This window comes from Scyliorhinus canicula, chromosome 14, assembly GCF_902713615.1.
Source record: "Scyliorhinus canicula chromosome 14, sScyCan1.1, whole genome shotgun sequence".
NCBI lineage: Eukaryota > Metazoa > Chordata > Chondrichthyes > Carcharhiniformes > Scyliorhinidae > Scyliorhinus > Scyliorhinus canicula.
The window spans coordinates 33,373,114-33,445,202 of record NC_052159.1 but is presented as its reverse complement, the minus strand read 5'-3'; the positions used below and the strand labels follow the sequence as shown (position 1 = coordinate 33,445,202).

Here is a 72,089-nt window from a genome sequence, read left to right as displayed (position 1 = left end):
TCTAACCTACTTGTCACCTCCTCAAAGAATTCTAACAGGTTCGTCAGGCACGACTCTTCGCTAGAACACTGGTTCCAGATCGGTTCAGGTGGAGACCGTCCCAACGGTACAGATCCCCCCGGTTCCAAAACTGATGCCAATGTCCCATGAAGTGGAATCCCTCTTTCCCACACCAATCCCTTAGCCACGTGTTTACTTCCCTAATTTTCTTTTCCCTATGCCAATTGGCACGTGGCTCGGGCAGTAATCCGGAGATTATGACCCTTGAGGACCTGTATTTCAATTTTCTTCCTAGTGCTTGATAGTCCCCGAACAGGTCCTCCACCCTAGCTTTACCTATGTTGTTAGTCCCAACGTGGACCACAACAACTGGATCCTCCCCCTCCCGCTCCAATATCCTTTCAAGCCGGTCAGAGATGTCACGCACCCTGGCACCGGGCAGGCAACACACCATGCGAGACTCCCGATCCGGCTTGCATAGGATACTATCTGTCCCCCTAATTATAGAATCCCCTATAACAACTACTTGTCTTTTTACTCCCCCCTCTTGAATGGCCTTCTGCACCATGGTACCGTGGTCAGCTGGCTTATCCTGTCCAGAGCCCTTTTCCTCATCCATACAGGGAGCAAAAGTCTCATACCTGTTGGACAAGGTCAAGGGCTGAGGCTCCAGAACTCAGGTTCCCCCTGCCTGCCTCACTAACAGTCACACTCTGAAGTCCCTGATCACTTACTGAATGTGAATTACTTAATCTCCCAGGTGTGACTGCCTCCTGAAACAAAGTGTCCAGGTGTGATGATCGGAATACCTTGCCCCTTTAAGAGGCTTGTGATGATCGGAATACATTGCCCCTTTAAGAGGCTTGGAACCCTGGGGGATAAGCAGTGCACATCAAGATGGACAGCGGTCTGAAACCAGAGAAACTCAACCTGGATGGCAGGACGCCAGAAGCCTCGGAAATCTTTAAACATTGGCTCCGGTGTTTTGAGGATTACCTGGACTCCTCACCGTCTGATGTCGACAGCGCTCGCAAGCTGCGCTTCTTACATGGCCGGGTGAGCCACCGAATCTCCGCCATGATTGAAACCGCTACGATCTATGAGGCGGCGATCGAAATATTGAAGAAACGCTTCATAAAGACTACCAATGAGGTACATGCCAGGCATTTGCTCTCGACCTGCAGCCAGCGCTCCGGGGAAATGCTGGACGAGTTCGTGGAAAGACTCACCGTGCTCGCGAGGAACTGCGACCACAAAGCAGTGACGGCTGAAGAACACAGGGACTTACACATCCGCGATGCCCTTGTGTCGGGCATCAGGTCATCGTACATCCGGCAGCGGCTCCTAGAAGACGGGGCGAAGGATCTCCAAGGCACGGTAACGCTCGGCTTTTCTCTCGAAACGGCCCACCGTAACCTCCGTACGTACTCCGCGGACCTTACGAATCCCTCTCGATCCCCTCCAGACTCGGCCACGCTACAGGCCTGTGCCACGCGTCGATCCACTCACTCCGGGGGCTCCCCATGCTATTTCTGTGGGCAAGGCCAGCACCCACGTCAGCGTTGTCCGGCCCGATCCGCGACCTGCAACGACTGTGGGAAGAAAGGGCACTTTGCGAAAGTCTGCCTGGCTGGGCCCAAAGGCCACAAACAAAAGTCTCACCGGGCCCAGAAATCAAGCTCCCGGCCTCACAGACCCGCAACGCGGCTGCACTGCGGCCAGACACGCCCACTTCTGACACGTCATCGACCTCGTGCGAGTCATGGGAGCGGCCATCTTGGCGGCGGCCATCTTCGAAACCCGACACGTGCGACCGGCGGCGGCGGCCATCTTGTGACTCCGGGCGGCCATTTTGTGAGTCCGACTCTGACGGCCCGCACCTAGGAGCGATCACGCTTGATCAATCACGGCCGAAACACCTGCGAAACTCGATGATGTGGGTGCGAATCAACGGCCAAGACACTCCCTGCCTGTTCGACTCCGGGAGCACAGAGAGCTTTATCCACCCAGACACGGTAAGGCGCTGCTCCCTGCGCACCCATCCCGCCTCCCAAACTATCGCCCTCGCCTCAGGGTCCCATTTGGTTCAAATCACGGGGTATTGTGTCGCTGACCTCACAATTCAAGGCGCGAAATACTCCCGTTTTAAACTGTACATTTTTCCTCAACTCTGCGCCCCCCTGCTGCTTGGCCTCGACTTTCAGTGCAGCCACCGGAGCCTGACACTGAAGTTCGGCGGACCCCTGCCCCCACTCACAGTCTGCAGCCTGGCGACACTCAAAGTTGCGCCACCCCGCCTCTTCGCGAACCTCACTCCCGACTGTAAGCCCATCGCCACCAAGAGTCGCCGGTACAGTACCCAAGACTTGACTTTCATCAAGTCAGAGGTTCAGCGGCTACTAAAAGAGGGGGTCATAGAGGCCAGCAACAGCCCTTGGAGGGCCCAGGTATTAGTAGTCCGCTCCGGGGAAAAGCAACGCATGGTTGTGGATTATAGCCAGACAATAAACCGCTTCACACAACTCGATGCGTACTCACTTCCCCGAATAGCTGAAATGGTGACCCAAATTGCCCAGTATCGGGTATTCTCCACGGTTGACCTCAAATCGGCCTACCACCAACTCCCTATTCGCTCAGAGGACCGCCCCTACATGGCTTTTGAAGCAGCCGGTCGGCTGTTTCACTTCCTCAGGGTACCCTTTGGTGTTACAAACGGAGTCTCCGTTTTCCAGAGGGCGATGGATCAAATGGTGGACCAGTACGGCTTACGGGCGACCGTCCCGTACTTGGACAACGTCACCATCTGCGGCCATGACCAGCAGGACCACGACGCAAACCTGAGGAAGTTCCTCCAGACTGCCCGGGTCCTCAACCTCACCTACAACAAAGAGAAATGCGTGTTCCACACAACCCGGCTCGCCATCCTCGGCTACGTCGTGGAGAACGGGGTCCTAGGCCCGGACCCCGACCGCGTGCGTCCCCTTAAGGAACTCCCCCTCCCCCCGTAGCCTCAAGGCACTCAAACGGTGCTTGGGGCTTTTCTCCTATTACGCCCAGTGGGTCTCCAGATATGGGGACAAAGCCCGGCCACTCATTAAGACCACGGTTTTTCCTCTGACGGATGAGGCCCAGTCGGCTTTCAACCGTATCAAGGCCAGCATCATCAAGGTCGCCATGCACGCGGTGGACGAAGCCATCCCCTTTAAAATAGAAAGCGATGCATCAGACGTTGCCCTGGCTGCTACCCTCAACCAAGCGGGCAGACCAGTAGCGTTCTTCTCCCGAACCCTCAACGCCTCGGAAATTCGACACTCTGCAGTCGAGAAAGAGGCACAAGCCATAGTGGAGGCCGTGTGACACTGGAGGCACTACCTAGCTGGTAGGAGGTTCACCCTCATCACCGACCAACGGTCGGTCGCCTTTATGTTCGATAACGCACAACGGGGCAAAATAAAGAACGACAAGATTCTGAGGTGGAGAATAGAGCTCTCCACCTATACGTACGATATTAAATATCGCCCGGGGAAGCTCAATGAGTCCCCAGATGCCCTGTCTCACGGCATGTGCGCCAACGCGCAATTGGACCGCCTGAGAGCCATCCACGATGACCTCTGCCACCCGGGGGTCACCCGGCTTGCCCACTTCATCAAGTCCCGCAACCTGCCCTACTCCACAGGGGAGGTCAAGACCATGACTAAGGCATGCCAGATCTGTGCAGAATGCAAACCGCAGTTCTATCGACCAGACAAGGCCCGCCTGATAAAAGCCTCTGGGCCCTTTGAGCGACTAAGCGTGGACTTCAAAGGGCCTCTCCCGTCCAACAACCGCAACATCTATTTCCTCACCGTCATCGATGAATTCTCCCGCTTCCCTTTTGCTGTCCCTTGCTCCGATACTACCTCGGCCTCCGTGATCAAGGCACTGCGCAGCATCTTCGCTCTGTTTGGTTTCCCCGCTTATATCCACAGCGACCGGGGTACATCGTTCATGAGCGATGAGCTGCATCGGTACCTGCTCAGCCAGGGCATCGCCTCGAGCAGGACGACGAGCTATAACCCGCGGGGAAACGGGCAAGTGGAGAGGGAGAACGCGACAGTTTGGAAGGCTGTCCTCCTAGCCCTACGGTCAAGGAGTCTCCCTATCGCCCACTGGCAGGAGGTCCTACCCGATGCCCTACATTCCATTAGGTCGCTCCTCTGTACTGCCACGAACGAGACCCCTCACAATCGTTTGTTTGTCTTCCCCAGGAAGTCCACCTCTGGAGTCTCGCTTCCACCCTGGCTGACGACTCCGGGTCCAGTCCTACTCCGGAGGCATGTGAGGAGCCATAAAACGGAGCCCATAGTCGAGAGGGTCCACCTGCTGCACGCAAACCCTCGTTATGCCTACGTCGAGCACCCCGACGGCAGGCAGGATACTGTATTCCTGCGAGACCTGGCACCCGCTGGCTCTCCCACCGACTCCACCGATCCTCCCACCGACCCCCCCCCCCCCTTCTACCGACGCTCCCGGCCCTACACCGAACGCCGACTTCGACAGCGCCCCCTCCATAGCGCCCCCTGCCCCCCAGCCGACACCGACCACCCTAATCACTCCTGATACCCCCCCCTCTCCAAGGCGAACAAAGCTTCAGTCAACCGTGCTCCCGGATAGACCACCATCGGAACCGACCGCATCCACGGCGCCACCACCGGAGCGGCGAAAGTCAGCACGGACTATCAGACCACCACAAAGACTGAACTTATAATTTAAAAACACTTCATCCCCGACGGACTATGTGTTTTTTTTAAACAGGGGGTGAATGTGATGATCGGAATACCTTGCCCCTTTAAGCGGCTTGTGATGATCGGAATACATTGCCCCTTTAAGAGGCTTGGAACCCTGGGGGACTCCGCCTCTGGCTACGCCCCCTGGGAAACAGTACTTAAGATGAGACTCCATTTTGCGAGCACACTTCTCATGGAGGCTGCCATTGTTCACTGCTTATTAAAGTCTTTGATTACTGACCTAACTTTCGTGTCGTAATTGAGAGTGCCTCACCAGGTAACTCTCCCCCTCCCGGATGTGCCGCAGTGTTTGAAGCTCAGATTCCAGATCATCAACTCTGAGCCGGAGTTCTTCCAGCAACCAACACTTGCTGCAGATGTGGTCATTGCCATTCACAAGGGGAACAGCCAGCTCCCACATCATACAGCTACAGCACATCACCTGCCCAGCCATCTCTGATTAGTTAATTAATTTATTACTTTGTATAAATTTCAGTTTAAAAAAAATAACAAACTTGGATACCTCTGCTATAGTCTTTTTCAACCACATGAATGAAGGATTGGATAAAATTTTTGCCCACTGTGAGACAGATTCCTTTCCTGGTGTCTTCAGTGGCAGATCAATGTGGACTGAAACCCTCACTCAATGCGACCTCCCCCCCCCCCACCCCTTGCCACAAGTTCACCACACAGCTTGACATTGGTGTTTCTCAGGTGTTTTGAAAATGCCAAATCTTTGTGAACTGACAAATGGACATTGGCCTACAACACTAACTCTATCTCTCTCTCTCTCCAAACAAATGCTGTCAGACCTGCCAAGTGTTTAAACAATTAGCATTGAGCTGATGAAAAGTATCTAGAGAAGGGGGTCATAGATTGGTATAGACGAAATGACATCAAAATAGTCTTGGAAAGACATCAATTCATGCAAATATCTGATATGCCATGATTCTTTATTTCATACAAAAAGACCCTTTGAGCAATGATCCGTACAATGTAACTGTAACTTTATTGTAATGAGCAGAATTTCCGTCTGTAATTTCCACCCACAGTCCAGCAATCTTTACAAGTCAGATTGCTTCCCACTAGAAAATGTCAAACATTTTTAAAAAACCATCCAAACATGAGTTACCATTTTATCTATCAATTGAAATGACTACCTACATCTAAACGCACCTGACATTTTATCAGGCGACTTTCAACCACAGGTATAAAGAACATCTTACTCACTGTGGAGCGTTTCAAGCACTCTTTTACTCATGCGAAAAACATATCTTCCATGGAGAGAAAAAAAAACACCTTTGTGTAAGCAAACCTATCTTAGTATAAGCAGTTATGTGCTGTATTACAAAACTGAGGATACACTAATGAAGGTTTTCAATGGTCCCCTTAGATTCATAATAGATTGAGAATCATGCAGCAGATCGGCCCAACTCGCTCGGACACTTTTAATGCAGTTTGAAAGGGATACATTGTCCTGAAATGTAACGCAATAAATGTCAGCTTACGAGTTACACTGTGGTACTGACAGAGTTTGTATTATACCACACAGTTTAGTGACAGTACTATGGGCTACCATGTGACGTTCAACTATAAACAGTTTGGGTAACTTATTATTTACCCGTTAAATATAACAATGAGACACAAAAGTGTATCTTTTTCTACCAATGGTAATCTTTGAACCATGCTTCTTATCCTTTTCACAAACTCCAAGCACCAGTTGGCACTGATGCCTCACAGCGCCAGAGACCCGGATTCAATTCCGACCTCGGGTGACTGTCTTTGTGGAGTTTGCGCATTCTTCCCGTGTCTGGATGGGTTTCCTCCGGGTGCTCCGGTTTCCTCCCACAGTCCAATCGTTTGCAGGTGAGGTGGATTGGCCATGATAAATTGCCCCGAGATGGGATTGTGTGGACTTGTAAAGATTGCTGTATTGTGGGTGGAAGTTACAGATGGGAAATTCTGCTCATTACAATAAAGTTAGTTACATTGCACGGATCATTGCTCAAAAGAGTGCTCTTTCAGAGGGTTGATGTAGACCCGATGGGCCGAATGGCTTCCCTCTGCATTGTAGGGATTCTATGGTTTTATTCAATGCTGCGATTCAGCTGTTATATGGCCTGCAGAGATTCCATGTTGTGCTACGGAACTGGTAGAATTTAGGTTCTCATCTCCAGTTCCACACAAGGAAGAAAAAACACACAAGGCATGTCACACAGGATGTTCTCACAAACCTCGGTCAAGATGAAAACTCGGTCACAACTGCAGCTTATATGGAGCATACACACAAGTTAACCTTTTAGCCAGGATAAGCATCGGAGTATCAGCTTAAAGGGTAAGAAGCCCCAAAATAGTGTTGAACCAAAGGCATTCCTGATCTCAACTGGGCAGCAGCGTTGTACTTGGATTGTTATGTGTGCCTTGGTTCATGGAATCATAGAATTTACAGTGCAGAAGGAGGCCATTCAGCTCATCGAGTCAGCACCGGCCCTTGGAAAGAGCACCCTACCTAAGCCCATACCTCCACCCTATCCCCTCATCTCCACCCTATACCCGTAACCCCACCTAACCGTTTTATTGGACACTAAGGGCAATTTATCATGGCCAATCCACCTAACCTGCACATCTTTGGACTGTGGGTGGAAACCGGAGCACCTGGAGGAAACCCACGCAGACACGGGGAGAACGTGCAGACTCCGCACAGACAGTGACCCAGCCGGGAATCGAACCTGGGACCCTGGAGCTGTGAAGCAATTCATCTAACCACTATGCTACCGTGCTGCCCTCAGTCTTTGGCTCCTGATCATTATGTAGTGGCATTAGCGGGACATGTGGCTGTGCAGACAGCTGACATGAGCAATCATGTACACCCCTCTCCCGCACCCCCCATTTTCACACACAAAGAATGATAATTTGGCCATCATATTTCACCTTGAAGAGATGAGGAGTAAAAATTTATGGGAAAAAGAATCAGCATAAAATAAAATAGAAAGCATCTAATTTCCTATCATGAATAATGTTTGGAGGAACACTGGCATTAAGACAAGGCCCTTATAATTATTAGGTTGCCACCTGCCTCCTTGTTTTGGAGCATGGCCAGGAGCAGTCCTTCTGAGATTTGAAATAAAGGCAAATCACAATCAATGCTGGAATAATGAACAACTTGACTGATGCAAAGTATTTTCTGGCCTGCTCACAATATCCCCTGTGCATTATTTCTCTTTTAGATCATCCCTGAACTGCTTTCTCTGTGTAAATACTAACTTCCCTGTATATGACCCTGCAGCATCTCCTAGTGAAAATATTCATCCCCAGCAACTCAGAAAACTAGATGATAAAACATGAATTGTTTTAACCTTGATTTGTAGGAGCCTTTCATCATATAATGTAATTTTCAAACTGTTCAATTGTGTCTTCTTCCCTTGTTTATGCACTTACTTAAAACCATTATATCTCCAAAATCTTCCAGTTCTGATGAAAGTTCATCAACCTGGAATGTTAACTCTATTTCCCTCTGGAAAGATGCTGTCTGAACTGCTAAGTTTGTCCAGCGTTTACTGTTTATATTTCAGATTTCCAGCATATGGGGTATTTTATACTTTTAATTTTATTTTTTTTATTTTACTTTAATATCATGTGAACAATAGTTTGGTGAACAGGCCTCCAGAAAATCAGTTTAATATGTTTGTGGGCAGCACGGTAGCACAGTAGTTAGCATAGTTGCTTCACAGCTCCAAGGTCCCAGGTTCGATTCCCGGCGTAGGTCACTGTCTGTGCTGAGTCTGCACGTTCTCCCTGTGTCTGTGTGGGTTTCCTCCAGGTGCTCCGGTTTGCTCCTACAGTCCAAAGATGTGCAGGTTAGGTGGATTGGCCATGATAAATTGCCCTTAGTGTCCAAAAAGTTTGGTGGGGTTACTGGGTTACAGGGATAGGGTGGAGGTGTGGGCTTCAGTGGGTGCTCCTTCCAAGGGCCGGTGCAGACTTGATGGGCCGACTGGCCTCCTTCTCCACTGTAGATTCTATAATTCGATATTATTTGGCATCTCATAGATATCCTTCATCATTGTTCACTGAGGTATGACTTAGCTACCACTTTGTGAACTGAAAAGAGCAGACCAATACATGTTTTATTATTAAAATTCTCAGTATAATTCTCGTAAAATTCTCAGTATAATGTCTGCACTATTTTTCTGCACCATTTAAAAAAATATATGAAGCACTGGGTAATAATGCATATACCAAAAAGCGGTAGTTTACCAACAAAGAGTGGAATATATCAAGGGCCTTGAAGCTGGTTACAGATCGAGATTGAATCACAGAATATTTATACTGCAGAAGGAGGGCATTTGGTCCATCGAGTCTGCACTGTCTCACTGAAAGAGCATTCTACCTAGTCCCACTCCCTGCCTATCCCCGTGACAGTGCTCATTCTTTCTTTCCAGATAGGAATCCAATTCTCTTCTGAATTCTTCGATCAGACCTGACTCCATCGCCCACTCAGGAAGTTCATTCCAGACTCTAACCACCCTCTGGGGAAACAAAGTCCTCATATCACTTTTACTCCTCTTGCCAATTATTTTGAATCCATGTCCTCTAGTTCTTGATGCTCTCTTGAGTGGGAACAGTTTCTTACTGTTTACCCTGTCCATACCTCTCAGCATCTTGAATCCCTCTATTAAGTCTTCTCTCGGCCTTCTTTTCTCCAAGGAAGACAGTCCCAACCTCTCCAATCTATCCTCACGGCTACAGTTCTTCATCCCTGGAATCATTCTTGGGAACCTCCTCTGTACTCTCTCCAATATCCTCAGGTACGGCCCCCAGAATTGCAAGCAGTGCTTCGGATGAGGCCTAGCTAGTGTCTGATACATTGATAGGAACTCAGCAACTGGTCACCTGCATAACTTCGAAATTAGTGAAAGGAGCATATTAGAAGACCTAAATGGAGTTGGTGGACTCTGTTAGGAAATATAGTCTGTGAATAAAGTCAGTGTTTCTCCATTCAAAATGTTAATAAAGTTCTATAATTTTTTAACACAATCAAGAAAATCATCTGATCAATTTTGTTCAATTTTATGTAGGAAGAACTTTCTCTTTCTGACTTATTAAATAAAATCTACATTTACTGTGAGTTCAATTACATGTGGAAATACCAGCAGTCTTTGTTTTCAGCAAGTTATTGTCCAATTTTCCTTGTGTATTTGGTATGGATACAAGGGAAAATTTTGTGTGGCTTACTAATTCAGTTTAATTCATTTGTAGTGGGAACAAAGGGTCATATGTTACAATTTATCTGAACAAGGAAATGCGCAAATGTTACCCAGACCAAACAGCTGTTATTAACATGAATATAAAGCACACAATTAAATTTAGTTAAATATTTAAAAAGACAAAATGCTTACTTAACAATGGGCATTATTAAACAGAAATGACTGCACGACTTGCTGAAGCAAATTGGAGAGCATTTGTAATTGCTTGTTAAGATCAGTGAACTCATTGAAAACCAGAGATTGAACTTGTGTTCTTCAGAAAATCAGAATTGTTTTGCTTGAAGGCAGGTGATTCCCCTTTTACTCACTTCTCTCAGGATACCAATATTACTGTCTCCCCATTGTACACTTTAAGAAGCCGTTGAGTATTGACATACTCAGAATACTTTCCACTTGACTATTTTCAATGTATGTAGAGGATGTTGTAAGTCTCCGTCAGCACTCCCTCCCTTTCCTCATTTATCCCTCTAATCTCATTGTGTTTTGTTCTCCATCATTTGGTCGAATGATCTGCGATAAACTCTAAATGTTGACTTCAGCCTCTTCTCATTACACGTCTATAATCCGATGATCAGAGTATTTCATACTGTAATTTACCCCATTGAATTATTGTCAATTAACCAAAGGCACATCAGCACAGGAAGTAGGTATTTGACACTTAATCCCTGGCCTGTTGCTAGCTCTGCAGGAGAACTATCTTTCTTGACTTTTCTTTTGCTCCATGTTTTATCACCTTTCCTCAAGCATTCATCTAATTTCTTAATAAATATCACAATTGATTGCTTCAACTGCCTCTTGAGGCCATTTAAGTTTACGTTTGGTCTTTTAAGTTTTTTAAAGTTACCTGTACTCATTTAAATAATATTTATTTCCATTGTCCTGAGCTAATAATGTATATCCCTCTTTCACCATCATATTTACCAGTTGGCTTTAATTCCATTTATCACTTTATTTTGACATTCATTATAAATGTATCTTGTTTTGTTTTGGTATTTGCCTTTTTAATCTTGTAACTAGTGGTTTGGCTTAATACAGTAGTCCATATACCCCATGAGGCTATATCCTGGCACTGTCCTAAGCAATTATCCTGCCTGCTCTCTCTCCCCCGCCCTTTCCTCCAGGACATGGGTTGTTTATTCAGCAACATGGATATTTTTTCTCTCTCAAGTTTTATCACCTTCCCGCCTGAAAACATGTAGGGCGGGATTTACCGGCCTCATCGTGCCTGACTTGGTGACACGACGAGCCCGTGGAGATGTCTCTCGAGACGAAACTAAACCTCGCGAGACGTCGCGATCTGGATCCCGCCCTCACCTTCGCCTACAGCGTGGTGAGCTTGTGGAATTCATTACCACAGAGAGTAGTTGAGGCCAAAACATTGTATGTTTTCAAGAAGCAGTTAGTTATAGCACTCGGGGCAAAAGGGATCAAAGGATATGGGGGGAAGGCAGGATTACGTTATTTGAGTTGGATGATCAACCATGATTATAATGAATGGTGGGGCAGGCTCGAAGGGCCAAATGGCCTCATCCTGCTCCTATTTTCTATCTTTCTACAGGTAAGATCCAGATCAGCATATTTAAATGAGCTATTAGGTTCATTTAAATATGCGCTCACCATATTTTCCCGGCGCCCGGGAACTAATGGCCTACCAGCCGAGGCCTCGAAATGTCGCTGTTTAGTACTGGTGCATGCAAATGTCTGCCAGGCCATTGGAGACTCCAGGGTGGTCAAGCTCTGGGTAGGGTGGTACCTGGCACCTGGGCACCTTGGCACTGCCACATGGGCACGCTGACAGTGTCACCCTGACACTGCCAGGCTGGCAGAGACACTACCAGGGTGCCAGTCTGGCAGTGTCAAGGTGCCCAGGTGTCAGGGGTCTGGCCCGGAGAGCCTTGCCCTTAATGAGGGGAGGATGAGTGGTTAGCACAGCTATCTCACAGTGCCAGGACCTGGGTTCAGTTCCAGCCTTGGGTGACTATGTAGCGTTTGTACATTCTCCCCATCTCTACATGGGTTTCCTCCCAGTACTCTGGTTTCCTCCCACAGTCTAAAGATGTGTAGGTTAGGTGGGTTGGCCATGCTAATTGCCACTTACTGTCCGAAAAGGATGGATGGCATTACTGGATTACGGGGATAGGGTGGGGGTGGAGCCTAGGTAGGGTGCTCTTTCAGAGGGTCGGTACAGAATCGATGGGCTGAATTACCTCCTTTTTACTGTAGTGATTCTATGATTCTAAGTGGGGGTGTGGGGGTATCTGGAGGCTGCGGTGGAGTCACTGAGGGGGTGTCAAAGACCGGGGTTGCCTTTAAAAATGGCGCCCCGATCCGCGGGTAGTCTTTCTGCACTGGCGAGCTATGACTAAAGTGCGGCCTTGACAGGATTGCAGCCGCTGAGAAACAGCCGCTAAATGTGCCCAACCGCAAGCGGACTCTGTTTTTCCCATTGAATCACGTCCAAACCTTTAACTGCAGAGGTACTTTCATAGGTACAGAATGCCCTGGACCACCCAAATGACCTGGCTAAGATCAGTTGATTCAGCACAGGATTGTTTGCCTATAAGATTCATTCCGCCACGAGATGAACCTCCTGAGACAATGGTGAGCCATCAGATTATCCATTGAGTTCTGCAGCAGGGTCATCTGGACTCGAAACGCTAACTCTGTTTCTCTCTCCACAGATGCTGCCAGACCTGCTGATCTTATCTAGCATTTTCTGTTTTTATATTATCCACTTGTTCGAGTTGTATTTGGAGAGCCCAATTTTTCAACATTAATAATTGCAGCAGCTCCAAGCAACATCATATTCAGGGTAACCGGCTGCACAGGAAAATTGGGAGATTTCCTAAGTACTATCCTGAGTGGGTTGGACAGCACATTATTAGTTGGCAACGCCTTTTACAACAGAATTTGATACACTTTTGGGGCACTCAGTCAGCCCCTCATCATTCAGGTTAGAATCTTTCAGCATATTAACTTCCCAAACACCGGTACCCAACAGTGGTACCATGTAACTTTTAGGTTGTATTTTAAGAAAATGTTCATAATTCAAGGATTTATTAGGACAAGGCATAAACATAGCCCAAATTATAAGGGCAATGCCCCACTATTAGTCGGAAACATTTTTCAAAATCAACAGTACAAATTGGGCATTCTGTGACTAAAACCTGCTTCTATTGGACCAAGACCTGTTCACCTATCACCACTGTGCTTGCTGACCTAGATTGGCACCCGGTCAAGCAATAACTTCATTTTGAAATTCTGATCCTTATGTTCAAGTCTCTCCATGCCTCTCCTTTTCCTATCTCCTGTATAATCTCCTCCAGCACAACAACACACTAAGATAGGGTTTCTCGAAGCAGGGTCGATAGGTGGGTGGGTGTTGAGAGGGCCACGGAGCAATTGGTCTCGCTATTCCCACAGATCGTGGGAGAAGCGCCCAACAGCCACTCTTGGCTTTTAAAACGAGAATTGCTGCCGCTGTCACCTTTAAATGGAGATACATGATTAGTCTTCTGACCAGAAGTGGCAACAGAGGTTGTGCATCCTGCCTGCAGAATTGATGTATGCACTGTCAAGGTACATGCTATTGGAGCCAAAGCAGGGAGTAGAGTTGTTTCGATTTTGCAGTTGCTCGTAAGCAAGGCAAGTGAACTGTGAAGATCAATGTGGTTTTCTGAAAAGTAAGAGACGGCTAGAGGCTCAAATAGGCAGTTTACCTATTGGACGGAATCTCACAACAGAATCTGCCTGAGAGAGCTGTGCAGGAGAGTCCAAGGCAGGTCAGAGCAGTGGGAGTGTTAACAGCTCCAGGGCATCTGTTTGACAGCCCTGAAAAAAGAAACGTAACCCAGAACAAAGAAGTATAAAGATAATTTCTTGAGGTATGGTTTTGTCAATTGTGACAATGCAAATAAGAAGGCACAGCTCATTGGATTGGATTGGATTGGATTTGTTTATTGTCACGTGTACCGAGGTACAGTGAAAAGTATTTTTCTGCAAGCAGCTCAACAGATCATTCAGTACATGGGAGAAAAGGGAATTAAACAAAATTCAAGAAAATAACGAGTATAAGTTAAGTTAAAAGTGGATCTGTTGGGGAGAGCTTCCAGAGAGTCGCCTCGCTCCGGTGCCATCTTGCAATGCAGGAAAGTACTGGCAAATGAGAGAAGTTTCACAATTTGAAAGAGAAGCGGTGTCTGAATAGTTCCTTTTCAGGGTGAAGCTGCAGTCAGTTACTAACTTAGAGTTGACTCCAAATTAAAAGCTGCTGCTGCAGCTTACCTGTGACATCACATAAAAACTGCAGCAAATGCCCACAAGGCTGTCAGCATTCTGGTGTAGCATCACGGAGGAGTATCAAGTGCTGAGTAAAACAAGCATTTTGTTGTTTTTGCCCTTTACGATGACCTACATGTGTGAAGGTGAAATTTTCTATTTTCAGAAAGATGAAGACGGCACAAAGAAATTGGCTGAAGTCTGCACCTGATATGTGCTTTGCCCTCTGTTCCATTGAAGCAGATTCAAGTGTAACCGTGAGGACAAAGCAGGCTCCCCTTGTGCATTAAAAGAGAAGTGAATATGGCGTGTGGCGCGGAGATCAGTTGGCAGGTATCGCGAAGGTCGGTCAGTGTGGGTCCCGAAGGTTGGCCGGTTGCCAAAAGTGGGTCCTGGGAAAAGAAGTTTGGAATATACTGCATAAAGATGTCTGTGTTTATCCAGTTCTGGCCTCTGGAGAATTCCCCATTTTAAATTGCTCCAGCACTGATGGTCATACCTTCAGTTGCCTAGATCTTAAGCTCTTGAATTTTCTCTCCACTTGTCTATCTCTCTTCCGGGCGGCATGGTAGCACAGTGGTTAGCACAGTTAGTTCACAGCTCCAGGGTCCCAGGTTCAATTCCCGGCTTGGGTCACTGTCTGTGCGGAGTCTGTACGTTCCCCCCATGTCTGCCTGGGTTTCCTCCGGGTGCTCCGGTTTCCTCCCACAGTCCAAAGATGTGTAGGTTAGGTGGATTGGCCATGATAAATTGCCTTTAGTGTCCAAAAAGGTTAGGTGGGGTTACGGAGATAGAGTGGAGGTGTAGGCTTAAATAGGGTGCTGTTTCCAAGGGCTGGCGCAGATTTGATGGGCCGACTGGCCTCCTTCTGCACTGTAAATTCCATGATTCCTTTAAGATGCTCCCTAAAACCTATCTTCCTCGACACAGCTTTACGCTAATATTGCCTTTTGTGGCTCAGTACGAAAGCTTGCTTTAGAACACTCCTGTGAAGAGCCTTGGGTCATTCTATTATGTTAAAGGAGCGAGGTAAATATAAATTATTGCTATTGTTGAAGGTTAGCATGGACATCTAGGTCAGTAAGTTTGAATCAGATGATTTTTGCGGGAAAAAACAAACTCCTCCACTTGCTAAGAAAATGCATAACTGGAGTCTTACCCCTGGCAAGTCTGCTCAAATTGACATCAATACTGTCCCAAAACTCCATGTGGATAATCAGGAGCAGGTGCGATTATAGGCAACCTCTCTTATTACATAAAATACCCACAGGAACAAAGAACCCTATGGTGAGAAACTGCCATGTATTATTTTGAAGAAGAAGTGGGGAGCTCACTGCCTCATTGAAGTGTTGTGATAGAGAAACTGTCATTGCAGGTTGTCTGAACCACTTTTTTAATAATAATTATCTTTATTGTAGGCTTACATTAACACTGCAATGAAGTTACTGTGAAAAGCCCCTAGTCGCCACATTCCAGTGCCTGTTCTGGTCACTGAGGGAGAATTCAGAATGTCCAATTCACCTAACAGCAGGTCATTCGGTACTTGTGGGAGGAAACAGGATCATACGGAGGAAACGCACGCAGACATGGGGAGGACGTGCAGACTCCGCACAGACAGTGACCCAAGCCGGGATTCAAACCTGGGCCCCTGGAACTGTGAAGCCATAGTGCTAACCACTGTGCTGCCATGCTGTCCGTGTGCTGTCTTCTATAATATTTTTAAAAAACATTTAGAGTCCCCAATTCAGTTTTTTCCAATGAAGGGGCAATTTAGCGCGTTTAATCCACCTACCTTGCACATCTTTTGGGTTGTGGGGGCAAAACCCACACAAACACGGGGAGAATGTGCAAACTCCACACGGACAGTGACCCAGAGCCGGGATCGAACCTGGGACCTCGGCGCCGTGAGTCTGCAGGGCTAACCCACTGCGCCAGTGTGCTGCCCTGTCTTATATAATATTAATGAATATACTAGAGACAGTGATTAAACTGTGATGGTTGAACATCAATTATAACAAACTGAATTCTATTAAATCCTTATTTTGGCTCAATCCGTGCAGTATGAAAACAAAACTTACATTTATATAAGTACCTTATCACATCCACAAGGTCATCCCCACACTCTTTGACAGCTAATTGTTTACTTCTGAAGTACAGCCGCTGTTGTTTTGTCGGTGAAAAAAGCAGCCGATTTGTGCACAGAGAGGACTGGCAAACAACAAGTTAAGCCAGATAACCTAATTTTGTACTGCAAGTTCGGGGGGAAACGTTGACCAGGCTACTGGGAAAATTCTTGCTGTTCTTCAAAAAGGGTCACGGGATACATGTAAGGCCTTAGTTTAATGTCTAATCTAAAAGATAGCACCTCCAGCAATGCTGCCTAAACTTTGCACTCCAGTTTGCAATGAGACTCAAACCTTCCAACTCGAAGGCAAGAGTGATGCCGAGCAAGCTCAGCTCACAGAAATCCTGATCATGAGAGCTGGTTGTGATCTGTCATCGCACATTTCTTGTAAAGGTTACAATACCTGGTCCTCAACAATATGTTCTTTACATTTATGTAGTCTTTTCCCCTCAACTTACGATCAGCCTTTCAACAGCAACGGCCGAGGTCACAAGATTCAGTAAATTCTTTGAACGCAAGTTTGTAGCATATCAAAATACAGCACCAAAGGCTGCTCATAGGACAGATACAGTGTATTCGTGTTTGCTTGGTTATCTCGGTACTATGGAGTTTTGTGAAAATACGAGCCAGAATTCTTCAATGCCTATTATTGCTGTGTCTGGAGTTTACGCCTTTTCAACTGCACAGCTGTTCTTGCTTTTCAGTTACAAAATGTTCTCAATGACATACAAAAGAACTGGAACAGCAAACCTAAAAGTAAAATGATACCTAATATGGGGCAACAAACATATATTAATTGACAACCGTCCTTGCTTTGGTGAAATCATGGTCATACCTGTCAAATGTCCTGTTAACAGTGTACTATCACCTCTCTATTGGTATTCTTCCACTTCATCTGAAGTACTAGTTTTGTTAATAATAAACTCAAAGAATTCCCCCATTATATATTTAGAAAAATATTGCCGCAACAATTCATTTTTTCTGAAAAGGTAAATGTTTACCTCATATAATTAATTTCCAGGTGTTTTTTCCTCCTCATGATGTAATTAATGTGGGGTATATTAAGGCTGCTCTGTTAAAAGTAATGAGACTGTCTGGCTTTTGTATTGGCCTGGAACTACCATCCATTGATATCATAGAAGACAGCAGAAAATTGCTTGAGACATTCTGCCATGACAGTTTCTCTATCACAACACATTTGTGAAACAAATTATAGGCTGGAGGTAAACACAAAGGATGTAACTTTAACAGAAATAACTCCTCTTGGACTTTTAGCAAAACTAAGTATATAAATTTGAAATTTACCTTACACTAAAAAGAGACCTACAGCATTTGACTGACACTGGTCAACAGTTTGACTAATGGAATAAATCTGTCCATTTGATTTGATTGTGACAGACATGAATCTTGTTAGTACAATTCTGTGATAATCCCTCATCTTGATTGGATTAGATAGAGACTGGCAAGAAGTAGGTAGTAATTGACAAGCACGGTGGGATGATTACACATTATCAGCACAGGTCCGCTGCAGAAATGGTAGTTATTACCACCTTGGAGACATTGCACCTTTTATTTCCATTTCATAGTGGCCAGATGGCATTCTGTGAAAAAGAGTCTGATAAAAATGAATGGCTCGGATTTTACAGTTGCAATGATGGTGAAACTGTCAGCATTCGCCCTCATTTACCATGTGAAGTTGACAGAACCTTCTGGCTCCTGCACCTGTAGAGTGAAATGAAAAAATCCAGAAGTTGCTGCCAATGATTCCCTGCACCTCCACAGGGTGCACTGTTGAAGGTCACATAAATGAAAATCTTGACAATCACCAAATGGACAAAAACTCCCTTTTTCACACTCTGATATCACTGTTAAAGGAAACTCTGAAAATGTTATGCCTTTTTAATAAGGTGCAACTGGGTTTTTACTGGTATGTTAAGTCATAACTACTGCTGGGCAACTTCTTTGGCCCTGAAACTAATTCCATATTTGTGTTATGCCATTTTTCCCATTTATAATTTAAGAAGCGTTTTTTACTACAAACATTTTAAAACCTTTATATATTTCAGCTTCTAATGTGTATGTCCCAATATTTACTTGTCTCCCTGTAAAATTTATAGAAAGTGAAAAATAATCAGTGCATTTTAATTCCTGGGTTGCTATCTGCAAGGGTTCTTCAATAGAATTGGGCTGCTTACCCTGCTTGGGGAGGCAGTGGTGTAATTATATTGTCACTAGGCTACTAATACAGACAGAGTAATGCTCTGGGGATCTGGGTTCAAATCCCACTAATGTAGATGGTGAAATTTGAATTCAATAAAAATCTGGAATTGAGACTCTAATGATGACCACGAAACCATTGTCGATTGTCGTAAAAACCCATCCGGTTCACTAATGTTCTTTAGGGGAAGGAAATCTGTCGGCTTTACCTGATCTGGCCTATATGTGACTTCTGTTCAGCAGCAATGTGGTTGGCATTTAAATGTCTCAAGGGTGGACAATAAATGCTGGCCCAGTCAGCGATGCCCACATCCCATGAATGAATTGAAAAATAAATTATTTAATTGTTGCTTGGTGCCGGGGGATCCCCTAGATGTGATGCTTGATTCAAATTAACACTGGGAAAAATGAAATAATTGTTGGAAATCTATGTACAGCTTTCCTTGAAGAGAACAGCGAGTGCTGCCACTTTGCCACCGATCACAAAATGCCAACCGCTTAAATGGTCGTCTTTGTAATCCAGTAGCAAAACAAGATTCAACTGACACAAATGAACTTTGATTAAAATATAAGCCTCAAACTATTTGAAAGGGAAGCTCCCAATCGTATTTCCAGGAAGCAGGAATGACAGTGGGAAACGTAGACAATGCAAGCAAATTTTATAACCTTTGAGAAAGTGTCCAACGTTGTCATGTCGTTCTCAGTAATAATTTGTTTTTACTTATCCTTAAACATTCTCGCGACAAATTCCTTTTCCACATATTTGTAAAAACGATAGGCCACAAGTAGGTAAAAAAGCGAATCTAACAGTATCTGCCGTTAGTTAGACTCGGCCTTGCATATTTAGGTGCTTATATTTTTTGCGCAGCAAGTTGCTGTAAATGTGAGCGGATAACATCGGAATGAGAGAAAACGGGCGTCTGGGGCCCAAGTCAACCCACAGGCTATCTTCTTAACCGGTCAGATTGAAAAAAATTGAAATAAGCAGTGCAAGGATTGAGTAGGAACTGCCAAATCCAGTGCAGGAAGAAATAAAGAGAAATAAGGAATAGATTGAGAGAAAAGAAACTGAGAGATAAAGTTGAGAAGATATTTTAAATTTAACATTTTTAAATAACCAATAACTGTAAGATGAAAAAATGAAACTTCACATTTGGGATCGTTCACTTTCACTGCCCAGAGACATTGATTTGCAGTAATTGTTAAAAAAGAATCCCTGAATACCAGCCCCAGCCTAATTAAACATGTGCAGGCCTTAAGTGACTGCAAAGCAGGTTCCCTGTATCATTTCAGACCAGCTGTAACTTTCTGGGGTGGGGTGGGTGCAAGTGCAGCAGTTCCATGCAGTTCAAAGGTGATCCAGATAGCAAGATGCCATTTTCGTAAAGCAGAGAGCAACTTTTTGATTGCTGTGATTAAACCGCACATCTATTTGCTTCATCATCATTCTGACAGCAAATGACTGTTTTTTGTAGGCTCGTCACAGGTTAATCGGCAAAGAAAATTCAGTGCTCAGTGGCTCCGTATTTATCTAGTGAGTATAAAGATCTGAACGATGCTAGATTCAATCCCTAATCTGTAACAAGATAGTTGGTCTCAGCTGGGGTGCTGGTACATTTAGAAGAAACAACCTTAGCACCCTTAGGGAAGGATCCCTAGTGGGAATATGCGTGCAAGGACATCAGGTGAGAGCAGCACAAGCTTTTTCTGTGATCTAACCTGTGGCTGAATAGCCTGATATCGATAAGCATTAATACACAAGCATGGATAATAGCTAAATAGGCATGATTTCAGAGAGCATCTGTGTAACCCTAGCATAGTAAGGAATAAATATCTTCATGGAGGAGAGAGTAAGTAGGAAAATAATGGATTTATTTTGGAAATAAAGTCGTATAAAGGGTTTACATTAGTGGAGGGGCACTCACCATTCCTAAGGGGTACATTGGACAGCAACTTCTGATGGCTCCAGTGGCAGTTATACATGGCAATCAGATAGTTGCATTAAGCTGGTATTTTGCTAAGCAATCAAACGCATGAAGAATGTCAAGTCATAGTATTTACCCACTAAATACTCATTAAAAATACCAGAAAACGTTAGAGTGTGTCCATTCAAGTGTGTAACGTTGAACTGCATAGTAACTTTTAATTAGTCCCTAACAACCTCTCAAGCACTGAAAATTTACAAGTGTGGATTCTCATTCCTTTAGATTTTAATGCTTGTTGGATATTTAATGACAATTAAAATCTTTTAAAAATTATTCTTCATCTCTTTTATTTCTCATTCTTAATCCCAGTTGCCTTTTCCTCTTTATATTCATTTTTTGTACATAACTTTACATTGAAATAAATACTGATACGGCCCGGTTTGGAATTGGCGTACCTCCAAATATTATTTACACTGATTGGTGGAAGAGATTTCCTGTTGCATGCCCTGTTCATACTTTCTCAGGTGCCTTATAGAGGGTATTGCTGTATTGGACTCCCAATGAGCGTAAATTGTCATAAACCCTCAAAGAGTCTGTGGACAGCTGTGACCATAATTAATATCAAGCATAATCATTCGCGGAACTTCCGGTTGCGGCGATGCGGAGCTAAGCCGCACATTCGGTAGCTCCCGCTATTTTTGGACTTTCGGGCTCTTTTAAGGGCCCGCAGCAGTGCTGGTTGGACTTTTCCCCTGGTGGGAACACATCCACAATGCTCATCTGCCGGTGGATGGACTGGACCAGGAGCGGGACGGTCAAAAAATCGGCTTTGGGGCAGAGAAAGGTGCGAGGCAGAAAAAACAAGATGGCGGCGGGCGGGGAACCGGCAGCGTGGCAGCAGCGGGCGCATGTGCTGCAGGAGCTGCTCCATCGCTGCTTCAGGGAGCTGAAAGCTGAGATCCTGGAGCCATTTAAGGCCTCGCTGGACAACCTCATGGCGACTCAGGCGGCGGAGATCCGGGAGCTACAGCAAAAGGCCTCGGAGAGCGAGGACGAACTCCTGGGCCTGGCAGTGAAGGTGGAGTCGCACGAGGCGCTTCACAAGAAATGGCTGGCAAGGATGGAGGAGATGGAGAACCGCTCCCGTCGGAAGAACCTGCGGATTTTGGGCCTCCAGGAGGGGCTGGAAGGTTCAGATTTGGGGGCCTACGTGGTTGTGATGCTGAATTCGTTAATGGGCGCGGGGTCATTCCACGGACCATTGGAGCTGGAGGGGGCCCATCGAGTGCTGTTGAGGAAGCCCAGGCCGAACGAGCCGCCTAGGGCGGTGCTGGTTTGTTTTCACCGCTTCGTTGACCATGAGTGTGTGCTGAGATGGGCGAAGAAGGAAAGGAGGAGCAAGTGGGAGAATGCAGAGATCAGGATCTATCAGGACTGGAGCACGGAGGTGGCGAAGAGGAGGGCTGGTTTCAATCAGGTGAAGGGAGTGCTTTACAGGAAGGGGGTGAAGTTTGGCCTGTTTCAGCCGGCTCGCCTCTGGGTCACTTACAAGGACCGCCAGCTCTACTTTGACTCTCCGGACGAAGCCTGGGCCTTTGTCCAGGCAGAGAAGTTGGACTCGAACTGAGGACTGGGGGGCTGGGGAATGATTACATAGTCCGGAGGCTCTGTCCTCCTTGGTATCCTTTCGTTTTTATTGGCTGTGTTTGATGTTGCCTTTTCGCTGTTCTGCTTTTTTGCTTTTTGGGGCTGTTATTTATTTATTGGGGTGCTTTTTAGTTTTTTCACTGTTGGAGGGTTGGGGAGCTGTTCGCGGTCCCGCTGGGTCAGGTGCCCGTCTTCTTCCCGCGTGTTGAGTCGGGGGGGGGGGGGGGGCGGGTTTGGGATGGAAGCGCGGGCTTTCTTCCTGCGCTGGAGGAGGAGGGGTCGGGGCCGGCACTGGGAGTGGGAATTGGTGGTTGTGTTGCATCGGGGGGGGGGGGGGTCATCGGGATGGCGGGAGCAGCCGGGGTCAGCAGGAGTCGGCTGACTTACAGAAGTACAATGGTAGGGGTTACGCAGCTAGGAGGGGCCCTAGCTTGGGGGGGGGGGGGGGGGGGGAATTAGGGGGGGGGGTGTACCGGGTTGCTGCTGCAGGGGCCGTAGGGAAACGGCTGGTGAAGGGGGAGGCTTGGGGGGGGGGGGGGGGGGGGGTCTGCCACCGTGGGGAACGGGCCTGGGGGGTTCTCTGGGCACGTGGTGAGCCGAGGGAGAGCTATGGCTGACAGGCACAGAGGGAGGGGGAAGACCCCCCAGATTCGGCTGGTCACATGGAACGTGAGGGGGCTGAATGGAACGGTGAAGCGGTCCCGGGTCTTGGCACACCTGAAGGGGCTGGGAGCGGGCGTGGCTATGCTCCAGGACACGCACCTTAAGGTGGCGGATCAGGTGAGGTTGAGAAGAGGCTGGGTGGGGCAGGTGTTTCACTCGGGGCTTGATGCGAAGAATCGAGGGGTGGCGTTCTTAGTTGGCAAGAGCTTGTCATTTGTTGCGCGAATGTGGTAGCGGACAGTGCAGATAGATACGTAATGGTGAGGGGTAGACTTCAGGGGGGGCGGGTGGTCCTGGTCAATGTGTACGCCCCCAACTGGGACGATGCAGGTTTCATGCGGCAAATGTTGAGCCGGAACCCGGACCTGGAGACGGGGGGTTTGATCTTGGGAGGGGACTTTAATATGGTGTTGGATCCGGCTCTGGATCGTTCGAAGTCTAGGACGGGCAAGAGGCCGGCGGCGGCCTCGGTGCTGAGGGATTCATGGATCAGATGGGAGGGGTAGACCGTTAAATGTTTTTGAAGCCAGGGAGTAGGGAGTTCTCCTTTTTCTCCCATGTCCACAAGGCTTATTCCCAGATTGACTTTTTTGTTCTCAGCAGGGCGCTAATCCCGAGAGTGGTGGGGGCGGAGTACTCGGCAATAGCCATATCTGACCATGCTCTGCATTCGGTGGACCTGGAGCTGGGGGAGGGAAAGGATCAGCACCCGCTGTGGAGGTTAGACGTGGGGCTTCTGGCAGAGGAGGAAGTATGTGGGTGGGTCTGTAGGGGTATAGAGGGGTATTTGGAAGCCAACGATAACGGGGAGGTGCAAGTTGGGGTGGTTTGGGAAGCGTTGAAGGCAGTGGTTAGAGGGGAGCTGATATCCATTCGGGCGTACAGGGAGAGGGGGGAAGAGGGTTGAGAGGGAGAGGCTGGTGGAAGAAATGGTAAGGGTGGACAGGAGGTATGCGGATGTCCTGGAGGAGGGGCTTTTGAGGAAGCGTCGCAGTCTCCAAGCGGAGTTTGATATACTGACCACCCGGAAGTCAGAGGCGCAGTGGAGGAGGGCGCAGGGGCGGTATATTAGTATGGGGAGAAGGCAAGTCGGATGCTGGCCCACCAGCTCCGGAAGCGGGAGGCAGCGAGAGAGATAGGGGGAGTCACAGATGCAGGAGGGAACTTGGTTCGGGGTGGCAGGGACATTAATGGGGTGTTCAGATCCTTTTACGAGGGGCTGTACCGGGCGGTGCCCCCTAGGGAGGTGGGCGGGATGGACCGCTTTCTGGATAGGCTGGAGTTCCCAAGAGTGGAGGATGAGCGGGTGGAGTGTCTGGGGGCCCCAATCGAGTTGGAGGAGCTGATGGAGGCGCTGGGGAGCATGCAGACAGGGAAAGCACCGGGACCTGACGGGTTCCCGGTGGAGTTTTATAAGAAGTTTTCAGATCTGCTGGGCCCACTGCTTGTGAGGACCCTGAATGAGGCGAGGGAAGGGGGGACTCTGCCCCCGACGATGTCTAGAGCAATAATTTCACTGATCCTGAAGCGGGATAAGGACCCCCTCCAGTGTGGGTCTTACAGGCCCATTTCGCTCCTCAACGTGGATGCAAAGTTGTTGGCGAAGGTACTGCCCAGGAGGGTGGAAGATGTGGTCCCGATGGTTATCCATGAGGACCAAATGGGGTTTGTGAAGGGGAGGCAGCTGAATGTCAATGTACGGCGGCTTCTTAATGTTATGATGATGGCGTCGGTGGCTGCGGAGGCGGAAATAGTAGCATCAATGGATGCAGAGAAAGCTTTTGACAGGGTGGAGTGGAGCTACCTGTGGAAAGTGCTGAGGAGGTTCGGGTTTGGTGAGGGATTCATCAGCTGGGTGAGGTTGCTGTACAGCTCCCCGGTGGCGAATGTGGTGACGAATGGGAGGAGGTTGGAGGACTTTCGTCTTTCCCGGGGGACGAGGCAGTGGTGCCCCTTGTCTCCCCTGCTCTTCGCGTTAGCGATTGAGCCCTTGGCCATGGCGCTGAGGGATTCGAAGAACTGGAGGGGGATTGTGCGGGGGGGGGGGGGGGGGGGGGGGGAGCACTGGTTGTCGTTGTACGCAGATGATTTACTGTTGTTCATCGCGGATCCGGCGGGGGGGGGGGGGGGGGATGCCAGATGTGTTGAGGATACTTGGGGAGTTTGGGGACTTTTCGGGCTACAAGCTCAACGTGGGGAAGAGTGAGCTGTTTGTGCTGCACCTGGGGGAGCAGGTGAGGGAGATAGGAGAGCTCCCGTTGAAGAGGGTGGAGAGGAGCTTTAGATACCTTGTGGTCCAGATAGCTAGGAGCTGGGGGGCCCTGCACAGGATAAACTTTTTTGAGGCTGGTGCAACAGATGGAGGAGGAGTTCAGGAGCTGGGACGCGCTGCCACTCTCTTTGGCGGGCAGGGTCCAGTCGGTTAAGATGACGGTGCTCCCGAGGTTTTTGTTTCTTTTCCAGTGCTTCCCCATATTGATTCCGAAGGCTTTTTTCAAGAGGGTGAATAAGAGTATTCTGGGGTTCGTGTGGACGCGGAAGCCCCGAGAGTGAGGAGGGTATTCCTGGAGCGAAGAAGGGAGGCGGGCGGTTTAGCGTTGCCCAACCTGTGTGGGTATTACTGGACTGTGAATGTGGCAATGATTCGCAGGTGGGTGATGGAGGGGGAGGGTGCCGCATGGAAGAGGTTGGAGGTGGCATCCTGTGTAGGTACGAGTTTGGAGGCATTGGTGACGGCCCTGCTTCCACTCCCCCCGGCAAGATATTCTACGAGTCTGGTAGTGGTGGCGTCCCTCAAAATTTGGGGGCAGTGGAGGCGGCACAGGGGGCGATGAAGGCCTCAGTGTGGGCCCCGATACAGGGCAATCACCGGTTTGCACCAGGGAGAATGGATGGTGGGTATTTGAGTTGGCATAGGGCAGGCATCAGGCGGATGGGGGACCTTTTCCTCGACGGGAAGTTTGCGACTTTAGAGGAGTTGGAAGGGAAATGGGGCCTCCCCCCTGGGAATGCTTTCAGGTATATGCAGATTAGGGCGTTTGTTAAGCGGCAGGTGGCAGAGTTCCCGCTGCTGCCGCCTAGGGGGTGCAGGATAGGGTGCTCTCGGGGACGTGGGTCGGTGAGGGGAGGATCTCGGCGATTTATCAGGTGATGCAGGAGGGGGAGGAGGCCTCGGTGGAGGAACTGAAAACGAAGTGGGAGGAGGAGCTAGGGGAAGAGATCGACGATGGGACGTGGGCGGATGCCCTGGGGAGGGTGAACTCGTCCTCTTCTTGCACACGGCTCAGCTTAATTCAGCTGAAGGTGCTGTATAGGGCGCACGTGACTGGGGCCAGGATGAGCCGGTTCTTTGGGGGGGGGGGGGGGGGAAAGAGGACAGGTGCGGGAGGTGTTCGGGAGGCCCGGCGAACCACACCCACATGTTCTGGGCATGTCCGGCGTTGGAGGGGTTTTGGAAGGGGGTGGCGGGGACTGTGTCCAGGGTGGTTGGTTCCAGGGTGAAGCCGGGTGGGGGCTCGCGATCTTTGGGGTAGCATCGGAGCCGGGAGTGCAGGAGGCGAGAGAGGCCGGTACCCTGGCCTTTGCGTCTCTAGTAGCCCGGCGTAGGATTCTCTTACAGTGGAGGGACGCGAAGCCCCCAAGCCCGGAGGCCTGGATCAATGACATGGCCGGGTTCATCAGGCTGGAAAATGTTAAGTTTGCCCTGAGGGGGTCAGTACAAGGGTTCTTCCGGCGGTGCCAGCCTTTTCTCGATTTCCTGGCGGAGTGGTAGAGGGTGGTCAGTCTCAGCAGCAACCCAGGGGGGAGGGTAAGGGGGGGTAGGTTCGGGGTTTGTTAAGGGGGTTTGTTTTTGCGACGGTGTGTTTGCTATTTTCTTCTTTCTTCTATTGTTATTAGTTATTAATTTATTACTTTGTATTGGGGGGATTTCTTTTTCTGTTTCTGTTTAGTTTTACACTTGGTTTACTTTAACTGTTGGGAGAAAATTTATTGTTGAAAAATTTGAATAAAAATTATTTTTTAAAAAAGCATGATCATTCGCTGATGACTGCAAAATACTGACCAATATAACTCTCGGTCATTATTGCCTATCTGCAGCAGGTAAATGAATCTCCAAAATAAAGCATCTTGAGCACTAACAATGCATTTACCAGTTCAATCTTCTCATGTTGCTTGTTAAGTGTCATCAGGTGGCAGGTTTCCCACATTTTTTTTTATAATGATCTTTTCTCTGAAATGTCTTCAGAATACAACAAAAAGCAGAGCATTTGTAGACAGACACTGCATTTATCTTAATTTCTTTGAAGGACAAATGAATAATATTTTGCGGCTTTATAACAGTTCAAGGCCACTTTCATGCATTCCAGTTACTAAGTTTCAACATATAACCACAACTAAACCACAGGAGTCTGAATGGCTGGGTCCAAAATAGAGGTATCTTCTTATTAACACGTATAAAACATTGGAACCAACATTTACGCTTAGTGCGGTCAGCGAATTAAGAGAGGTTAAATTGGATAGCCTCAGAAAACAGGCGCAAACATCACAATGCTCAATTAACCCATACGTTTTGGTTGCAATGCAGGCACCAAGCCAACTTAGTGCTGCCTGCTCATTTAAATGATTGCTGCATGCAGCCAGCGTTAATCATGATATTCATGAGGTGACCCAAAATCAGAACATGCTAGCATAATTAAAGTTAGCTCACACTGTTTAAAGCTAGCCTGCAGCTCTTAAATGTTAGAGCTGGGCTGTCAGTTACACTGGAAGTGACCTGGCAAACAGTGAAGAACTGCTTCATGGTTTTTGAATACTGCGTTGGAGGCCTTGGTTGAGGAGCAAAGGAGATGTCCTGTTTGCAGATGGGGCCAGGAGACCCTACAAACATAAGTTGAAAAAGGAATAGGATGAGCAAGGGGGTCAACGATCCCTGACGAATGATCTAGGTCAGCAAATGCTTCTTCAAATGCCATATCCCGCTGACCACAGCGGTATATTTAGCCACTGGTCAAATCACCACACTACCGGGCAGCACGGTGGCACAGTGGTTAGCACTGTTGCCTCACGGCTCCAAGGTCCCAGATTCAGTCCTGGCTCTGGGTCACTGTTCATGTGGAGTTTGCACATTCTCCCCGTGTTAGCGTGGGTTATGCGCCCACAAACCAAAGATGTGCAGAGTAGGTGGATTGGCCACGCTAAATTGCCCCTTAATTGGAAAAAGTTAATTGGGTACTCTAAATTTATTTTTTAAAATCATCACACTGCCATCGCTTACCAACATTTATACATTTCACCGCACCCTCACACACGTAACACCCACATCTCAACCATTGCCACACTGTCAGCTATTCTCCGATAACACCCAATTCAGCCAGGTGATGCACAGAGGCCGCAGAGATTACCCATAGGGGGACAAACAAATGCTCTTGAAGACAGTACTGCCCACTATTGCAATGCCTTTTGAGGAGGCTGTGGATGTCCTTACTGAAGCGCTAACTTCTCACACATTGTTCCTCAGAGATTCAGGTAAGTGACTTTCTGCTGAACACCCTGGGCAGCTATAGCCTTCTGCTGAATGCTCTGCACCAGCACCACCACACATCCACCCAGCCAGCATGATTCCTGCCTCTTCCAGTAGCCTAGCCTATTCTAAGTAGCTTCTGCAAGTTATGCTGCTGCATTCCAAGGGGAATGACAGGGAGCAACTAGCTTGTGCATAAGTCTTGAAGTCAGGCACACATCCTTCAATACCTGCCATACCACTCCCTGCTGACTCTTGCAAACTGAAATGATCTAGAAAACATCAAGCACTTGTAGAACAGTAGCAAAAGATGGAAGAAATTAGGTAGTAGTTGATAAATCTCTTCAAATGTTACTGGGTGGGAGTTTCTTTCTTCTGTCTGCTAAATACTTGTTCAACAGTGCGAGATTTAGAGAAGGCATCAGCTGGCGCATTGAGTTCCAAAACGGCACTGCTACCATCAAAAACAGCGATACACACTGATTGGCATCACAATCCACCTGCTCCGCATATTCGCATCAAACATTCACTGTATGAGCGTTAATTGCAGCACCAATACAGCATTGGGCAGGATTTACCAGTGTGCCCACACAGCAGACATTATTTTGGAGCCATAAGAGCACCCATAGTGTGATAAATAGGTGTCAACAAGCCCAATTACTCACTCAAGGAGCGAAGAAAATGAGCAAACCCTTGATTTGTTTCATTCGGTTTTGTCCATATCGTGTTTTATGAAGTCTTTTTGCCAATTATGATTGCAAACATACACATTAATCTTATTGCTAAAAATAAATAGCATGAATTAAAATGTCTTCTCCTTAGTTTCTCAAACTGCACATTCATTAGTCTAGGAGTTGGGACGTCTTGCTGAAGTTGTACAAGATATTAGTAAGGCCGCATTTGGAATACCGTGTACAGTTCTGGTCACCCTATTATAGAAAGGGTATTATTAAACTAGAAAGAGTGCAGAAAAGATTTACTAGGATGCTACTGGGACTTGATGGTTTGAGTTAGAAGGAGAGGCTGGATAGACTGGGACTTTTTCCCCTGGAGATAAGGAGGCTTAGGGATGATCTGATAGAGGTCTATAAAATAATGAGGGGCACAGATCTGGTAGAAAGTCGACATCTTTTCCCAAAGGTAGGGGAGTCTAAAACTAGAGGGCATAGGTTTAAGGTGAGATGGAAGTGATACAAAAGGGTCTAGAGAGGTAATCTTTTCACACAGAGGGTGGTGAGTATCTGGAACGAATTGTCAGAGGCAGTAGTAGAAGCGGGTACAATTTTGTCTTTTAAAAAGCATTTAGTTATATGGGTATAGAGGGATATGGGCCAAATGCGGGCAATTGGAACTAGCTTAGTGGTAAAAACCAGGATGGACAAGTTGGGCCGAAGGGCCTGTTTTCATGCTGTAAACCTTCATGGCTCCATAGTAAAATTTATTAAAGTATTAAACTGTATCGAAGTACATTGATCACCGCAATAAGTCATCTCCCAAAAATATTTCTTCAGACTGCAGCGCCACCATGTGGTGAGTACTACTTGAAACAAGGAAACATAATTTAGGCATGCAAGCTGCAACACTAAAGTACTCCCACCCACAAGGTGTCTGAGACAAGAGTGTCTGCTTGCAGCCCATCCCATTGTTAAACATCAGGCTTCAAGAAAACAATTAACTTTCTGAAGGTAGAGAGGGAAAGAATGTCAGGTGCCTTCCTCACCTCATATGACTGATTCAGACCAATTAAAGATGAAAAGTTAAGAGTAGTTCATCTGCCAGTCAATAGTGCACAATCTCAGAATAAAAATTAACGTGGCATTTTATTTACCTAAACATAGCTTTTTAAGTCCTGCTGAGCATTTCTAGAATTTCCATTTTGAAAAATAATTACACCTGTAGAATCATAGAAACTTCTAACATTTGGCTTTTCATGTCTTTGCCAGCTCTTTGAAAGTGTTCAATTTGTCCCACTGGCTAAGCTTTTGCCCATAATCAGTAAACTAGTCATCTTCAAGTACATTCCAATTGCTCTTTGCAACTTTATCTGGAATCCAATTTCACACATTGTAGTGTTCCAGATCTCTATAACATTCCGAGTGAGGAAAGTTTCCAATTTCCCTCCCGCTCTTCTGCCAGTTATTTTGAATCAGTGATTTCCGATTACAGTACCGACCTACTCGCTCGAGAAATAGTTTCTCTCTACTTACACTCCCAGAATCCTCATAATTTTGAATATTTCTATTTGGTCTCTGGGACTTATGTTTCCAAAATTTACTCACGCGAAATTAAAAACAAAAGTGTTCACATGACAATACATTGCTACATTTTGGAATAGCCAGCACAGAATGTGCACCAACATTTTCCTTCATGGTGAAACCCTAATCACATTCCTGTGTCAGGACAAGTGGCTGAACAATTGAGGATAGCATGGTGGCACTGTGGCTAGCACTGCTGCCTCACAGCGCTAGGGTCCTGGCTTTGATTCCGGCCATGGGGGACTGTCTGTGTGGAGTTTGCACTTTCTCCCCGTGTCTGAGTGGGTTTCCTCCAGCTGCTCCGGTTTCCTCCCACAGTCCAAAGATATGCAGGTTAGGTGGATTGGCCATGCTAAATTGTCCCTTAGTGCCCAATGGGTTAGATGGGGTTACAGGGACAGGGATGGGGGAAGGTCAGAGCCTGGGCAGGGTGCTCATTCAGAGGGTTGGTGTAGACTCAATGCCCTCTTTCAGCACGGTAGAGATTCTATGATTCAATGAATGTTTTCACAAGGCAGTATAGTACTCAACACTTAGCAAACACCTGCTTGAGAGTCACTGGTCAAAAATTGATTTTGGAAATTTGGTTGAATTCCTTTTAATTATAACCCCTCAACGGTATTGAGAACATCAGGCTAATTACAGTTGAAGTGGCACATAAAACATTGCATTATATACTGGCTAGAGATGTTGAATAATTACTGTTAAGACAGTGGATCGTTACAGCTTTATGCAGTTGTTCATAAGATAGTGAACTCTCTAATGATGATGATAATGGCACAATCACTTCATATCGATCCAAAATTAATGGGTATGAACACTGTGCAAGTCCAAATTCACTCACTGTATACCAGGTGTTGCTATTGAACACTGAACTTCCTAGTTGTTCTAAATAGCTCTCCCCAGAAACTAAAACAAGTGGTCATCACGACGTTCTCACAAAATAATATTCAAATCATATGGTTACGGTACTTAAATCAGATCTTTGGCTATTGGTTAGAGAGAAATCCACAACACATCATCTTGAATGGAAGTCAATGGTACAAAGTGGGCATCAATTGGAAAAGACAAGACGATTTTTCAGTTTAGCATTTACAATTAACTGTTTCATAAAGAAGTAAGTTTTCTTTCCCTGCTTCAAACCTTTCGATTGTCAAAAAGGAAAAAAGGATCGTATTATAGTAAACTATTTCACAGATATTTGCTGTGGTTTTAAAACGTCTTTAAAATAGGTAAAGCTGGGCTCTCATAAAAATGTAACTATAACGAGCTTTTGCGAAGATACTTCACTGAAGCAATTCGGATAAATGGACAAATTAACAATTAAAATGTCTTTGTATTTCTTTTTCAATATAGAATGTCAACCAGTCAAAAGTACTTCACTGTCTGCGACCCAATCTAGAAGTCCCAATGTTGTGAAACACGACATATAAATTCAAGTTCTTCCATTTATTTTCAACACCAATGTGAACATTGTATGTCATTATTTTATACACATTATTGGATAGAGGTATCCAGCCTGAAGAGTTACACAAATGTTTATATCTGTACAATTATGTCATAAAAAGTAAAAGATCTCCTGCTGTGCAGATTTGCTTTACACAGTATCAACTCCCAATCTAAAGAAATAATTTCAGCTGATGTACACTTCATTTTCCTTCAGAATGTCTTCTTTTTCATGGAAATATTGGCGAAACCAATCAATATGTTCGATTTTCTGTTGTACAGTTAAGTACGGATTCTTAGATAATCCATTCACAACCAGCTCCATGAAATGGCGTATTGGTCCTTGCTCTGGAAATCCATTCAAATGCTTCTCTATAAATATGTGTTCATGGAATTCCACCCCCTCCTCTACTTCTAGTCCTGAAATATCACCATGAATTAAAAATAGTTAGCTATTTGACACAAGCAAAAATAATTTGACACTCAAATTCATTTCTAACACTGAGGTGAGCACTTGCTTTCAACACTAAGGTGAGCACTTGCTTTCAAAAAAAAACTTACCAGCCTCATTGTTAACAGGAAACTGCCTGAGTTTTCCTTCTTTTGTCCAGCGGATCATCTGTTCAAACCCATTTCGAGGTAATTGTTCAGTGACAGCTGCTATGTGATTGGCGAGTTCGATATCCCATAGTGATGGCAGAGACACTGTAAGAAATGTAATTTCATCAAATTGTTATACAGAGGCACCTTAGCAATAAACGTCTACCTTTACTTTTACATTTTAACAGTTGTAACAATATTTTGACAAATCACAAGTCATTGTCTTTGATTTGTAGGATGACCTCGTAGGATTAGACTAGCAGGAGTTCTGTTCCTGTGCTACCAACAGAATGGATACACAGGCAAACTAAGATATTCCTTCTGTTTGGTTTGGTTTGGTTTGGTTTCTCCTGCTTTCACTGATTTTACTGGCTGTTCAAAGATAAATTGCAGTCATAATGTTTTTCTGTGACTTGGGACAGCTAGGGTTGTAATTCATAAATATTGCAGCTTTCAAAAAACAGTTAAATTGTCAATATTCAGAGAGAGGAACAAAGCAAATCGGTTCCCTAATCATGGAGCAATCAGAGAATAGTCTGTTCCATAATATTGCCTGTCTTCAGTTCATATGCTGCTGAAACGATCATCTTTTTTTTTTGCTTTCTGACTTGACAATTGCAATAAAAGCAAAATACGGTAGATGCTGGAAATCTGGTCAAAACAAAAAATGCTGGAAAAACTCAATAGGTCTGGCAACATCTGTGGAGAGAGAAGCAGAGTTAATGCTTTAATACTTAACTCTTCTTCAGGAGCTTCTGCAATGCTTTCCTAGTCAGCCTCTCAACGTCCACGCTCCGTAAATCTAACATTTTATCCAACACTCTGCTACCCATATTCTCACTCACACTAAATTCTGGCCACCCATCAGCCCTATGCTCCTTCGACTATTCTGGCTCCTGATCCATTAATGCTTTGATTTTTAAATTCTCAGTGTTGTGTTCATATCCATCCACGATCTCATCCTTATGTATCTCTGTAACTCCCTCTTGCCCCCACAACCCTCCAACTCTGCCTGTTTCTCCATAAGAATTTCATTTGAAAATGTTGGGGAACTAAGAACCCATGTTAGTCAGCAAAGGTAAAAGTGATGGGTGAATTGGATTTGGTGTGGGATAGTAAAAAGGCAGCAAAGCTTCGGCCGAACCAGCTTACACGTGCAGAGGATAGATGGAATGCAGATTGAGAGGGCTTTGGGATGGTCAGGTCTGTAGCTGACAAAGAGCTGATAGTTTCAACGAGTGAGTTGAGGCCAAGACAGAGACCGGCAATATTACTGAGGAGGAGGGAGAATCTGAGTGGGAGAAAATATGGAGTTAGAGACACAGCCCGAGTGGATGAATAGGGTCGAAAACTGTTTGGTTCAATCTGAGACAGGGAAGAGGGTAAAATCATTGTCAAGGACACTATATTGTCTTGAGAAGGGAATATTCCTCCAATTACATTCTATCAGTAACAAATAGAAATGCCAATTTTTACCCATCAAATTTAAAAGTTGCCATCTGCAGCTAGAAGAAATCTCCACTGTAAGTGGTGCTCAAATACCCACAGAAAAGTAAAAAATACTTATCTACCACCTATCAACTATCCTTTAATTCTGTAACACATCCTTTAATGAGTAACACATTAGCTATGGCATGAGGAATTAAAACAGAGATTCATGCAAACACATTAGGCCACCTCACTCATATCCCATTTATTTTTATAGACAGCATTACTCATGATGAACATGGAAGGCCATATACTTTGGATGCCATTGTTGCAAATTTAGTCTGGTTACAGGTTAGCTGAATTCTCCACTGACCATAAAGGTCAGAAATATAATATTCACACCGCTGCATATAGAGAGCTTTCCTTTCTCCGCATGTCACCACCACAGATGATCAGAAACAAAGTTAGAAACAATGAAATCTTAAGCATACAGTGAGGCATAGAACTCTAAAATTAGTGTGGGATAGATCTAGACCACAAGCACCGAGCATATTGATGATAAACATTTAACTGGAATAAGGAGGAGCAATTGGGAAATATTTTTTGCCGATGCTTAAACAATAGACAAGTTGAGCAGATGCATTTGTCTGAACGTTCTGCCCAAGCAGCTAAGAATATGTTCATTGTGAACAGTTGAAAGGGAGTTGCAACACATTCAATAGTGACAAGGTGATTAGGCACAAAGGAATGTGTGCTGGATGACATCTCATCATCTAAAACTCAAATATTTCATTTTAAATAATAATCAAGCATTTCCAAAGTAAATATGGAAGGTAGTCCAAGAAAAATATAACTAACCAGTTTCTGGCACATCATCTGATTCACCAGTGCGTACAGGAAAAATGTTTAACTTCTTCCCAATAAATAGCCCTTTCCTAAATGGAGAAAATAGAGACTGCTATCATATTTTATTCCTTTGTCAACAAAAGGGATCCAGCAATGCTTCTATAAAAGCCACTATAATATGATGTTTATATGGATTCTTAAGAAAAATGTAGCTCGAGTACTTGTACAATGAAGTTCCCAACGTGTTGTCTCAGAAGCATGAAACAAGTCATTTCTTAAGTATCCAATCTCTGGTAATTTGCCATTTTAGGTCAGCTGCTCTTTTCAACTGCTCAAATGACAAAGGTTGCAGGGAGAAAGAACTTGCATTTATCGCCTTTCATATTCTTAATGAATCCCAAATTTCTGATTCTCGGGACATCCCAGTGTTCTTCACCATCAATCAGGTAGTTTGAAGTGATGGTAGCACAGTGTTGCTTCACAGCGCCAGGGTCCCAGGTTCGATTCCCAGCTTGGGTCACTGTCTGTGCGGTGTCTGCACATTCTCCCCGTGTCTGTGTGAGTTTCCTCCGGGTGCTCCGGTTTCCTCCCACAAGTCCCGAAAGACGTGCTCGATAGGTGAATTGGACATTCTGAATTCTCCCTCAAGTGTACCCGAACGGCACCATAATGCGGCAACTAGGGGATTTTCACAATACCTTCATTGCAGTGTTAATGCAAGCCTACTTGTAATACTAATAAAGATTATTATAACGTAGGCCGATGTAGATGCTACTTTAATGGTTTTGGTTGGGGATAAATGTTGGCCAAGTACCTGGAGAAAGTAGGCAGCACTTTGGTTTAACGGCTTATTTGAAATATTGCTCTCCTAACAGTGCAACACTCCCTCAGTACCGCAATGAAAAGCTATCTGTGATCTTGTGCTCAAGGGTCTGGACCGAGTCTTAAACCCCAGACTTTCTGACTCAAAAGGTAAGCTGATACCACTCGCCAAAGTAGCATGTAGAATTACTTTGTTTGTAATCTATCTGAAGTACTGCATTCAGGTTTGGGGGCACCCCAGGAAAGATACATTGGGGCAGATTCACCAAAATACCAAGGATGAATTATGCTCAAATGACAAAGGTTGCAGGGAGAAAGAACTTGCATTTATCATCTTTCATATTCTTAATGAATCCCAAATTTCTGATTCTCGGGACATTATGAAGACAGGTTGTTTAAATCTGTCTGGCAGGGATGATCTAACCAACATGTTTAAAGTAATAAAAGTTTTTTCAATTGTTTCTTTCTTTTCCAAAAAATCCCTGCTGTGCAAAAGGAGGCGATTCAGTCCATCGAGTCTGCACCGACCCCCTGAAACAAGCAGTTTACCTGGGTCCACTCCCCCGCTCTATCCCCTTAACCCATGCATGGCCAATCCATCTAACCTGCATATCTTTGGACTGTGGGAGGAAACCGGAGCACCTGGAGGAAACCCACGCAGACACGGGAGAATGTACAATCACCACATAGACGGTGGCACAGTGGTTAGCACTTCTGCCTCAGAGCTCCAGGATCCCAGGTTCAGTTCCGGCCTCGGGTGACTATCTGTGTGGAGTTTGCACTTTCTCCCCGTAGCTGTGCGGGTTTCCTCCGGGTGCTCCTGTTTCCTCACACAGTCCAAAGATGTGCAGGTTAGTGGATTGGCCACGCTAAATTGCCCCTTAGTGTCCAAACGGTGAGGTCAGGTTACTGGGTTACGGGGATAGGGTGGGCTTAAGTAGAGTGCTCTTTCCAAGTGCCGGTGCAGATTCAATGCGACCAATGGCCTCCTTTTGCACTGTACATTCGATGGTAACTATGATAACAGCCACCCAAGGCCGGAAACGAGCCCAGGTCCCAGGCACTGTGACTCAGCAGTGCTAACCATGTGCCATCCTGCCACTGCTGGATTCATTCCACTAGATAAAAGGAAACTAGGTCATCCAGGAGTGAAATCAGGAGCATTGTTTCCACACTAAAGCAAGAAAAAATATGGAGTTCTTTTCCTGAAGGTTGCTGCTGGGTCAATTAATAATTTTCAAGAGTGCAGTAAACAGATATTTACTGGGGAAGGATATCAAGGGAAATGTTACACAGGTTACTGGAGTTGAGATTACAGATCAGCCATGATTTAACTGAATGGAAGACTCTTAAAACCATAGAAATCCTACAGTGCAGAAGGCCATTCGACCCATCAGATTTGCACCAACCCTCTGAAAGAGCATCCTACCCAGACCCACTCCCCCGCCCTATCCCCATAACCCTACCTAACCTGCACATCTTTGGACACCAAGAGCCAATTTAGCATGGCCAATGCACCTAACCTGCACAGCTTTGGACTGCAGGAGGAAACCGGAGCACCTAAGGGAAACCCACACAGACACAGGGAGGACGCGCAAACGCCACAGAGCCAGTCACACAAGGTCAGAATTGAACCCGGGTCCCTTGCACTGTGAGGCAGTGCTAACCACTGTGCCACCATGCCGCATCTCTATGTTCTATACATTAATTTCAATAGGGCAGCATCTCAGAGCACTTTGGAGCATTGATTAAAAACTATTCATCCTCAGAAGACTTTCTTTTACCAAATATGCAGCAGGACTAGTTGATGGTGTTTTTGCGTTCAGCAGTAAGAGTGATACTACTGTAAATTTGATAATAGTATAGTATTTAATTTTCATCTCATCCCTGTTCTGCGCATATCTCCCTCCACACTATGCCACCTTATCCACAATCTCTCCTGGCTTATTTTCTAGAGATTAGAGGGAAAGGCGCTCTGTAAGGTCATCGCTCACAGACAAATATCCAAAATAGATGTTTGGAAGGTTTCTGGAAAAGCCGTTTTGTTATTTCTTTTATACAAGTCATAAAAAAAGGTATACAAATAATTATATAGGAATCTGCAGGTAAGCTTGCAACTAACTTAAACAATGATCCACTAGCGCATAATCCTCTTTTTAAAATCAAAAACAGGAGGTGGGGGGCAGCACAGTGACACAGTGCACTGCTGCCTCACGGCGATAAGTACCCGAGTTTGAACGAGGAACAATACAGCACAGGAACAGGCCTTTCGGCCCTCCAAGCCTGCACCGGTCATGATACGAACCGTTGCCAAAACCCTCAGCACTTCCTTGTGTTGTACCCCTCTATACCCATCCTATCCATGTATTTGTCAAGATGTCTTTTGAACGCCGTTAATGTATCTGCTTCCACAACCTCCCCTGGCAACGCGTTCCAGGCACTCACCACCCTCGGCGTAAAAAACCTGCCTCGCACATCTCCTCTAAACTTTGCCCCATGGACCTTAAACCTATGCCCCTGGTGACTGACCCCTCCACCTGGGAGAGTGCATGCCTATCCACTCTATCCATACCCCTCATAATCTTGTAGACCTCTATCAGGTCACCCCTCAACCTCCGTCTTTCTATTGAAAACAGTCCGAGTCTATTCAGCCTCTCCACGGTCCCGGATCACTGTCCGTGTGGAGTTTGTACATTCTCCCCGCGTCTGCGTGAGTCTCACCCTCCCACAACCCAAAGATGTGCAGCATAGGTGGATTGGCCACACTAAATTGCCCCTTAATTGGAAAAAACATTTTAAAAAATATAAACAAAAACATTTTCCTCAACTATCTGCATCACATTCTGTTACATGTTTCACAAAAATCAATCACATTACCTCTTTCTCATTGCATTAAATTCACTAGTGGCACCTCGATCACGAACATATCCTTGCCCATCTTCATCAAAGCGGATTTGATTAGCGGATCTTGACCCAGCCCGAGCCCCAGGTCGCTTCCCAACCTTCATGTCCGCAATAATATCACTGAAATCAATATAATTCAAACACAATTTTTATACAATGTTTCAACAAATCCACAAAAGCTAGTACTACATTTGATTATTTCAGTCCTAAAGACTGCACTTAGAGTGCCTGGGTTTTACAAATGGAAATTATACAATTCTTCCAAGCAATTAACAAATAGGGTCAACAGAAAGAGTTAAGCAGCTTTACTACTGATCCCAAGGAAATCAATTTACTATTTCCACAGAATTTACCTAAATCCAAGATTTGAACAAACAACAGAAAAACAAACAAACTGAACTGGTTGCTAGAATTCTGTTAAAAAACATGCAACGCCAAAGGGACTCTGCTCTCTCGATTAGGAGAATAATCTCTTGGTTTTATATGACAGTTCAAGGGAAAATAAATATGAGGGAAAGAGACAAGTCGAAAGCACACGTGGTCTTTTTATAAAATTGTGATGATACATACAAGTGGCACAATGAAATGTATTGATATGCAACAGTACTGTTTCTAAACAATTGTAAAATTGTGCCAAACATTTCTACACAGATACAGTGCATCTCTGTTGAACAGTTTAACAAATTAACAACAAACAGTGAATGCAACCATTACAGTTCCTTGTTGTAGAAAATTTGCTGTGCGTCAGATTACTGCTGCAAAGTCTCTCAAACAGCTGTACTGGGTTTGCTTCCTGGGAACTGATATTCAGAAGGTCCCATGTATTTCCTCTGGTTTTGCTTTTGCAGCTCAGTTGACACTATGGTGCTTAATTTATTTTTAAAAATTCTTCTTTCAGATGAGATGTTAAACAAATACCCGGTCTGCTCTCTCAGATGGACTTACAAGATCCCACAGCATTATTTTCAAGAACAGAAGGGTGACCTAACTAATATTTATCCCTCAATCAACAAAACAGATCATCTGGTTGTTGTCACATTGCCGTTTGTGGGAGCTTGCTGTATGAAAACTGGTAGCCTGTTTCCTAATTCATGCGGTATATAAAATGATTATATTTTGGGACTGTAGCTGTAAATTTAAGAAAAAGTATGTAGAGGTCATGTGACCCAAGTCTGCCCAGCAATATGCCCGAGTGGTCCAATTTTTAGAGATCAAAGGAGTCTGGAGAAGGGTGTGTAGATAGCCTCGGTCACATTGAGATCCAAAAAGACGAGGTGTTGGGCATCTTGAAAAATATTAAGGTAGATAAGTCCCCAGGGCCTGATGGGATCTACCCCAGAGTACTGAAGGAGGCTAGAGAGGAAATTGCTGAGGCCTTGACAAAAATCTTTGGATCCTCACTGTCTTCAGGTGATGTTCCGGAGGACTGGAGAATAGCCAATGTTGTTCCTTTGTTTAAGAAGGGTAGCAAGGATAATCCACGGAACTACAGGCCGGTGAGCCTTACGTCAGTGGTAGGGAAATTACTGGAGAGAATTCTTCAGGACAGGATCTACTCCCATTTGGAAGCAAATGGACGTATTAGTGAGAGGCAGCATGGTTTTGTGAAGGGGAGGTCGTGTCTCACTAACTTGATAAGAGTTTTTCGAAGAGGTCACAAATATGAATGATGCAGGTAGGGCAGTGGATGTTGTCTATATGGACTTTAGTAAGGCCTTTGACAAGGTCTCTCATGGTAAACTGGTACAAAAGGTGAAGTCACATGGGATCAGGGGTGAGCTGGCAAGATGGATACAGAACTGGCTAGGTCATAGAAGGCAGGGAGTAGCAATGGAAGGGTGCTTTTCTAATTGGAGGTCAGTGACTAGTAGTGTTCCGCAGGGATCAGTGCTGGCACCTTTGCTGTTCGTAGTATATATAATTGATTTGGAGGAAAATATAACTGGCCTGATTAGTAAGTTTGCAGACGACACAAAGGTTGGTGGAATTGCAGATAGCGATGAGGACTGTCAGAGGATACAGCAGGATTTAGATCGTTTGGAGACTTGGGCGGAGAGATGGCAGATGGAGTTTAATCCGGACAAATGTGAGGTAATGCATTTTGGAAGGTCTAATGCAGGTGGGGAATGTACAGTGAATGGTAGAACCCTCAAGAGTATTGAAAGCCAGAGAGATCTAGGTGTACAGGTCCACAGGTCACTGAAAGGGGCAACACAGGTGGAGAAGGTAGTCAAGAAGGCATACGGCATGCTTGCCTTCATTGGCCGGGGCATTGAGTAGAAAAATTGGCAAGTCATGTTGCAGCTGTATAGAACCTTAGTTAGGTCACACTTGGAGTATAGTGTTCAATTCTGGTCGCCACATGACCAGAAGGATGTAGAGGCTTTAGAGAGGGTGCAGAAGAGATTTACTAGGATGTTGCCTGGTATGGAGGGCATTAGCTATGAGGAGCGGTTGCATAAACTCGGTTTGTTCTGACTGAAATGACGGAGGTTGAGGGGCGACCTGATAGAGGTCTACAAAATTATGAGGGGCATAGATAGAGTGGATAGTCAGAGGCTTTTCCCCAGGGTAGTGGGGTCAATTACTAGGGGGCATTGGTTTAAGGTGTGAGGGGCAAGGTTTAGAGTAGATGTACAAGGCAAGTCTTTTTACACAGAGGGTAGTGGGTGCCTGGAACTCGCTACCGGAGGAGGTGGTGGAAGCAGGGACGATAGTGACATTTAAGGGGCATCTTGACAAATACATGAATAGGATGGGAATAGAGGGATACGGACCCAGGAAGTGTAGAAGATTGTAGTTTAGTCGGGCAGCATGGTCAGCACGGGCCTGGAGGGCCGAAGGGCCTGTTCCTGTGCTGTGCTTTTCTTTGTTCTTTGAGGGCTTAGATTAGGAAGAAGGTGCAGAGTAATTACTCTTGGAGATGATGACATCAGTGGACCCAGAGTCTCCAAAGCCAGGGAAAGGTGTTAAGCTATCGATCGTAAACAGTGGTGCTGAAGACTGTCCACTTACTTTCAAGGTGAAAGAAAATTGGGATCAAAGATAGCAAATTAACATTTCTCCCTGCCTGCAAGGTTAATGTGCTTCACATTGCCATGGGGAAGAGGTCACAAGAGGCCATTTTTGAGATCATGCTACAGGCTTCCTACAAATCAATTAATATCATAAACAGATAGAGGAGTTTTGTGCAGTCAGCAGCGAGAAAAGGCTAATGCAAAAACAAAATATGTAGATGTTGCAAATCTGAAATAAGACCAAAAATGCTGGGGTAAAGAAAATTAGCTAAACAGCATCTATAGAGAGAAACAGAATTATTTCAGGTCAATGATCTTTCATCATAGAAAAGGCTGCTTCAACCTGTGAGCTGGATGTGGTCTAGTCTATGAGACGTATCCTGCAGCATTCCACGGATTCCAGGAGATTTGTTCTGGCATGTCCAAAGGGAAGAAGAATCACTGGAACAGGCTTCACTGCTGCAGGTAGATTGAAGAAACTCTCCAAAAGTGGAGGAAAATCTGGAGTCGGTCACTTGAAGTTACTACAAAGCGAGAAAGGGATATGGAAACCTACTGGAAGCTGATAATAACTGGATTGTTTGCTTAAAAAGTCTGTAATTCTTTGGAAAGTATAATGGGTGATGTGCATACAAGGAGAATGCTACTTTCTGTCGTTAAAGCGTAAGTTGCCTCCAAAACGAAAATTGTGTCCAGTCAATAGCGTTTTTCAGTCATTTGTGACAGTAAAGGTTTTAAAACGTGAAATCTTGTTGGTCATTCTTTCAGCTATTAACAGGAAGTTTGAATCTCTTTTTAGAAGTTATCAATCTCCACAGAGATAATAACAAGTACAACAGATACCATGCTGCCAAATATAATCCCGACCACCTAGAAGGAAAAGGGCAGCAGATTCATGGGAACACCACCACCTACAAGTTCCCTTCCAACCTCACATCCTGATTTGGAACTAGATCACCATTCCTTCTCTGTGACAGTGGCAAAATCCTGGAACTCCCTTCCTAACAGCATTATTAGTGAACCTGTACCACACAGCTGCAACCGTTCAACATGATCAGCCACCAGCATTTTCTCAAGGACAAGTAGGGATGGGCAATAAATGCTGGCCTGGCCAGTGATGTTCACACCCTGTGAAAGAATAAAAGTACTTCATTAGCTGTAAAGCACTTTTGAACATTCTATGGTCTTGAAAGACGCAAGCCTTTTTTTCCTGATCAATAAAAGCAGAAAATATGTACTGTACTGAAACTGTAAAATAGCATAGTTGGCAAAAGGTTCATCAGCATTTAATTTTGAGTGGATATTCCTTCATTCAGCTGTTAATCCTTAACACTGCTGGATTATCATAGGTTGTCAATAGGTCAATAACAATTCCACGTGCAAATTAACCAGCCAGCCGCAAAAATCATAGAATCCTTACTGTGCAGAAGGCCCTTCAGGCCATCCAGTCTGCACTGGCTCTCTGAAAGGGCATTCTACCTAGTCCCACTCCCTGCCTATCCCTGTATCTGTGCACATTCTTTCTTTTTTGATAGAAATCAAATTCCCTTTTGAATACTTCAATTGAACCTGCCTCCACCACCAGTCAGGAATTTTGTTCTAAACTCCAACCATTCTCAGGGTGAAAAGTAATTTTCTCACATCACTTTAACTCCTTTTGCCAACTATTTTGAATCTGTATCCTCTAAGTCTTGATGCTCCAGAGAGAGAAGTTTCTCGTTATTTATCCTGTCCATATCCCTCAAGATCTTGAATACCTCTATCAACACCCCTCTCAGTCTTTGTTTCTCCAAGGAAAACAGTCCCACCCTCTCCAATCTATCCTCTTGGCTATAGTCTTTATCCCTGGAATCATTTTTGTGAATCTCTTCTGTACTCTATCCAATGCCTTCACGTCCTTCCTCAAGTATGGAAACCAGAACTGGACACAGTACTCCAAATGAAACCTAATCCACTATATAGTTTATTAATCGTTCTCTCAACATGCCCTGCCACCTTCAATGACTTATGTACATATACGCCAAGGACCTCTGTTCCTGCACCTCTTCAGATTTTCTCCCTTAATGTAATACTGTCTCTCCATAAATAATAATTTCCTGAAGATATTGAAATATTTTGAACATTTGGAATGTTTACCTAATTGAAGACTAACTGCATCCGAACAGGAGCTTTTATCCAATTGCTCTGAAGAAATAAAATTATTTTAAAAGTTAATGTTTATGGGAGCCAACCCCATGATCTATTCATTAGTGGCAGTACTGGAGTGTTCTTGTCGAGGAACAAGAGTGGAAAACGTTGATTCCACTGTCAGCCTTGGTTCTGTTGGCTCAGACCTCAGTCAGAAAGTTGTGGGTTCAAGCCCTGCACAAGGTCTTTATATTCTCTGTGGCTGGCCCACGTTGCAGGACTGAGGGAAGCACTGCACTCTCAGAGGTATAATCTTTTTGGACGAGATATTTTACTTCACAGATGGAGGTGAAAGATCGCATGGTATTGATCAAGTAAGAGAGGTCTCCCAGTGTATTGTCCACCGACACAATTTAACCATCACGATTTGTGGAATCTTGCTGTGGAAAACTGGCCACTGCCTTTCCCTACATTAGAACAGAGTATATATTTTAAAAGTAATCTATTGGCTGGGAAGCGCTTTGGGATATCCAAAGTTCTTAAAAGGTGCTACATAAATGCATTTTTTTCTTCATTTTTCTTTATGATCACAAGAGATCAGAAAGTCTAGAAGAATACTATTTGTTCAAAAACACCTGCATTTCATAGAAGAAAATATTGAATTTTAATTGGCTTTTATCTAAACAAAAGCATGACTTTTAAAGAACAGGGAGCAGCCAAAGTGATAGTTAACGGCAGAGTTGTAACTGTGAATCATTTCAAGAGCTCGCAAACTCTGGGAACTATCCACATGCCGGAAAATCTGAAGCCCCAGCCACTAATGTTGTTTCCCAGGGTTCTATCGTTCTACACAGGTTCACAGACCAGCCTGAAATCCCAGGTCATTGCTGTTGCTACTTATTGTAGAATCTCCCTGGTGTGTTCCTTCACTGATTCATTATAATGATCCAACAAGAATGGTCCAACAAGAAAGAGATCCTTTTGGAAATAAAAAGTTAAATTCAATTCAGGGTGGGATTTTCTTCAATGAAACAGAAAGGTTAACAAAAAACACTCACTGAACTTTTCTTCCATGTTACATAGAAATATCTAGCAGTCACTTCCGGTTGCGGCTATGCGGAGCTAAGTCGCACATTCGGCAGCTCCCATTAGAATTGGACTTTCGGGCTCTTTTTAGGGCCCCCAGCAGCACTTTTTCGACGATCCCCAGTGTGGGAAGGGGATAACATCACTCCCCCGGAATTGTATGGATTGGACAAGGAGTGGAGCGATGAAAAAATGGAGTTGGAGCAGAGACAGGTGCGAGGAAGGAAGGCTAAGATGGCGGCGGGTGGAGACCAGGCAGCGTGGAAGCAGCGGTCACAGGAGCAGCAAGAGTTTCTCCAGCGCTGCTTCACAGAGCTGAAATCAGAGCTCTTAGAGCCGATGAAGGCCTCGATTGATAAACTGCTTGAGGCCCAGACGGCCCAAGGGGCAGCGATCCGTGAGGTCCGACAAAAGGTCTTGGAAAACGAGGACAAGATCTTGGGCTTGGCGGTGAAGGTGGAGATGCACAAGACGCCGGGTCCTTCCAGGGGCCCCTGGAGTTGGAGGGGGCCCATCGAGTGCTGGCGAGGAGGCCCAAGCCCAGTGAGCCGCCGCGGGCGGTGCTGGCGCGGTTCCATCGGTTTGCGGACAGAGAATGTGTGCTAAGGTGGGCTAAGAAAGAGCGGAGCAGCAGGTGGGAGAACGCAGAGATCTGGATCTACCAGGACTGGAGTGTGGAGGTGGCTAAGAAGAGGGCCGGGTACAACCGGGTTAAGGCGGTACTGCACCGTAGAGGGGTGAAGTTTGGCATGTTGCAGCCGGCTCGACTGTGGGTTACCTAAAAGGGATTGGCATTATTACTTCGAGACGCCAGAAGAGGCGTGGACCTTTATTCAGACTGAAAAGCTGGACTCAGACTGAGGACGAGGGGTGCTGGGGGTCGGGACTGTTGTGCTGTGTTTTGGGGGGGGGGATTTTGAGGTTGATGGATTCCCATGACTCCTTTGTCTGTCGGGCAGGCTTATAGGGGGTTGGACAGGTAAAAGCCTTTGGGCGTCGGTGGCTGGAATGGGGGATGGGGTCCCGCCCGGGGGGGGGGAACCGAGCCGGAGAAATTGGGACTGGGCCTGGAAGGAAAACTATGCTAGAGGGGTGGGGTCGGACAGGTAGAAAGCGTGGGATTTTTCCCGTGCTAAGGATGGAAAGGGGCGGGACCGGAGCTGGCTTTCATCCCGCGCTGAGTGTGGAAGAGGTGGGGTTGGGGTTGGGGGGGGGGGGGGGGGAGAGGGGGATTCCTACACTGAGGGGGGGTCGATGGAACGGCGGGAGTAGCTGGGGTCAGCAGGAGTCGCTGACTCACGGGAGTGCAATGGGGGGAGCAATGCAGCTAGGGGGAAACCTGGCTGGGTGGGGGGGGGGGGGGGGGGGGGGGGGGGGGGAGAACTGGGTTGCTGCTGGAATGGCCAAGGGGGAGCTGGAGTTTGTAGAGGAGGTCGGGGCGGGAGTCTGCCGCTGGGAGGAACGAGAAGTGCGGGGGGCGTGGACACATCGCTGGCCTAGGAAGGGTGGGCTAGTCGGTTGGGGCGGGGGGCTGGTAGCTCCCTGATCCGGCTGACAACCTGGAACGTAAGAGGCCTGAATGGGCCAGTCAAGCAGGCCCGTGTGTTCGCGCACCTGAAGGGGCTGAAGGCAGATGTGGTCATGCTTCAGGAAACGCATCTACAGGTGGCAGATCAGGTAAGGCTAAGGAAGGGGTGGGTAGGACAGGTGTTCCTTTCGGGGCTGGATGCAAAAAATCGGGGGGTGGCGATCTTGGTGGGGAAGTGGTGTCGTTTGAGGCGCTGAGCATTGTTGCAGACAGCGGAGGTAAGTATGTGATGGTGAGTGGTAAGCTGCAGGAGGTGCGGGTCGTCTTGGTAAATGTATACGCCCTGAATTGGGACGATGTGGGGTTTATGCGGCGCATGCTGGGCCGGATCCCGGATTTAGAGACAGGGGGCTTGATACTGGGTGGGGACTTTAACGGCGCTGGACCCGGCCTTAGATCGCTCTATGTCTAGGACGGGTAGGAGGCCGGCGGCGGCCAAGGTGCTGAGGGAGTTTACGGACCAGATTTAGGGGGGGGGGGGGGGTAGATCCGTGGAGGTTTGCGAGGATGGGGGCCAGGGAATTTTCATTCCTCTCCCACGTCCATAAGGCCTACTCTTGGATTGACTTTTTTGTAATGAGCCGGGCGCTGATTCCGAGGATAGAGGACATGGAGTACTCGGCGATATTCATCTCTGACCATGCCCCACATTGGGTGGACCTCATGCTGGGGGAGGAGAGGGACCAGCGCCCGCTGTGGTGTTTGGAGGTGGGGCTGTTGGCAGACGAAGAGGTTAGCGGGCGGGTCCGGGGGTGCATAGAGAGGTACTTGGAAACCAACGATAACGGGGAGGTGCAAGTAGGGGTGGTTTGGGAGACGTTGAAGGTGGTGGTCAGGGGAGAGCCGATCTCCATCAGGGCCCATAAAGAAGGGAAGGAGAGGAGAGAGAGGGAGAGGCTGGTGGGGGAGATGGTCAGGATAGATAGGGGGTACTGCCTAACCTCTGCGGGTATTATTGGGCTGCTAACGTGGCGATGGTACACAAGTGGGTAATGGAGGGGGAGGGGGCGGCATGGAAGAGGTTGGAGATGATGTCCTGTGTGGGCACAAGCCTGGGGGCGCTGGCGACGGCACCGCTGCCGCTCCCTCCGATGAGGTACACAACAAGCTGGTGGTGGCGGCGACCATTAAAATTTGGGGGCAATGGAGACGTCACAGGGGGGAGGTGGGGGCCTCGGTGTGGTCCCCGATACGTGAGAACTATCGGTTTGCCCTGGGGAAAATGGATGGGGGGTTCCGGAGCTGGTACAGGGTGGGTATTCGGAGGGTTGGGGACCTGTTCATCGACGGGAGGTTTGCGAGCCTTAGGGAACTAGAGGAGAAATTCGGGCTCCCCCCAGGAAACACCTTCCGATATATGCAGGTTAGGGCGTTTGTTAGGCGTCAGTTGGTGGAGTTCCCGCTGCTGCCGCGCCCAGGGTTCAGGATAGGGTGTTGTCGGAGAGGGTAGGATTTCGTCAATTTACCAGTTGTACAGGAAGAGGAGGAGGCCTCGGTGGAGGAATTAAAAGGTAAGCGGGAGGAGGAATTGCGGGAGGAGATCGATGAGGATACATGGGCAACTGCCTTGGGAAGAGTGAATTCTTCCTCCTCTTGCGCAAGGCCTGATACAATTTAAGGTACTCCACAGGGCGCATATGACCAGGGCAAGGCTGAGCCGGTTCTTTGGGAGTGAGGATAGGTGTGTGAGATGTTCGGGGAGTTCTGCAAACCATACCCACATGTTCTGGGCATGCTCAGTGTTAGAGAGGTTCTGGAGGGTTGTAACGAGGACGATATCAAAGGTGGTGAACTCCAGGGTTAAGCCAAGTTGGGGGCTTGCAATATTTGGGGTGTCAGAAGAGCCGGGAGTGCAGGAGGCGAAAGAGGCCGGTAATATGGCCTTTGCGTCCCTGGTAGCCCGGCGAAGGATTCTGCTTCAGTGGAAGGATGCGAGACCCCCAGGCGTGGAATCCTGGATTAATAACATGGCAGGGTTTATTAAATTGGAGAAGATGGAATTTGCCTTAAGGGGATCTGTGCAAGGGTTCTTCAGGCGGTGGCAACCGTTCCTAGACTTCCTGGCAGAGCGTTAGGGGATGGTCAGTAGCAGCAGCAACCCGGGGGGTGGGTTTGTCTATGTTTGGTTGGGGATCTATTATTGTTTATTGGTTATTGTTCATTGCATTGTTTAGTTGTTTATTTATTTTCGCTGTTTTCATTGTTCTGTTCAGGGGTGGGGGTGGGGGTTTTCTTTTTTCTTCTGTTTCTATTTTTCTTTTTTGTTATTTATGATGTAAAAATTTCGAATAAAAATATTTACAAAAAAAAAGAAATATCTAGCAGTTACAACATACAAACAGGTGATACACAGCCCATGCAGCACATCAATAAACTGCATCACATCGTGGACCTCAAGAGCACCGATAAGGATCTGGGACGGGATTCTCCCTACCCGGCGGGGCGGGGGATCCCGGCATAGCAGAGTGGCGCCAACCACTCCGGCGTCGGGCCTCCCCAAAGGTGCGGAGAATTCTCACATTGAGGGGCTAGGCCCGCACCGGAGCGGTTGGCACCACGCCGACTGGCGGCAAAACCGGCATAACGGCCTTTGACACCCGCCAGCCGGTGTCTGGGCTGGCCGAAAGGCCTTCGCTGGTTCGCACCTGCGCTGGTGTCAGCTGCCGCTGACGTCACCACCGGCGCATGCGCGCTGGGGGATTCTCTTCCGCCTCCGCCATGGTGGAGGCCGTGGTGGCGGCGGAAGAAAATGAGTGCCCCCACGGCACTGGCCTGCCCACCGATCGGTGGGCCCCGATCGCGGGCCTGGCCACCGTGGGGGTACCCCCCGGGGTCCGATCGCCCCGCGCCCCCCCCAGGGGCCCGCTCGCGCCGCCGATCCCACCGCCACCAGAGGTGGTTCAAACCACGGCAGCAGGGGACGCCTCCCAGCAGCGGGACTTCGGCCCATCGCGGGCCGGGGAATCACCGCAGGGGGTTCGGCGCGGCGCGATTCCCGCCCCCGCCAATTCCCGGGTGGCGGAGAATTTCTGCCACGGCGGGGGCGGGATTTTCGGCGGATCTGGGCGATTCTCCGACCCTGCGGGGGGTCGGAGAATTTCGCCCCAGATCACTACTGGAAATTGCTGCTAGATGAAAGTTTGATTTATAATTTTAGTATGTCTTTTTCAATATCTTTCATCATGTAATAGAGGGCTAAATATCACGGCAATAAAAGAATAGCTCTCCGAACATAGTTTCTTTTTCAGGAGGCGGACAAGAACTAATAGAATACCAGAGGATGCTTTTGGATGCACTGACTTCTGGGGGCGGGGTGGGGGGGGGAGACTATGCTCTTTTAGAGGCCTTTCATGTCAGATGTACTAATATACTCTGTTGCATCATATTAAGACACTGCAATCTGGCTTGACTAGGATTAGCAATCTCGTTGTTGTTTTTGAGCGTACTACTGGTGACAGATGGTCAAATGAATCAGGTCATAGCATTACATCGTAAAGGGCTCATAACAGATCTTCAACTAAACCATCAGTAACGTGCTGCAGATTGTATCCAGGGTACAACAAATTAAGACTCTAAAAGTAACCCAAATCACTTTAAGTAAAGCTAACGGCAGCTAGTTGTTTTGCGTAGCTTTGCACTAGTTCTAATTAATTTGTCTTCAAATCATCACATCTTGTTCTGGTTTTAGTGAAAATCAGCACTGAATTCTACACCTGTTTAAACAAACTTGACCATTCTGTCACATTGAAGCAAACTTTGATTCAAGTGATTGACAGCTTCATGAGTGTTACTGCGCCCGATCTAAAAGTACAATTATGCAATATTTATTTATCATGATATTTCAGAGTTATCATAGATCTTGACTTTTGCTAAAAAATTTGGAGTTACTCAAGTTGTCATATTTGGTACAATTGAGTCAAATAATAAATATCTAAAAATAATTTCGGTGTTGACACCCATTTTCTCTGTAGGTTACAGAATGCTTATACACAGAGTGCACCACCTTATTGTTTGTAGCTAGAGCATCTGATGGTTTAAAAGAAAAACAATTATAATTCAGCCTTTAGGGAAACAGCAAAAAAAGTCTGAAAATTTCAGAGTTGCTATAAGGTACAAATCATGCCACAGGATAGTGTAACATTTCATTTTAACAAAATATCCCATTCTCTGTAAACAATATAATATATACATTATACCTTGGCAACAGGACAGCTTCTCTTAAACTTTCATTTTTAAAATCATCTAGGGCAATCACTATTCACAAAATAAAATTGCTAAACTTCAACAAGCCCAAATATTTCATAAATGGAAATATTCTTCATTTTTTTAAATCTCAAACTCTCATGTCCCTCTGGACACAGCCTGGACTACTGAAAGGAGGGACAACCATCAAAATGTCTCCTCTTGTCAATCGGATATACAGGTTACCATCGAGATAGGATGGGCCAATCTGATCTTCCATCGTAGCTTCTGTTACTACCCTGTCCAAGACCATAAGACATAGGAGCAGAATTAGATCATTTGGCCCATCAAGTCTGCTCCTCCATTCAATCATGGTTGATATGTTTCTCAGTCCCATTCTCCTGACTTCTCCCCATAACCCCTGAACCCCTTATTAATCTAAAACCTATCTATCGTTGTCTTAAAAAACACTCAGTGATTTGGCCTCCACAGCCAATGGCAATGAGTTCCACATATTCACCACTCTCTGGCTGAAACTGAAATTCCTCCTCATCTCAGTTTCAAAGGATCGTCCTTTCAGTCTGAGGCTGTGCCCTTGGGTTCTAGTTTTTTCTACAAGTGGAAACATCCTCTCCACGTTCATTCTATCTAGGCCTCTCGGTATTCTGTAAGTTTCAATGAGATCCCTCTCATCCATCTAAACCCTATTGAGTACCCACCCAGAGTGCTCAACCACTCCTCATATGACAGTATAGATCAGAGTGGACAAAATAGAGGAATCAAACCTATGTTCTCTCAAACACTGACCATTCATGTTTCATCATGTTACGCAGTCAGACTCTGGGGAATAAATTGGAAAGATGCTGAAAACAGATACAAGGATTACGAGGCACGATTAGCCCATGCCCACTGATCGAAATGCAAAGTGTGCCACATTTGTGTTGCCTGCTCATTATCCAAACTTCTGCGGGCAGCCTCCAATAACTGCACTGCTCATTGGCTTCATGCAGAGGACCAAAAATCCTATTTTATTTTGCTGCACCTCCTAAAGGGGAGGAACAATGGGGATGGAACAAGTGGTGGGAGCAAGAAGTGAATCTGTCCCAGGAAATAGTGAGGAATGGCACTTTATGGGAGTGAACAGACTCCAAGCTTTCAGATACTAGATTGGAGGTCTTGGTGGCAGAGGTGGAAAAAGGAATCCGGAATCAGCAGGAGGCCTTCCAAACACATGATCAAAAGGCAGGTGTCAAGTGCAATAATCATATGTTGAGGAAAGAATGAGTCTGAAGCCAGTCTGTACTTTGAGATGGGTTTCTTTCCAAGCCTGCATAGTAAAGACATACTCTTCCAAATACTTCCCAATTGGAGACGGCTGCTCTTGTTTCCGACTTAAAGCATGTTGCAGCACAACTCCAACATTAACAGCAGTGAGCAGATAGCTTGGGAGACCCTGAGGACCTGGGTGCAGTGTCTCAAGACGTTCACTTGAGCAGTGCTCAACGTCAGCGATTGTATCCTCAAATACTATAACCCTACAACTGTGCCAGCAGCCTCAGCCACTGCTCAAATCACCATATCCTCAACACTCACCTTTAACAATCAGGATTCGTCACTGCTGCCTCACGGTGCCAAGGATCTGGGTTCGATCCCGGGCTCGGGTCAGTGTCCGTGTGGAGATTGCCCATAATCCCCGTGTCTGTTTGGGTCTCACCGCCACAACCAAAAAGATGTTCAGGGTAGGTGGATTGGCCATGCTAAATTGCCCCTTGTAGCCATCTAAGATGGCCACCTCTAAAAGGACCATGGGAATTATGGCCAACCCAGGACTCAGACAGATACAGAGCCTGCGTATTTGAAACACAAGTAACTAGACTTGATCGAAACCCCCCGCTCGTTTGCATTTTAATGGCCCATTTTCCCAGGACAATAGGACTCCAATCAAGAAACCGGTACAGCCACAGACTGATCGGCACCACTCCCTTTACTCAGAGAGCCCAACTGCCAAGGTCAATGACCGCTAAGGACCCGCCCAGCTACCAAGGCACCTGCCCCTTTATTGGCCGAAATCGAAGACAGTGACAGTGCCCTGTCGACCTATTGGATCCAAGGTTAAGGGCTGCCCTAAAGAGCGCGAAATCCCAGAGGGATAAAAGAGGACACAGCCATGTGTTCTGTCTCTTTTGGATCCGGCCTGTGCCAGCCAACTGTATCAGGAACAGCCAGCCAAGTTCAAGACCAACAATCGCTACCTGACGGAAGAGCCCAGCAGAGACAGAGCCACTTTCTTCGAACCAGCCAACTGAAATCCAGATAAAGGCCGTATCCATTTGCACAGTGCCGGTCGCCCTGAAGTTAAGTCTAGGTTATTGTAGCTGATAGGTGTAGATTAACTCGTAGCAGATATTGTATTTGCATGTCGAGGTAACTCTTGTGTATGTAAATAAACCATCTTTTGAACTAACTAACTGGTTGTGAGGTCATTTGATCGATATAAGGGAAGGCTTGTGGTTCACTAACATTATCATTAATATTAGCAACGGTATTGGCGGCGCTATTGGGATCGAAAACAAGCAACACCGTCAATTGAAGAAATATTTTTTAAAACAATCAGGACTCGTATGCTTCAGCTCACTCTTTCTTCATTTTTTTGCAAGCCTCACACCAAAATCACAAAGCTATTCAAACATGACAGCCACATTAGCCAAACTGATTGCACAATACACACAAACATATTTCCTTGCTCTTTTTGAAATCAAGATGGTGCATAACTGGAGCTAACAGGAGGACACAGGAACTGCATCGCCTGGTCCTCATGGAGGAGATGGTGCTGATCATTAATGAAAGCCTATTGCTGGCTCAATGAGGGAAGCTACAGAAGAATGCTGATGGCGATGAACAAACTGCATAGTGCATTGGGAAGCCAAAAGAAAGGAAGGGTCCAGCCCTAACTTTCACATGGCCTTGCACAGAACATGGTAATATTCTTCTCATATCAAAGTGTTGATCAACTCCACTTGCACAATTGTTGACCCAACCATGGCGCAGAATCTGGTCCATCTGAGTGCTGCATGGAAGGTCAGCTTACTGCCATGGCAGTTCAGAATGCTGTCACCATGGCTGTGGATTAACATTCAAAGGGACTTGCAGGATATCACTGCAGTCCAACAATCCAATAGATTACTAGGATTGCTGAGATGTCACACCGGTGGAGCAGCATAGCTCTATGTAGCAAAAACCTGCTGTCCGGTCTCAGGGCGACAGCATTCTCTCTCCCACCACGGCAGTTCTTCCATTAATTTGCAGTAGTTTGTCAGCAAGGCAGTCCAAACTGCTGTTGCCAAACCGAGGTGGTGCAGTCCACAGCCTCTAGGTGTCTTTGCCCAAGGCTATCTGCAGCCTTTGCACTGAAATTCGGCTACTTTCCATTGGCCATGCTGTAACCACTAGTGAGCTTCTTAGGAAGACAGGCAAAGGTGTATGGAAGACAGACACTTCAATATTAAACAAGGATGAATAGTTTAAATTTGGATGCAATACTGCATGAATGCATTCATAAATTTGTTTTGGAATGTTTATGTTGTGTGGCTTTTATTTTTGTATTGTGGCCAAGCCAATGCAGTGATAATCAGTGTCAGAGGTTACAGTGTGGGACTGTTTGTAAAATGGGGGGGTACCGTCGGGGTAGGTTGTAGGTGGGGACGTCATGGCATGGGGAGGGCAGTTGGGGTGTGGTGCAGTCAAGAGATGACAGGGGAATCCGTAGTGAGGGGGGGTTGGTGGAAGGACTGTCCCATGTGGGGGCCAGGGTAGATCAGTGCTATAATTGCACAGACTCTAAGTGGATTTAATTCTTTTAACTTTTGAGTAACTACAGATGTGACACAATTGGACCCATTCACAGTTTGTGATTTAAATCGCAGATTTCAGATGTTTCCTAGTGCAGGGCAATCACCCATCGGAAGTTTGAACTTGCTGCGCTGTCCTTACCTGGAAACTCTGAGGTGTTGTTCCCCAGCGCTATTTACACTGTCCCTCAACTCAAAATTTACAGGCCTCTTTTTTGCTTTCCACAGTTTTTATTCTAGTCTTTTCTGTTCAGGCATAATTCACAAGAAATCTGTACTTGCATCCTTCTTGGTCTAAATTTCCACATCCATTACAAAATGTGAAGATTACCGGCGTTGGACTGGGGTGAGCACAGTAAGAAATCTTACAACACCAGGTTAAAGTCCAACAGGCTCATTTCAAATGTGATTTGAAATAAACCTGTTGGACTTTGACCAGGTGTTGTAAGACTTCTTACTATCCTTTACAAGAGCTGTGAGCTACTAACCAGTGAGTATTCCTCAGTTCCTGGAAATAATTTCAGTTTTATTCTTTCCTCTATACGTAAGTGCAGACTTAATAAAAATGTTACCACTTATTTTTCTTTCTTTGTTGTAAAAATTAATTTTCTTCCTTTCATTACTGACGAAAGCTTTCAAATCCAGTCGGAAAATAGACCAGAACTGGGAATTACTATAGCTAAATGCTCTTGGTGCTTTTGAAAGTTAGTATGTTAATTGCTTTCAGATAGAAAGGTACATTACAAGAGGAGGAACAAATTAAAACTCCTCCATCATAACTTTTATTTAACACTTGATCTTTAAAAGTCAAATATAAATTAGACCTTTATACAAAGCAGCAAAAAAACAAATCCTGCTGTAACAACAGTACATTCAAAGAGAGCGATAGAAATCAAGTTCCACTCACAATTTCCAACCAGTTCAAATTCTGGTGTTGGGTGTGACTGGATTATATGCTTTCCCACACAGAAGGAAGAATTTGTTTTCATATAAAATGGGAAGCCAGAGGCCACACTACCTTACAGCTAATTTAAGATTGTATACTTAGAGAAACCTGGAAGATTAAAATAAGCCTTTAATTTAGCAAAGACTACACACTCCCTTTTTAAGTCACATAGCTAGGCCCATCTGACAAAAGCTATGCCACGGACACTAACTTACCCAATGCTGCTGGCATCTCCATTTTTCTGGGCTTCAGTTTCCAACTCGTGCTTCCTGAGCTGTTTAAGTAGTTCCGACTCAATCTGTCTCTTATTGTAGGGCATGGAGGATGCAACAGCTGAAGCTGCTGCAACAAGGTCTGGATTTAATATCTCCTTGCTAACAAAAATGAAAAAGAAACAGTCCAAAGAAAAGTTGATTAAGAATGATTAGGTTTTGAGAAAGACAAGAAAAATACATCATTACTCCTTTACTCCGCTTGCCTGGAAATATTCGATTCCTGATCTCATCTCGGGCAGCAGTCATAGTACTACATTTAACCTCAACATCCCAATATGGGAGGGAGCATCAGCCAAGATTCCTGCCTCCTTACTGATCATTGTCCAGTCACCTTTGTGGAAAGGGCACAAGCAAATTTCATGTATGCAGAAAATTAGGCATGGCTGAGACATCCACAATTGCCAACGTTTGGCTCATGGTTACAGTCAGTGAGGTGCCGTAACAATGACTGCAGCTTCAATTGCAATGCAACGCCAATGTATTACACTTTTCCCAAAGATAAATTTGGCACATTGAATAGATGTTGCTCCATCACTCTCCTCCCAATTTTGATGACTGAAACTGCAGATTATAATCATTCCGACACCTAATTATAGATATACATGCAGAGGTTTTAAGATAGTTTAAAATAATATTATGGCTTCAGCAATCTCCACGCTTAATGTCAACCTATTCACCTTACCTCACAATTACAGCAGTGCTTTTACAGGCAAACATCGAAAATAGGAGGAGGCCATTCGGCCCTTCCGGCCAGCTCTGCCATTCATTATGATCACGGCAGATTATCCAACTCAATAGCCTAATTCCGCCTTCCACCACCCACCCCCATATCTTTTGATCCCCTTCACCCCAATGCTATTTGTAACTGCTTCTTGAAAACATATAATGTTTTGGCCAAAACTACTTCTTGTGGTAACGAATTCCACAGGCTCACCACTCTCTGGGTGAAGAAATGTATCCTCATGTGTCCTAATGGTCTACCCTGTATCATCAGACTGTGACCCCTTGTTCTGGACACACCCACCATCGGCCTTCCCTTTAAAAAAAAATTTTTCCAATTAAGGGGCAATTTAGCGTGGCCAATCCACCTACTCTGCACATCTTTTTTTTTGGGTTGTGGAGGCGAAACCCACACAGACACAGGGAGAATGTGCAAACTCCACACGGACAGTGACCCAGAACCAGGATCGAACCTGTGACCTCAGCGCTGTGAGGCAGCAATGCTAACCACTGTGCCACCGTGCTGCCCGTCCATCGGCCTTCCTTACTAACTGCTGTATCTTCTGCTTATCTTCAGGACTGGTATACAAGGACACACGGGTCTCAATGCGCATTCCCCTCTCCTAATTTATGGCGATTCAGATAATAGTCTGCCATCTCATTTTGCTACCAAAGTGGATGTCCTCACATTTATCCAAATTATACCATCTACCATTTATTTGCCCACTCACTCAACATGCCCAAATCATACCGAAGGATCTCTGCATCCACATCACAGCTCACTCTCCCACCCAACTTTGTGTCATCTGCAAATTTGGAGATATTACATTTTTCTCTCTCATCTAAATCATTAATAGATATTGTGAACAGCTGGGGTCCCAGTACCAATCCCTGCAGTACCCCACTAGTCTCTGCCTGCCAATTTAAAAATACCCATTAATTTCTACTGTTTCCTGTCTGCCAACCAGTTTGCTATCCATCTCAATACACCACCCCTAATCCCATGTGCTTTAACTTTACATGCTAATCTCTTATGGGGTTGGTTTAGCTCACAAGGCTAAATCGCTGGCTTATAAAGCAGACCAAGCAGGCCAGCAGCACGGTTCGATTCCCGTACCAGCCTCCCCGGACAGGCGCCGGAATGTGGCGACTAGGGGCTTTTCACAGTAACTTCATTGAAGGATACTCGTGACAATAAGCGATTTTCATTTCATTTCATTTTCATTTCATTTCTTATGTAGGACTTTGCCAAAAGCCTTTCAAAAGTCCAAATAAACCACTGGCTCCCCCCCCCCCCCCCCCCCCCCCCCCCAGCTCCTCCCCTGCCCACTATCAATTCTAGTTACATCCTTGAAGCATTGAAGCATTCCAGTAGATTTGTCAAGTATGATTTCCACTTCATAAATCCATGCTGACTTTGTCCAATCCTGCCACTGTTTTCTAAGTGCTCTGCTACAAAATCTTTGTTAATAGATTCTAAAATTTTCCCCACTACCGACGCCAGGTTTACTGGTCTATAATTCCGTTTTCACTGTACCTCCCTTTTTAAATAATGGAGTTAGATTAGATACCCTCCAATCTGCAGGAACTGTTCCAGAGTCTATTGAATCCTGGAAGATCACCACCAATATATCCACTATTTCTAGAGCCACTTCCTTAAGTACTCTGGGATGTAGATTATCAGCCCCTGCGGATTTATCATCTTTCAATCCCATTAATTTCCCCAACACCATTTCTCCACTAATATTGATCTGCTTTAGTTCCTCTTTCTCACTAAACCCCGCATTTTCTAACATTTCTGGTATCTTATTGGTGAAGACAGAACCAAAGCATGTATTTAGTTGCTCGGCCATTTCTCTGCCCCCCCCCCCCCCCCCATTATAAATTCCCCAATTTCTGACTGTAAGGGACCAACATTTGACTTCACCAATCTTTTTCTCTTCAAGTACCTTTAGAAACGTTTACAGTCAGCTTTTATGTTCCCTGCAAGCTTACTCTTATACTCTAATTTCCTCTTCTTAATCAATTACTTGGTCCTCCTTTGCTGAATTCTAAACTGCTCCCAATCCTCAGATCTGTTGTTTATCTTGGCCAATTTGTAGGCTTCTTCCTTGGATCGAATGCTATCTCTAATTCCCCTTGTAAGCCATGGAATTTTTTCCAACTTCACAAACAATTGTTGCAGTTCCCCCATGCATTCCTCGAACATTTGCCATTATCTATCCACAGTCATCCGTTTAAGTAATGTTTCCCAATCAATCATAGCCAACTCATGCCTCATATCATAATTTCCTTTATTTAGATTCAGGACCCTAGCCTCAGAATCAACTACTTCACTCTCCATCCTGATGAAAAATTCTATCATATTATGGTTGCTCATCCCCAAAGGGTCTCACACAACTAGATTGCCAATGATTCTGTTCTCATTACACAGTACCCAGTCCAGGATGGCATGTTCTCTCATTGGGTCCTCAACTTATTGGTCCAGAAAACCATCCCGTAAACACTCCAGGAATTCCTCCTCTACGGTATTGTGACTAATTTGATTTGTCCAATCTAAATGCAGATTAAAATCATCCATAATTACAGTTCTTTTATCGCATGTGTCTCAAATTTCCTGTCCAATGCCATTCCCAAAAATCACCACTACAGTTTGGGGGTCTATTTACAACCCCCACATTTTACGTCCCTTGGTGTTTCTTAGCTCGACCCATTTATCTAACATCTTTCCTCACTATTGCGTTAATTTCCTCTTTAACCAGCAATGCAACTCCGCCACCTTTTCCTTTTTGTCTGTCCTTCCTAAATATTGAATACCCCTGACTGGGCTGGTTTAGCACAGGGCTAAAGAGCTGGCTTTTAAAGCAGACCAAGGCAGGCCAGTAGCACGGTTCAATTCCCGTCCCAGCCTCCCCGAACAGGCGCCGGAATGTGGCGACTAGGGGCTTTTCACAGTAACTTCAGTTGAAGCCTAGAACTAGAACATAGAACAGTACAGCACAGAACAGGCCCTTCGGCCCTCGATGTTGTGCCGAGCAATGATCACCCTACTCAAGTCAACGTATCCACCCTATACCAGTAACCCAACAACCTCCCCCCCCATTAACCTTATTTTTTAGGACACTAAGGGCAATTTAGCATAGCCAATCCACCTAACCCGCACATCTTTGGACTGTGGGAGGAAACCGGAGCACCCGGAGGAAACCCACGCACACACGGGGAGGACGTGCAGACTCCGCACAGACAGTGACCCAGCCGGGAATCGAACCTGGGACCCTGGAGCTGTGAAGCATTTATGCTAACCACCATGCTGCCGTGCTGCCCCTACTTGTGACAATAAGCGGTTTTCATTTCATTTTCATTCAATTCCTACCCCTTGTCCCCCTGCAGCCATGTCTCTGTTAGCCCGATTATATCATACCCCTTTACATCTATTTGCGCAATTAGTTTGTTCGCTTTATTGCAAATGACTTGCACGTGAAGGCACAAAGCCTTTAAGCTTGTCTTTTTAACATTACTTATTCCGCTCCCAATATTTTTCACTGTGGCCTTGGTTTCTCTGCCTATCACTTTTTTTATTCCCCTTTCCGTCTTTTGTTTTTGTCCTTGTTTCCCCCTCCTCTGACTCCTTGCATCGATACCCATTCCCCCTGCCATTTTAATTTAAACCGTTCCCAACCACTCGAGCAAATACTCCCCCTAGGACGTCCTGCCCAGGTATAAGACGTCCAATTTGTACAGGTCCCCCAGAACCAGTCCCAAAGCCCCAGGAATCTGAAACCCTCTCCTTCACACCATCTCTTCAGCCACGTAATCATCCAATATATCCTGCTATTTCTAGCTGACTAGCATGTGGTACTGGTAGTAATCCTGAGATCCCTACCTTTGAGGTCCAACTTCTCAACTTTCTTCCTAACTCCCCATATTCTAGTTTTAGTCACCGACCCCCTCCAGAATGTCATGTAACCGCTCTGACGCATTCTTTACCCTAGCACCAGGGAGGCACCATACCTGGAGTCTTGTTTGCAGCCCCTAAACGCCTATCTATTCCCCTTACAATTGAATCTCCTATAACTATTGCATTCTCACACTTTTTACTCCTCCCCTCTGCAGCAGAACCTCATTTTTGAAGGATTTTCAAGTTTCAGCTTTAAAACATTTGTTAGTCATTGTGCGTTATACAATGCCACTAAATTCATTATCATTTGAGAATTTTGAAGATCAATCATCCTTTACCATTGGCTTTTGATGTCTTCGGTGGCTTTCTGAAACATGCTGCTTGCACTCTCTATGTTTTCTGGCTGAACCTTTGATTGATCCTTTAGTCGCTGGGTTCGCATGGCCTTGAACTTTTTCTTAGTGCTGACTTCTACTTTCATACCACCAATTAGGTTCAAGAGGTCATTCTTCCCTGATGCAGCAGCCTTCTTTTCTTCTGAATCTTTCTGCTGTTCAGGGGGAGCAAAATGTTTTGATTCATCCTCTTTACAGAGCACGGCAGAACCAGTGAAGATATGCCTTTGGCCCTTTTTAGTCAGCCTACAGAAAGTAAAGGACACAGTATAACCATAACCATGATTATTAATGCAGAGCAGATTCCTTTCCTTCATTTAATCCCAGTTTAGAATTCTTCCTCCCTCCTGCCACCCCAACCCTACAACAAAACAGTTTAAGAAAATGCACCATATTACTTTCAAAGCAGACTTCCATTAATTTGCAAAAAAAAATTGAAAGTCAAAAGAAACGCAAGGAAATGAAGTAAATCTACTGATTAGCCAAATGCCAGTTTTTCAGGTTAATGTTAGATTAAACAAAATATTTTTTAAACTCTTCCCGTTAGCTGATTGCAAAAGGACTAGGGAACATATATCTAAGATTTTGGGCAAGAGCTGCAGGGGTAATGCCATGAAGAATTGTGTTTTCTTTACACAGCTAGTGGTAATGATCTGGAATTTCTGCCCACAAGGGTGGTGGAAACAGAAACAATCAATGATTTCAAAAATAAATTGGACGGACACTTGAAAGAATTAAACTTAGAGGACTAAGGGCAACAAGCAGGGGAGTGGGACTGACTGGCCTACTCCACAGGGAGTTACCATGGACTCGATGGGCTGAATGGCCTTCTTCTGTGCTGTCAGTGACTCTAAGAATCTAAGTCCCTTCAAATGACAATTGGAACGTCGCAATGATTTATTTTCAACAGTTGCTGAAGTTGAGGATGTATATCAGATGTTACTTTAGCACAGTTAGGATCAGTTATTAGAAACACATTAATACAGACTGACACTTCAGTGAAACACTGAGAGGGTGATGAATTGCTGATGGACATTGAGGCTCCATAGCACTTTAACCGTACAAGAAGATAAGACTGTTCATCCCATCAAAGTCCTCAATCGACCATGAATCTATCCGTTCTCGCTTGTTACTTCTGCTTTAAAGTAAAAATAAGTTCCTTCCCATTACCTTGCAAAGTAAATCAGTGATGTTAATGTTTCTTTAACTCAACTCTCACTTTTGAAAAGATATTAACTTTTAAAATATGTCAATTTTTATTTGTTCTCAAGATATGGATGATACAGTATTGGCATGGTTGTATCTATTACCCATTCCTAGTTGCTATTAGAAGGTAGTCATGAGCCTTTCTGAACAGTTGCTTCCCTTGTAATGAAAGGTGTTAAATTCTGGGACACAAATAAGAATGACTTGCATTCATATGTCGTAAAATGGCTCACGCCATTTCACCGCATTGACAAAACGTTGACACCGAGCCACAATGGGAGATATTAGGATACACAAGTTAGGCTTCAAGTAGCATCTTTAAAAAGTGAAAGTGGGAGAGAGACAAAAACATTTAGGGAGAAAATTTCATAGCACAAGGCCAAGCAGCTGAAGGCATGCTCACCAATGCTGGGCAAAGGAAACTGGAGATGCACAAGAGGCCAAAATCAAACAAATGCAGAGTGACTTGAACATTGAGAATTTTAAATTTGAGGTGGTATTGAGACTGAATGGCAATGTAAATCAGTGAGCACAGGGGCAATGGGTGAACGGGGTATGGTACGAGTTAGGATCAGAGCGGCAGAGCTGCGGAATAACCTGGGGCGCGATTCTCCGCACTCACGACGGGGGGAGAATAGCAGGCGGCGCAAATTTTTATGGCAACGCTGGTCCGACGCCCTCCCGCTATTCTCCCCCCCCACGCCCGCCCCCCGACACGAATCGCTGCTTGCCGTTCTTTTACGGCGAGCAGCGATTCTCCCCTGGCCGATGGGCCGATTTCCAAGGCCTTTACGGCCGTTTTGAATACACCTGCTATACAAGTTCGTGAAAACGGCGCCAAAGTGCCGTTCTGCACAACCATGCCACCGATTGGCACGGCCGCACCACGGCCGTGCCAAGGGTGGCATGGGCCCGCGATCGGTGGGCACCGATCGCGGGAAGCGGGTACTTACCCCCCGCGCACTCGTTGTTACTCCGCTGCCCCGCTGGATCAGTCCGCGGGGCGGCTGAGGGGCATTACCGACCGCGCATGCGCTGGTCTAACGCATATGCGCAGATGACGTCATCCGCGCATGCACGGGTTGGAGTCGTCCAATCTGCGCATGCGCGGCTGATGTCATCAATGCGTCAGCCGTCGCTAACTTTGGCGCGTGGGCTTAACGAAATTCGTTAAGCCCGCGATGCCGTAGTTCACGGGGCCGCGATGCTAGCCCCGACCGGGGAGCAGAATCGGGTCCCAGACGGGGGTTCGGAGGCTGCCGTGAAACACGGCCGTTCTCGTGGCAGCCTTCACGACCCGCCGCCTTTGGGGAGAATCGCGTCCCTGATGTTTTTGGTAGTGGAAGAAGGGAAGCCCACCTGGAGTCGATTAGAATAGTGGAATCTGGAGGCAACAAAGTATGGATGAAGGTTTCAGCAGATTTCTTTATTAGGTATTTGTTCAAAGAATGTAAGAATCACTGGCAAAGCCAACATTTGTTACTCATCCCTAATTGCCCTTACAAAGGTGGGAGTGTCACTTTCTTGAACTGCTGCAGTCCATGTGATATTGGTACATCCACAGTGCATTTAGGGAGAGTGTTCCAGGATTTTCACCTGATGGGCTGATATGGGGCGGATATGGGAGGGGCGGATATGGGAGGGGCGGATATGGGAGGGGCGGATGTGGGAGATATTATGGAGGTAGAGGTAGGCAGTCTTGGTGGCTGAAGATGCAGGATAGAAAGCTTAGCTCAGAGTGGTGGTGATGAATGTAATACTGTGTTAGTAATATGTTTGTTTCAATATACCATGGGCATGATCGAAAAGCCTCGTTGTGCCCAACTCAGTGATGCAACGAGGCTGTTAAATCTCCCGAAATCCTCTCGCGATCTGCGACGTTCGGAATGCCTCACAAGATCTAATGGCCTCCCAGGCCTCAGGAGGCCACAAGGTAGTTGGACTCTGGAAAGGATTGTACCCTGCACTCCTGTTGCCACCTGGACATGTCTGCACTGCCGTCCTGGCACACTGGCACTGCCAGGGTGCCCGGTTGCACTGACAACTGGTAGAGACACTGCCTGGGTGCTAGGCTGGCAGTGCAATGGTGCACAAGTGCCTGGGATCAGGCCTGGGGGTGTGCTGTCCTTAAGAAGTAGGGTGAGGGGCACCTCGAGGACGTTGGGGCATGGGAAGGTCGCAGTGGCATCCGAGGGGAGTGGAGAGATTGGGGTGGCATTTAAAAATGGCTCCCCGATCACTTCCTGCACTGACGAGCTGAACTAATCAGTGCAGGAAATAAGGTAAGTGCTGCTTCGGAGGGGCGTTCCTCAGTGAGGCCAAATAACAGAGTTCCTTTTGATAGCGGCGTTGATCTTGGTGCCTGCTGTACACACCCAAAACAGGACTGTTCTTCATAGTCTTACAAATTAAATAAAATGTTTGGGTTTCTATCCGGTATCCTAGCAACTCTTGGGGTCTGGTCTGAGATTGTAATAGGGTCAAATAGAACACCGAGTTTGTAGTTCAGCCTCAGGCAATGGCCCGGGTGGGGGATAGATCCATAGCTAGATGAGCAGTAATTCTGTGATCTGTGGTCCAATTAATTTTCTATTCAATGATGTCGATGCTAGGAGTCTTGATAATGAAGGGAAAAGGGCTGAACTTTCTCTTGTTTGGGTTGGTCATTATTTGGTTCTTGGCTGTTAACCATGTGTTCCTGCAGGCTAGCCTAAGCTTCTTCATGTTAAGTAGTGTTAAACAGCCCCACTCCTGATCTTATGATAAAGAAGGGTTGCTGATGAAATGGCTGAAGGAGGTAGGGCCAAGGACATTTCTCCAAGGGAAACCGGAAGTGAAAGTTCCAGAACTATGATGCTTAGCTTGATACCAGAACCTTCTGCTAACTGCAGCCACTCACCACCCTGACTTGGAAATATATTGTCGTTCCTTCACTGTCGCTGGGGCAACATCCTGGAACTCTCTCCCTAATAGCACAGTGGGTGTGCCTAAACCTCAAGGGCTGCAGTGGTTCCAAAAGGCGACTCACCACCTTCTGAAGGGCAACTATGGACAGACAATAAATGCTGGCCTAACCAGCGATACCCACGCCCCTAAACAATTTTTTTTAAATTCCCTCATTGGCCTCAGTTTCTAGCTTTGACAGAGTCATCCAGACGCGACACACTCGCTCTGTTCTTTCTCCACGGATGCTGTCAGGTCTGCTGAGATTGTCCAGCATTTTCAATTTTTTGTTTCAGATTCCAGCATCCGCAGTAATTTGCTTTTATCCTCTGACATGCTCTCCATTGGTAATATTGAAAACAATTTATACTATTACAATTAAGCATTTCATGAAGAAGTTCTGAAAGTTAAACAATGTTTATTCATCTGGAACAAGTGAAACAGTATACGGTTATGGTGTGGTGTGCTTTACCTTTTTTTAAAATCAAAGAACAAGGGACAGAATAAAATGTAAAACATTTCTAAACCCATCACATCATTTTATTACAATAAACCATATAGCCTACCTTATATGTTTTTTACCATTGTAATGAGAGTTCTCAGCAATGCTCTAAAAACAACTTTTTCATTCAGCACGCTCTACATCGGCAGATAAATCTGTCAACATATTATCCCAGGAATTAAAAGAAAAGGACTTGCAGTTATCTAGAGCCTTTCATGACCGCAGGACATCTCAAAAGTGTTTTACAGCCAATTAAGTATTATTGAGTGTAATCACTATTCTTGGAAAAACACATAGCTTTGTGCAGACAATGTACAAGTGGCAAAATGATATTGACTAGTTAATCTGTTTTAGTGAGAGTGGATTGAGGGCCAAATATTAAATTCAGTTGCAGGTTCTTTTTTTCCAGAGAGAACAAATATGGCCTCATTTCAATGTCTCTTCTAAATGACAGCACCACCAACAGTGCAGAACTCCCTTAGTACTGCAAATCCATGTCAGTCGGCATTCAAACATACAAATTAGGACACTCAGACCCTCGAGCTTGCTCTACCATTTAATAAGATCATGGCTGATTGCAACCTCAATTCCACACTCACATCTATCCCATAACCTTCCAATCCCTTGCTTATCGAGAACCCCTGCCTTATAAATATTCAAAGACTCAACTTCTACTCCATTTTGAGGAAGAGTTCCAAAGACTCACGCCCCTCAGAGAGAAAGGATTTCTCCTCATTTCCATTTTAAATAAATTTAGAGTACCCAATTAATTTTTTCTAATTAAGGGGCAATTTAGCGTGTTCAATCCACCTACCTTGCACATCTTTGGGTTGTGGGGTCGAAACCCACGCAAACACGGGGAGAATGTGCAAAGTCCACACGGACAGTAGCCCAGAGCCGGGATCGAACCTGGGACATCAGCGCCGTGAGACTGCAGTGCTAACCTACTGAGCCACCGTGCTGCCCCTGACCCCTTATTTTTAAACAGTGACCCCATAGTTCTAGATTCTCCCACAAGGGGAAACATCTTCTCAACGTCCACTTTGTCAAGAGGCCTCATGTTTCAGAGGATCTTACATGTTTCAATCAAGTCACCTCTTACTCTTCTAAACTCCAGCGGATACAAACCTAACCTGTCCTCATAAGACAACCCACCCATTCCAGGTAAAAGGTCAGGTAAACTGTCATAGAATCTCTACAGTGCAGAAGGATGCTATTTGGCCTATCCAGCCAGCACCAACCCTTCAAATGAGCACTCGTCCCGCCCCATCCCTGCAATCCCAAAACCGAACCTGCACATCCTTGGGACACTGAGGGGCAATTTAGGAAGGTCAATCCACTTACATCATACATCTTTGGACTGCGGGAGGAAACCGGAGCAAACCCACGCAGACACGGGGAGAACTTATAAACTCCACACAGTGACCTAAGGCTGGACTTGAACCTGGGTCCCTGGTGCTGGAGGCAGCAGTGCTAACCACTGTGCCACCCTTTTCTCCTTCCTTGTCCAGGCCTTTGGGCACAAGTCTTGGACCAGGACTGGAACCCACAACCTTTTGACCCAGGTGATAGGGTTCCCATGGAGCAATGGCGGGCATTTCAAAAGCTTACATATCAATGGGGATCATTGGGACGTTGTGATCCATGTTACAAGGGAAATAAGGTAGATAATGAAATGTTTACGACTGGAAGTCCTGCTCTGGTTCATTCAGAGACCACCAGCACGAGCAACCTTTCAGCTGGTGCAACGACAGCTCTCAAACCTCTCCCCCCACCCCCACCAAAAGATCCTCTCTCCTCACCTGCAGACCTGTCGCCGCACAGCCGCCACCTTCTCGGGGCGGCAGGGCCCGGTTACCCGGCCCTTCAGCAGCACCGCCACCAGCGCCCGCTGCATCGTCCCAGAGCGAGGAGCCGAAAGCCCAGGCCGCACGCACCCGGACTGCGGCTGGTGACACCGCCGCCTTCCAACCGGGCCAAGCCGGAATAGCTTCCCCCCCAGTCCGGGCAACAACTCTCCCTCCGCCTGTCGTTCCGGCTCCGCATTGTCCTGGCGCACGTTCAGCTCGGCTTCAGAGCAAGGCTCTGCAGTAGACAATAAAGGAGGACGTGGAATTGGCATTTCTCTTTGTTTTGATTTTGTAAGAACGTTTCCTATCATCAAGCGGCATAGTGGTTCCGGTGCTTATTGCCAGAAGTGTATAATGTTTAAAGAGTGTTGTGTTTCGTTTGTAAAATGGAAAATGTCCGAATAAAAGTATACATTTTTTTAAAGCATTGCTGCATCACAGATACATAGATTCATAGAAGATAGGAGCAGGAGGAGGCCTTTTGGCCCTTCGAGCCTGCTCCGACATTCATCACGATCATGGCTGATCATCCAACTCAATAGCCTAATCCTGTTTTCTTCCCACAGCCTTTGATCCCATTCTCCCCAAGTGCTATATCCAGTACCAGGGACCCGGGTACAATTAAGGGCAGCAGGGTAGCATGGTGGTTAGCATAAATGCTTCACAGCTCCAGGGTCCCAGGTTCGATTCCCGGCTGGGTCACTGTCTGTGTGGAGTCTGCACGTCCAACCCCTGTGTGCGTGGGTTTCCTCCGGGTGCTCCGGTTTCCTCCCACAGTCCAAAGATGTGCGGGTTAGGTGGATTGGCCATGCTAAATTGCCCATAGTGTCCTAATAAAAGTAAGGTTAAGGGGGGGTTGTTGGGTTACGGGTATAGGGTGGACACGTGGGTTTGAGTAGGGTGATCATGGCTCGGCACAACATTGAGGGCCGAAGGGCCTGTTCTGTGCTGTACTGTTCTATGTTCTAATTCAGGCCTTGGGTGACTGTGGAATTTGCACGTTCTCCCCGTATCTGTGTGTGTTTCCTCCGTGTGTTGCGGTTTCCTCCCACTGTCACAAAGATGGTAGCCATGATGTGGAGATGCCGGCGTTGGACTGGGATGGGCACAATAAGAAAATGAAATGAAATGGAAATCGCTTATTGTCACGAGTAGGCTTCAATGAAGTTACTGTGAAAAGCCCCTAGTCGCCACATTCTGGCGCCTGTCCGGGGAGGCTGGTACGGGAATCGAACCGTGCTGCTGGCCTGCTTGGTCTACTTTAAAAGCCAGTGATTTAGCTGAGTGAGCTAAACCAGTGGTCTTACAGCACCAGGTTAAAGTCCAACAGGTTTGTTTCAAATCGCTAGCTTTCGGAGCGCAGCTTTCACCTGAGAAAGGAGCTGAGCTCCGAAAGCTAGTGATTCAAAACAAACCTGTTGGACTTTAACCTGGTGTTGTTAGACTTCTTACTGTCACAAAGATGTGCAGGTTACGTGGATTGGCCGTGTTAAAAATTGCTCTTTAGTAACCAAAGATTGGGATAGGGTGGGGGAGTGTGATTCGGTGGTGTGCTCTTTCAGAGGGTTGGGGCACACCCGATGGGCCAAATGGCCTCCTTCTGCACTGTAAGGATTCTATGATATGTTTACACTAGTATTTGTTACTCTCCTATGAACTGTTATGGAGTGAAGTTTAAATTAAAATCAATAATGGCAAGGATGTGTGCATCAAGGTTGCTAACTCTGGTTTTCTGTATTCTTGGAGATTTGACTATCACATTTGCACACATGGCATTCAATCACATGAAACTGCTCATGTGATGTTCAAGCATCTTGACCAAACCTAAGTATAACCAAGCATCAAATAAAATAATTTTCAATAAAAGAAAAACATAGATATTTAGGAAACTTTAAGGGCCAGTAATGTGGCTGGTGCACAATGTGTATACCAAGTAAATAGATATCTGAGGATCATGAGCGGAATTACACAAAGAGGTGCCTGGGAACTTATATTGTTTTCTTTTCATGTTAAATAAGTAGACAACAAGTCAAGAATGGACAGACAAGTGGTGCAATACAATAATATTTGGGTACTTCAAATAAAGAACAGAAAATTCACAATGTAACATTATCAAAGACATGCATGTGAATACCCTTTGGTTTTATTTGTTCATGGGATGTTGGCATCGCTGGCTGGGCCTGCACTTATTGCCCATCCCTAAGTGCCCTTGAACTGAGTGGCATTGCTGTGGGTCTGGAGTCACATGTAGGCCAGACCTGGTAAACCCGAAAGGAAATTAGTGAACCAGATAGGTTTTTACAACAATCAACAATGGTTTCAAGGTCATCATAGACTTTAATTCCAAATTTGTATCGAATTAAAATTTTAACATATGCCATTGTGAGATTTGAGACCCTGGATTATTGGATTACTAATCCAGTGACAATATCACTGCACCATTGCCGTCCCAATGTAACTGCAAATCCTTACTGTTCCTTTAGTGCTTCTGGTAGAATCCCTTTGACCTCAGCAAGGGAGAAGCTGACCGCTTTCAGCCCCGTTCTGACTGCTGAGATGCTCTTTGCTGATGTCCTCTGGCCTTTAGAACCTGTAAGGGCCCAGTCTACTGATATGGGGGGGGAGGGGCATTGGATGAGAAGTTCAAGTGCGTTGAGTCCCCGAAGGAAGTGGCAGTCATATGTAAGGGCTGGTTTAGCACAATGGGCTAAATAGCTGGCTTGTAATGCATAACCAGGCTGGCAGCGCGGGTTTAATTCCCATAGCGGCCTCCCCGAACAGGTGCTGGAATGTGGCGACTAGGGGCTCTTCACAGTAACTTCATTGAAGCCTACTTGTGACAATAAGTGATTATTATTATATTGGCAGCAGTAGGTCCTAGTTTTGAATTGATAATTGAGGACCAGTTCTGAACTGATACAGGGTTAATTAACTACTGCCCTTTATTTTATGCGATTGACACGTACATGAGCCCACCGTCCTGTGATCCGGATTACAAGTATCCGGGACACTGTCATTCCTCATAATTTGTAGCTTTAAATCTCACGCATGAGCAATATAATAATAATTTGTATTGTCACAAGTAGTCTTGTATTAGCACTACAATGAAGTCACTGTGAAAAGCCCCTAGTCACCACATTCATAGAATCATAAAATGTACAGTGCAGAAGGAGGCCATTCGGCCCATCGTGTCTGCATCAGCTCTTGGAAAGAGCACCCTACCGAAGGCCACACCTCCACCCTATCCCCATAACCCAGTAACCCCACCGAACACTAAGGGCAATTTTGGACACTCAGGGCAATTCAGCGTGGCTAACCCACCTAACCTGCACATCTTTGGACTGTGGGAGGAAACCGGAGCACCTTGAGGAAATCCACGTAAACACGTGGAGAACGTGCAGACTCCGCACAGACAGTGACCCAAGCTAGGAATCGAACCTGAGACCCTGGAGCTGTGAAGCAATTGTGCTAACCGCTATGCTACTGTGCTGCCCTATATGGGTACACAGAGGGAGAATTCAGAATGTCATAATTTCCTAAAAAGCATGTCTTTCGGGGCTTGCGGGAAGAAAGCGGAGCACACTGAGGAAACCCACGCAGACATGGGGAGAACGTGCAGACTCCTCACGGACAGAAACCCAAGGCGGGAATCAAACACAGGTCCCTGGTGCTGTGAAAAAACTGTGCTAATTAGTGTGCTAACATGCAGTGCCCTCTCTGCTCCTGTTTATGCCCTCTCACAGCCATGACAACTGCCTGTCCCCACTCTCACAACCCTAATAGCACTCATGTCACACACTCTCAGTCATCTCGGACCAGACAACACCCATCCCACACTCTCACACCCTGTTCTCACACCAGGCAGCACTCACCCCATACTCTCACACACTATTCTCACACCAGGACAGCATCCACCCCACACTCTCACACACTATTCTCACACCAGGACAGCAGCCACCCCACACTCTGACACCCTGTTCCCACAGCCCTGACAGCACCCACCCCACACTCTCACACCCTGTTCTCACACCAGGACAGCACCCACCCCACACTCTCACACCCTGTTCTCACAGCCCCGACATTAACCGCCCCACACTCTCACACCCTGTTCCCACAGCCCTGAAAGCACCCACCCCACACTCTCACACCCTGTTCTCACAGCCCCGACATCAACCGCCCCACACTCTCACACCCTGTTCCCACAGCCCTGAAAGCACCCACCCCACACTCTCACACCCTGTTCTCACATCCGGACAGCAACCACCCCACAGTCTCACACCCTGTTCTCACACCAGGACAGCACCCACCCCACACTCTCACACCCTGTTCTCACACCAGGACAGCACCCACCCCACACTCTCACACCCTGTTCTGACAGCACCCACCCCACACTCTCACACCCTGTTCCCACACCAGGTCAGCTCCCACCCCACACTCTCAAACCCTGTTCTTACACCAGGACAGCACCCACCCCACACTCTCACACCCTGTTCCCACAGCCCTGACAGCACCCATCCCACACTCTCACACCCTGTTCTCACACCAGGACAGCACCCTCCCCACACTCTCACACCCTGTTCTCACACCAGGACAGCACCCTCTCCACACTCTCACACCCTGTTCTCACACCAGGACAGCACCCACCCCACACTCTCACACCCTGTTCTTACACCAGGACAGCACCCACCCCACACTCTCACACCCTGTTCTCACACCAGGACAGCACCCACCCCACACTCTCACACCCTGTTTTCACACCAGGACAGCACCCACCCCACACTCTCACACCCTGTTCT

At 46.3% G+C, this 72,089-nt stretch overlaps 1 protein-coding gene across 2 annotated transcripts; it reads right to left on the bottom strand.

Moving 5' to 3' along the window:
• Window positions 1-31,246: 31,246 nt before the first annotated feature.
• On the bottom strand, window positions 31,247-67,616 carry mrps31 (mitochondrial ribosomal protein S31). 2 transcript variants are annotated; one of them, XM_038818194.1, is made up of 7 exons: window positions 67,274-67,616; window positions 60,736-61,045; window positions 55,720-55,878; window positions 38,684-38,830; window positions 34,997-35,073; window positions 32,672-32,815; window positions 31,247-32,530 (listed from the first exon to the last, which is right to left on the bottom strand). In XM_038818194.1, the coding sequence occupies exons 1-7, from the start codon at window positions 67,602-67,604 to the stop codon at window positions 32,298-32,300; spliced, it is 1,401 nt and encodes a 466-aa protein (XP_038674122.1). In that variant the 5' UTR covers window positions 67,605-67,616; the 3' UTR covers window positions 31,247-32,297. The 2 variants fall into 2 exon arrangements, with proteins under 2 accessions (XP_038674122.1, XP_038674121.1); XM_038818193.1 differs by having other exon boundaries at window positions 60,736-61,038; window positions 67,246-67,614.
• Between the last annotated feature and the right edge of the window lie 4,473 nt (window positions 67,617-72,089).

What these genes read in the sequence shown, in the direction of transcription:
- mrps31 (XM_038818193.1), bottom strand. Translation starts at nt 67,604, where the DNA reads ATGATAGGAAACGTTCTTACAAAATCAAAACAAAGAGAAATGCCAATT. An exon ending in GAAGACATCAAAAGCCAATG is followed by an intron (nt 55,879 to 60,735) that starts GTAAAGGATGAT and finishes CATTTTTGTTAG; the next exon opens with CAAGGAGATATTAAATCCAG. An exon ending in GGAGATGCCAGCAGCATTGG is followed by an intron (nt 38,831 to 55,719) that starts GTAAGTTAGTGT and finishes TATTGATTTCAG; the next exon opens with TGATATTATTGCGGACATGA.